The sequence below is a fragment of the Arachis ipaensis genome, chromosome B9, assembly GCF_059453495.1.
Source record: "Arachis ipaensis isolate K30076 ecotype BB chromosome B9, ASM5945349v1, whole genome shotgun sequence".
NCBI classification, from domain to species: domain Eukaryota; kingdom Viridiplantae; phylum Streptophyta; class Magnoliopsida; order Fabales; family Fabaceae; genus Arachis; species Arachis ipaensis.
In genome coordinates, this window is record NC_142444.1 from 18,687,139 (window position 1) to 18,758,245 (window position 71,107).

The 71,107-nt window shown below is 32.5% G+C and overlaps 3 protein-coding genes across 3 annotated transcripts; 2 read left to right on the forward strand and 1 right to left on the reverse strand.

Moving 5' to 3' along the window:
* The first annotated feature begins 9,290 nt into the window (after window positions 1-9,290).
* Window positions 9,291-14,490, forward strand: LOC148543920 (uncharacterized). Its single transcript, XM_088498779.1, has 7 exons — window positions 9,291-9,346; window positions 9,427-9,505; window positions 11,463-11,633; window positions 11,715-11,797; window positions 12,100-12,197; window positions 12,645-13,989; window positions 14,232-14,490. Exons 1-7 carry the CDS (start codon window positions 9,291-9,293, stop codon window positions 14,488-14,490), a joined length of 2,091 nt encoding a protein of 696 aa, XP_088354905.1.
* A 10,525-nt stretch (window positions 14,491-25,015) lies between these two features.
* LOC107617419 (linoleate 9S-lipoxygenase 1) lies at window positions 25,016-32,144 on the forward strand. Its single transcript, XM_016319177.3, has 9 exons — window positions 25,016-25,436; window positions 27,183-27,469; window positions 28,805-29,045; window positions 29,339-29,650; window positions 29,739-29,824; window positions 30,098-30,205; window positions 30,318-30,625; window positions 30,724-30,987; window positions 31,193-32,144. Exons 1-9 carry the CDS (start codon window positions 25,193-25,195, stop codon window positions 31,944-31,946), a joined length of 2,604 nt encoding a protein of 867 aa, XP_016174663.1. The 5' UTR covers window positions 25,016-25,192; the 3' UTR covers window positions 31,947-32,144.
* A 2,487-nt stretch (window positions 32,145-34,631) lies between these two features.
* On the reverse strand, window positions 34,632-42,252 carry LOC107617549 (seed linoleate 9S-lipoxygenase). The gene is made up of 9 exons (XM_088498508.1): window positions 41,884-42,252; window positions 38,979-39,265; window positions 38,190-38,430; window positions 37,297-37,620; window positions 36,901-36,986; window positions 36,705-36,812; window positions 36,299-36,600; window positions 35,686-35,949; window positions 34,632-35,595 (listed from the first exon to the last, which is right to left on the reverse strand). The coding sequence occupies exons 1-9, from the start codon at window positions 42,113-42,115 to the stop codon at window positions 34,842-34,844; spliced, it is 2,598 nt and encodes an 865-aa protein (XP_088354634.1). The 5' UTR covers window positions 42,116-42,252; the 3' UTR covers window positions 34,632-34,841.
* Window positions 42,253-71,107: the final 28,855 nt, after the last annotated feature.

Sequence of the window (71,107 nt, forward strand, 5' to 3'; positions counted from 1 at the left end):
TCTAGTGAAACACATGGACGCTAACAGTGAAGAGTTGGATGACAACATCAACATCACATCATTGCTTTTTTTTTTTCTAAAATTATTTTTATTGTTATGCATATAAACTTTGAGAATATTATGATCAAAGCCAATCTCACTACAAAACTATCAAATTATCACCTCTCTTCCGCATCTTCTTCTTTGGAGAAACTTAAGCTGTGACAACGAAAATTGGTGTCGTGGTGCCCTATAGTGACGTCATGGTGCCAACACCATAGAGGAAAAGAAGTATGTGAGATGCTGCTGACTAATGACACTTCATCTTAAGCGATTTTTAAGGTTCTTTTTCATTTATTTTCTTAGATTTTAAATAAAATTTCTTATGTTTTCTAATAGAATTACATAAATAATCAAATATTTGGAGTTGCGATAATATTTCTGTATTTTCAGGAGTTTTTAGTTCAAAAACAAACAAGAATCAAAAGTTTATCACAAGAAAAACACAAGTACAGCAAAAGCGTGGCCTAAAAAGCAAAACCATGCCCAAAAGAAAGACAACTGGAGACCAAACTCCAAATTGCAAGCACACCGAGCAGCCATGATCACAAGTCCAGCGTACAAGTTCCCAACCCTGACCTCTTCACACTCAAGCGATCATAACTTGAGCGATAGAGGTCCAAATGAGACGGTTCTAATTGTGTTAGAAAGCTAGCATCTAGAGTTTCAAAATTTTATGTATATATCTATAGTGGACGTTTAGTTTGAGCTGCGCACCACCTCCATCTTTGGGACACGAAAAACAATGCCCTAGATACTGCAACATGCATGCCTGGCAGATGGCTCCTGCGCCTGACGGATGGCTCCTACACCTAGCGGACAGCTCCTGCACCTGGTGGATAGCTCCTACTCCCGGTGGCCTTCCCAACACCCCCAGCGGACTCTCCCTGCAACTCCAGCACGCTTGGCGGACAACATACATATCCGGCATGTATGTCCTTCCCTAGAAGTGTGATTTTGGGCTTTTGCTCAATTTTCGCAAGCCCAACTTAAGGATAGTTACAACTCTCAGCAACAGTTAATGCCCAAACTTAATTATCCACATCATTAAAAATACTAATTACATCCACAACACTGAAGACTCTAGAAGATTAATTATTAATTCTTTTTAGAAACATAAAAGATTTGGTTGTTAGAATTTGTTGTTAGATTAGATTTGAATTATTGTTTTTATTTGAATTTAAAGTAAGTAGTTAGTTATCTTATCTTTCTTTACAAAGAATAAATTAGGATTAGTTTTGAATTTGAATTCTAGAATTTAGAATATAAACAAGTAAACTTTGATCACAAGAGAAGGGCATCCGGGGGGAGTATCTTCGGATCTATCACGTGTCTCCCTTCCTCTTTTCATTTGTTTTATTTTCTTTTACTTTTGCATGAGTAACTAATCCTATGTTAAAGGGTTAGGAACTCTGTTTATCTTTTCTATAGGTTATTAATCTAAGTTTATTTTATTTTCAAGTTTTGCATTGATCTATTTTAAGATTGAGTTATTTGTTCTTCATTCGGATTAGTGATATCGAAAGGAATGCTAATCTCTTTTGACTTATTTTATTATAATTAAAAATTTTGATATTTGAATTATAGCTTGAAAACTCATTCACATAATCCTTTGAATTCGGCTAGGAATGATGGTTCAATTAGTGTGCGACACATACATGATTTTCAATCACTCTAATTTTGAATAAGTGACATATAATTCGGATTAGAACAACTTTTAAAAATTGTGTTTTTCTTCTAAAGATTTAACTGGACAGGACTAGCTTGAATATGTGACATGTAAATCGACTTAAAGACTACTTTTAAATCTTACTAGAAAACTAAATCTATTTTGTGTTTAATCTTTTGATTAATTTATTGACAATTAATTAATGCTTGAGAAGCTGAGGAACCAAGGAATTGAAAATCAGTTACTAAAAATTTTTTATGAAAGATCTTTGCAAACTTCAAGATGAGTAAACAAGGTTTAATTTCTCTAAAAGCATAAACAAATCCGAAACCCTTGACTCTCACCATCACTGTCTTCTCCCAAATCAACATTCAAATTCTCTGTCCGTAAGCATTCAAGCACTCAAGGTTCTCAAGCTCTCAGCAAGACACAATCTTGCCGTCTTTAAATTCAGGTTCTTTTGATTTAATTAGGTATTTAATCTGCCATTTGATTGTTCAATCCTTTAATTCTTATGGGAAAGATATCCACTCACCGTGATATTACTTATGCAATCTGGTGTACTTGCTGGTATCCGCGAGCTTCAATTTTCACTCATCAATTTTTTTACGTTGGTGTCGAAGATTAATTAAGATTGACAATATACGTCTGAGTAGATTCTAATTTAGATATTGTTTTCTTTCTTTTCTTTTATTTCACTTTTAATTTCTTTATTTTTTTTTCTACGTTCTTTTTTTTTTCTTTTTTTTTTTCACGTGTTTTTCCTTCCTTTCTTATTTTTCCTTTCTCTTTTTTCATTCTACATTCTTTTTCTTTTCTTTTATCTTCTTTATTTTATCTAATTATTTTCTAAAGTAGATCTTGTTTTATTTTCTTTTATTCCCTTAGTTGATTTAAATTCTTTTTTCTTTATTTTTTTATTCCAAAATATTCTTTGATTTTTTTTGTTTGTGTATACAAGGAATGATGGAGTTGGATGCTTTGAAAAAAATCCTATTTAATCATAAGTTCTTGCTCCTGCAACTCGCTTATTTCATAAGACAAGTGAAACAAACGCAGTGTGAGCTACTGGGATATTTTTACAAGCCGAAAAAATTACTCATATCTTTTTGAATGGAGAAATTATCCAAATTTTGAATGGGAGAGTCAAGAACAAGGATACTTCAATGTGCCAAACAAGCAAATAAATTTTAATGTTAAAGATCAAATCCTTCAAGAACCATCACCTTTTAAACTTATCATAGGAAAAATAGATTTAATCGTTGATAAGATGTCTTAACAAGCTCTTGAAAGTAAGATAGAAAAACTCATCTAAGCCACTGCCTCCTTCATGCAAAAAAAAGAACAAACTTCAAAAATTGAAAAATTTCTATCAGAAATTTAGAGATGTAAGTGAAGCATGTTGCCAAGCAACTGCCAAAAAGGCAAAATTCTTCGGAAAAATATTTCACAATTCATGTAAATGGTCCATATCTCTGTAAATAAGAAGAAACCATAGAAAGCGACTTGGCTAATCCATTAAACCAAGAAGTACCTAATAAAATGGCTTTAACTAATTTGCCACAACAATCTAAGGAGGAAAAAGAAAAGAAGCCAGCACACACTTACACAAGAGAGAAGACATTCTCAAACAACACCAAGGGAATAAACCCCGCCATGTGCGTATGTAAAATCTCACTAGAAGAAGATTCTAAACTTGTAGTATAAACACAAAGAAGACTTAATCCAATAAAAGAAGTTGTTTACAAAGAGGTAACCAAGTTGTTGAAAGAAATCCAATCAGTGAATATCTTTTTCTTTTCTTCTCCATTAGAATCCTTGCTTTTAATTAATTGGAAGATAAAGAAAAAATCTTTATCTTTTCTATTTTAATTAAGTATCCTATATTTACATTCTTCTTCTTCTTCTTTCACATTCTTCTTTCACATTTAGTTTTGGTTCACGTTGTGTTTTAAAATTTTTTAAAAAATTTTTAATTTTAATTTAGTAAAATATTTTTTTAAAAAAATCATCACATGCATCCTCTTTAAAACAATTTTAAACTGTGTTTTTAAATTTTTGTTTTTTGTTCTTGATTTTTAAACTTAAAAAAAAAGAGAACATCCAGAAATTTTTAAAATTTTAAAATTATTTTTCATTTTTTCTTCTATTTTCTTATGTATTCTTTAAAGATTTCTCCCATGTTTTCTCTTTTTTTTTTTTCTTTTGCATCAAAATTTATTTTCTTTTACTTGTTCCTTTACTAATAGTTGCATTCGTCCTATTTCTTTCTTTTTTATGAACGTATACTTTTTGATATGGCTTACACTATTTATTGCTAAATTTTGTTAAATTCTAATTTTGGTATAAACCCTTAAGTTTAGTGTCGGTAACACCATGAGCCTCTGGATGATGAAGAATAAAGAAAACAGTAATGAGGAACAAGTAATTGGTAAGATCTTGGTAAGATGAATTTTATATTCTGGTGGTTAACAATTTTCTTTTTATTGTGTTCTTTCTTTTCTGTTTATTTCTTTTTTCTATCTTTTTATGCATGCATTGCATATTCTGTATGGTCCCACATCGGTTGGGGAGGGGAACGAAGCATGTCTTATAAGGGTGTGGATACCTCTCCCTAGCATGACGCATTTTGACGAGTGAGTGTGGGGGTTTCGGCTATCATCCCTATAGTCAAAGGCAAAACCGTGAGACCTTGTGTGCCAAAGCGGATAATATCGTGCTAGCAGATGGTCTGGGCTATTAGAGATGGTATCAGAGTCGGAGTCCGGATCGATATGCCAGCGCCGTTGGAGAGGGGAACGAAGCATGCCTTATAAGGGTGTGGATACCTTTCCCTAGTATGACGCATTTTGACGAGTGAGTGTGGGGGCTTCGGCTATCATCCCTATCGTCAAAGGCAAAACCATGAGGCCTTGTGTGCCAAAACGGACAATATCGTACTAGCAGGTGGTCTGGATTGTTACAGATGGTATCAGAGCCAGAGCCCGGATCGATGTGCCAGTGAGAGTGCTGGGCTCTCTTAGGGAGGTGAATTGTAAGGTCCCACATCGGTTGGGGAGGAGAACGAAGCATGCCTTATAACTTGTGTGCCAAAGCGGACAATATCGTGCTAGCGGGTGGTCTGGGCTGTTACATATTCTATTTTTATTTTTTTTACACTTAAAATTTGAATACTTGTTCCTTTAGCAATCACTTTATATGGAGGATATCTTAATGAAAAGATTGAATAATAAATTTAAACAAAAGTGGTGGTGTTTAAAAGAGGTGATTACATTTGATGAATTTGAAATATTTAAATCTTGTGAAAATGGAAGAAGAATCCTCAAAAACAGAAATTTGAAGAAGTATTATGAGAATTCAAATCAATTTCTTGAAGCAGTACAAAAAAATGGGGAAGAGTCTCGAAAGATAAAGAAATCAAAAGTTATAAGGCTCTAAGAACCAATGACTAGGGCCTAGTTATGTGTCTGTGGTGTTTGTATTTTAAGAAAAGACTTTGGCAAGTAAATCCGATGGGTGCTTTATCACCCGATAACTTGGGCCAACTGAACTGGAATTATTGATTGAAAGTCCGCTTAAAGAGTTTCCCTAAGATAAAACATTAAGAAGTCCAAAGAAGATCTGGGCATCGATGTCTAAAAATAAAATCCTAGGTATATGCTTGTGGGGTGATTGTGCCAAGGAGAGGCTTGCGTAGTTATATCCGTAGGGTGATTTATCACCCGGTAACTTAGGCCAAATGGACCGGGATTACTGATCGGAATCCCATTAAGAGTTGCCTTGCGACAGAACCCTTAGAGTCAAAAGCCGCAAAGATCTTTCCTCCGAATTAAAATGTGACGTAACTGCCTTCAAGTCATATAAGCCCAAAATTCTCATAATGAAATTCGGATTTCAGCTTTTGAAAATTCCTAAAGTCTAAGTATGCAATATCCATAAAGAATAAGAGAAGACGAATGTAATCACAAGGATTATCATAAATCCCACTTCTGTTTTCAAAATCAATTTTGAAAACCTTTTCAAATCTTTTTCATTAAGCTAAACTCCGTTTATTTTTCTTTTTGCTTGAGGACAAGTAAAGTTTTAAGTTTAGTGTTGTGATGACATGTCATCTTAAGCAATTTTTAAGATTTTTTCCATTCATTTTCTTTGGTTTGAAATCAAATTTCTTATGTTTTCTAATAGACATAAATAATCAAATATTTAGAGTTGGAATAGTGTTTCGGTATTTTCAGGAGTTTTTAGCTCAAAAATAAATAAGAATCAAAGCTTCTTCACAAGAAAAATACAAGTACAGCAAAAGCGTGGCCTAAGGAGCAAAACCGTGTCTAAAAGGAAGAAAAGTGGAGCCCAAACCTCCAAATTGCATGCACGCCAGGAGGCTATGATTATAAGCCCAGTGTACAAGTTCTCATCCCTGACTTCTTCACGCTCAAGCGGTCATAAATTGAGCTATAAAGGTCCAAATGAGGCAATTCTAGTTGAATTAGAAAGGTAACGTCCAGAGCTTCAAAATGATATACATATGTCTATAATTGACATTTATTTTGAGCCATGCACCACCTCCATATTTAGGACACAAAAAATAGCACCCCAGACACTGCAACATGCACGCCCGGTGGATGGCTCCTGTGCCTGGCAGATGGCTCCTATGCCTGGCGGACAGCTCCTTGATAAATCTACATTTTATGGTATTTATTTATTTTAATTTGGTGGATTTTATTGACTTCTCTTGCATTTATTCATTGAAATAGTATGTATGGTTTTGTGAATTTCTCCTAAATTGTGCCTAAAATTGAAAATATGATTTTTAGGCCCTTAATTTGATAAATTTAATTCACTTCTATTCCATTCAATGCTTTAATGTGTTTGTTGAGTGATTTCAGGCTTAGAAGGCAAGTATAGATTGAAAGAAATGCAAGCAAGGTGGGAGAATTCATGAAGAAATTGAGTTTGGAACTTTACAGGTCCCGCGTACTCGAGTGTGTGTCCGCGTACGCGACCGTGGATTTGTGCAAGCTCGTGTACGTGAGCATTTGGCCCCGTATGCAAGTTAACCAGAACGTGCCTCATTAAAGAGAACACGTGAGTGGCAATTTCTGGGGAGGGGGGTTTGGACCCAATCCAACTCATTTCTGATACTTTTAAGCCAAGGATGGAAGAGGGATGAACCAAGTAGTCATAATTGAGTTTTAGTCCTGCTTTAGGTTAGATTTCTAGAGAGAGAAGCTCTCTCTTCTCTCTATAATTTAGGATAGTTTAAATCAAATTTCCTTAGATCTAAGTTTTAATTCTTGTTTTAGTTCAACTCTCTTTATATTTCCTTGCTCTATTGTCTTAATTCTCTTAGTTTTACTTGTTAATCTCTTTATTTTGTCAATTTTAGTTTTATGAACAATATTGTTAATTCCCTTTTCTTTAATGCAATTTAATGTTTTATGTTTTGTTGTGGTTTAATCTAGTTGTTGTTATTGATTTCTTGCAATTGGTAGTCTTACATTTTATTATTCTTGTAATTTACCATGCTCTTATTTTTATGCACACCAAGTGTTTGATAAAATGTCTCTCTTAATTTTATGGTAGATTTTTAGCACTCTTGCTTTGATATTGAGGACTTAGGTGACTTGATGTTATTGATGTCCAATGTGATTAACAATTTAGGGTTGTTAGTTGGTTTTTGGATCGACTATGTCCATTTGATTTCTCCCTCCAATGTTAGAGGAAATCTAAGTGGAATTAACTCTTTGTAATTGCCATGTTATGGTCAATGATCTAGATAGGAAACCTTGATTCTTAACCCTTGCCAAAAGTGTCTTTTAGTATTTGATTTCTTTGTTTGATCTTTACTTTCTTGCACTTTTCATTTCTTGTTTCTTGTCATCAAAATCCCAAAAATATCCCATAACCAGTAATATACACACTTCCCTGCAATTCCTTTGAGAGACAACCTGAGATCTAATACTCTCAGTATTTCTATTGGTTTGACTTAAGTGACAAATAAATTAAACTTTGATTCAGAGTTATCTGTTGGTTTGGAACTATACTTGCAATGCAATTCTTTTTGAAATAAATTCTTAACCGACGATTTTCCTTCGTCACTCCTACGCCCGGTGACCTTCCTAACACACTCGGCGGACTCCCCTTGCAACTCCAGCACGCCTGGCGGACAACATACATGCCCGACGTGTGTGTCTTCTTTGGAAGTGTTGGACTTTTGATCAATTTCTTCTAATGCAAGCCCAGCTTAAGGATAGTTACAACTCTCAGGAAGAAACAATTAAGGCCCAAACTTAATTATCCACATCATTAAAAGCTTTAATCACATTTACAATATTGAAGACTTCAGAAGATTAATTATTAGTTCTTTCTAAAAACATGAAAGATTTGGTTGTTATGATTTGTTTCTAGATTAGATTTGAGTTATTGTTTTTATTTGAATTTGAAGTAAGTAGTTAGTTATCTTATCTTTCTTTACAAAGGATAAGTTAGGATTAGTTTTGAATTTGAATTCTAGAATTTAGGATATAAATAAGTGAACTTTGTTCACAAGAGAAGGGCATCCGGGGGGAGCATCTTCGGATCCCTCACGTGTCTCTCTTCCTCTTTTAATTTCTTTTGTTTTGTTTTCTTTTAATTTTTCATTGGTAACTAATCCTCTGTCAAAGGGTTAGGAGCTCTGTTTATATTTTCTATGGGTTATCTACGTTTATTTTATTTTGAAATTTTGCATTGATCTATTTCATGATTAAGTTATTCATTCTTCATTCAGATTAGTGATATCAAAAGGTATGCTAATCTCTTTTGAATTATTTTATCATAATTGAAAATTTTGATATTTGAATTATATCTTGAAAACACTTTCACATGACTCTTTGAATTCGGCTAGGAATAGTGGTTCAATTAGTGTGCGACACATACATGATTTTTAATCATTCTAATTTTGAATAAGTGGCATATAACTCGGATTAGAACAACCTTTGAAAATTGTATTTTTCTTCTAAAGATTTAACTAGACAGGACTAGCTTGAATATGTGACATGTAATTCGACTTGAGGACTACTTTTAAATCTTATTAGAAAATTAAATTAGTTTTTGTGCTTAATCTCTTGATTAATTAATTGACGACTAATTAATACTTGAGAAACTGAGGAACCAAGGAATTGAAAATCAGTTACTAAAGATTTTTCATGAAAGATCCTTGCAAACTTCAAGATGAGTAAATAAGGTTTAATTTTTCTAAAAGCATAAACACATCTGAAACCCTTGATTCTCACCATCATTGTCTTCTGCCAAATCAACATTCAAGTTTCTTGTCCATAAGCATTCAAGCACTCAAGGTTCTCAAGCTCTTAGCAAAACACAATCTTGTCCTCTTTAAATCTAGGTTCTTTTGATCTAATTAGGTATTTAATCTGCTCTTTGATTGCTCAATCCTTTAATCCTCATGGGAACGATATTCACTAACTGTGGTATTTCTTATGTGATCCGGTGCACTTGCCGGTATCTGTGAGATTCAATTTTTGCTCATCACTGATGGGTAGTGATGGTAAACAAAAGAGATCGATGACGGAGACACCGAATTATGACTCGGTTCGGAGTGAAGGAGGATGATGGCGATCTTGTAAATAAAATTCGAAGGTAAAGGAGATGGGCGGGTCCTCTGGCTCACGGCAACGAAAGTTATGGTAGTAGCAGCAGGTAGCACTTGATGGATGCAGGAACGTCGGCAATAGCAATTTGTGTCGGCATGACCTACTTGCAGCTATCGAGAGTGTGGTTGCCAAGAACAACATCATGGTTCTTTAAGCATTTTTCCTATATAGTAAGGTATGCTGATAAATAAAAAAGGTGTTTTAATAGTGGTGGTAATGGTTGTATGAAGTACGAGAGAGAAAAAAAAGGACAAAAATAAAAGAGTAAAGTGGCAAATAAACTCATGAAAAATTATATTTTGAATAGATTAATCTTTAAAAAAAATATTAATAAAATTTTTTAAAATAATAAACGTAGATAAATTAGTGTTCCACATCTGTTATATTAGATAACTTTATTAATATATTTTTTAGGTATTAATCTGTTTAAAATATAAATTTTTAAGAATTTATTTATCATTTTATTTTAAATAAAATTTCTTACTGCAACTATTTCTATAATATTTAAATATAACTATTAATTATTATATAATTTTAAAATTTGTTAAATCTTAACCATTAATTTAAATTTTCATTAGCCATAATTTATAAGAAATTTCATGGAACAAAATATACTTTCTCTCTCCTAAACTCATATATCGTCGGTGCTATCACTTAAAAAAACTATATCTCTATCCAATAATTATTTCTTCAGCAGAAGAAACATTTTATGTTAAAAACTAAAAGCACGAAAAAAAATTTCCCACCTGATCACCACCTGTACGCGGCTACGCGCACTTATCCACACGCCAAGCCTTAAACTAAATTTTCTTCAGCAGTCAAAGTTACTTCCTCAGCAGTCAAGAAATTTTTCTTATTTTATTGACGTGAGACGTTATTGACGTGAGACGTGACCTTATTTTCATTTTTTGTGATTTTAAAAGAAACTCATATACAATTAATGAGAAATAACTATTGATGTGCTCTTAAATCATAAGTGATCTCCTTCAAATTAAAATCTCATACAATAAAATCATAAGGTGAATGACGCTGTAGCTACTGAGCAGTGAGAATAATGGCCCATGCGTTAGTTTAAGTTCTCCTGGATTTATTGACCGATTTAATTAGACTTACATGTAGATTTTCTTTTGAATAATGTATACATCTAAATTTTTTTATAAATTAAATTAAATTAAATTAAATAATAAAATTTATAATAATATTAGTTATAGCTAATTTTTATTATGTTATACTAATTTAGTTAAATTTTGTTAACAAAAAATTTTAAATATGTAGTATTAATTTTTTTTTTCTTTTTATTGATTTAGATGTAGATTTATGGGCTTAAATTCGATTTTAAAACAATTTGAAATAAATGGATTTAAATTGATTAATTTATATATAATTAATGTATTTAATATCATAAATTTTATATAATAACTTAATAAAATTTTAACTTTAAATATTAAATTTAATAAATATTATATAATATTTATATAAAACTAAAATATTTTAAAATAAAAATATAGACAATTTACGTAAATAAAAACAATTAGAATTCATATTTACGTAAATACAATAATTTGAAATTGATTACATCAGTGTCCTATTCTAACTCTATATATATAAACAACGGCTGCTAATCACGATTTAGTATTTGTACATAAGCCACAAGATCCCTATCGCGATTTATGAAGAGCTATGTTTGTACACAAACTGCAAGATCCCTCCTGCAGTTTATGAAGAGATAATTTTTGTGCATAAACCGCGAGATCCCTACTGTAGTTTATGAAGGTTGTAGGCTCTATATATACTAATTGAAGGTAATTATCAAAGAGAGTGTCATTTTCACAATGTCTAGTGAGGATGATAGTTTCTTAGCACTAGTGCATTTTTCTGGAAAAATTCATAAAAGCAAAATCACTGATAAGAAACCAATGAGTGTATTTATCCGTTCATTGAATACCTTGTCAGATTTAAAAAATCAGTATATTGCAGAAGCTTAGGGTGTTTTGGGACTAAGTGCGTGGGTGAAGAAGTTATTTTATAAGATCCCTATTGCAGTGGTGTCAACCAGTGTGAAGTATGATACGTTTGTGATAGGGTCTGATGAAGATCTGCAGGTTCTGTTTCATCGTCAGAGAAGTTTTTCAGAGGTCAGAACACACGAGCTATATGCAAAGTTGGAGGATGGTGTTGACAGTTCTGGAGCATCAGCTCTGAATCTTCTGTTGATTGCCTTGAGGGGTGCTTCCAACTCGATGCCTGTGGTTGCACCGGCTTGTCCGTTCGTTGTATCTCCATCCTTTGTAGTTGATTTGAACCGTGCGGATGAAGATGGTTGTGGAGCATTAGAGAACTGTTCATTCTGACAGCTGGCAATTGAGATTGCTAGTTCTCCTGTCATGGTTCTTAATTGTGTAGGCGACAGTGAACCTGATCGAGTTGAGAATGCAATGTGAGAGGATGATTCGGACGAAGAGCCTGTCGATATAGTTGGGATAGTGATGATGATACAAGGAGCATTCTACGTACACAGTATGGCCCACCAAGTTTCGGCACACAGTAGTACCCACATTTTTCAATCCTAAACTTGAAGCCTACTGGGCAACAGCCGGACGTAGATGCTGGCTTTAGGGATCAAGAATTGTATCATGGAACCATTCCTATAGAAATTTAGATTGGGCAATCATTCTAGAGTAAAGAGGAAGTTGTGTTAAGTGTGAAGGATTTTAGCGTCCGTTGTGAAGTCGAGTGCAGGGTGTTAGAGTCAGATCATCTTAAGTACCATGGGAAATGTAAGGAATTTGGCAAAGGTTGTACTTGGTTGATTCGCATCTCACTTCATGCACGAAAAGGTAACTAGGAGGTTAGAAGGCATAATGGACCGCAGACTTGCTTAGTTACATCGATTTCAAGCGATCACTGACAGCTTGATTACCACGTCATTTGTGCGAGAATCTTTCGGTTAGTTAGAGCGGATGCTGCAGTTATGATAAAGGTATTGCAAGAAGCAACAGAAGCGGGCCATGCAACTTTTCTTGCTTTTATAACATACAATGCATCCACATGTAAGATGGGGACTAAGTTTGAATTTTGTTTATATGATATTGATAGAGAAAGAAAAGATAAGGATTGATTGATTGCAGCTCCCATCTAAGGAAATGAGAGTTAGAGAGAGAGAGAGAAATGAGGGGTGAAAAACACCGGGAAGGGTAGAGTTAGGCATTTGAACAGAGATCCTAGGGTTTGGTATCGAGAAGAGTACTACTGTTTGGAAAACGAATCATTTTCTATCTTTGTAGAACATCTTCTAGAAGACATATCGAAGAAGGAGCTATATCATTTGTTCAACTGGACGGGACGCATAAATGATATTTACTTATCACGGAAACAAAAAAATGGAACAGCGTATATCTTTGCGTTCATCCGGTATACAACGAAAGGTGGAGCTTTGAAGGCTATTGCGGAAATGAATAGGACGAGACTACAAGGCAAGGTAGTTTCGGTAGGAGAAGCTCGATATCGACGTACCAACGAAGCGACGAATATCAAGAGACATCAGGAGGCACCTGACGTTCAGAATACAGTAAAGTTTCAACCTCAAAATGAGGCTAGCCAAAAGGCTCCAGGGAGAAAAGTGGAAGAGGTAAGGAAAGAGGGGAAAAAAGGAGACCCTCACGGCAATGGGTGGACGAAGAAGATGGAAGTGTCCGTGGCAAAAGAGAACCTGGTCTGGTTGCAGAGAAGCCTAATAGGCGGTACGACTAAGGCTATCGACTACAATTCCCTGAGGGACATGATAAGAAAGAATGTGCCGCAAGTCGTGGAAGTAAGAGAATTAGGAGCGTACAAAGCACTCCTGACTTTTGATAGTATTTTAAGTGCTGAAGAAGCCTTCACATTCAAAATGAACAATATCTTGAATTTCTTCCATAGCGTATGGAGATGGGACGAGGAGGAGCGTAGCGAAACTCGAAGGGTATGGCTCGAGTGTTTTGGTGTCCCTTTGCATACGTGGTCTGAGGAGACGTTCAAGCTGATAGGCAGTCAATGGGGAGAAGTTGTATGGTGCGACGAAGCCACGAAATCATGTCTCTCGTTTAGCGTGGGACGGGTACAAATCGATACTTGTCTTATGGACACTATCAGTGAGTGGATTCACATCACTATTGGTACTAGTGGATTCGACGTCCTGGTTAAAGAGGTTGGATACGAGAGTTTTGGAACAAATTGTAAGCTTCAGGACGTGAGCAAAACTAGTCCCCCAGAAGCTTGCGAGATTGTGGGTACAAGCAGCTTGAACTCGATAGTACCAGTGACAAGCAGAGATCCGGTAGTTGATGGGGTGCCAAGAGAGGGAGAAGCTGATAAGGATAGATTGGTAATTCCCGAAAATATTTTGAATGAATGGAGTTATTGCAATTTAATTGACTTTAAAACTTTGAGGGTAACGGAGGATGCTGTTATTGATGGCTTAGCTGAATTCAAGGGATGTCGTGATCTGGTTATTGATGGTGAGTCTGAAAGAATGGCTAGTTGGGATTATGGGCTTGATGGGCAAAAATCTGGTGGCTGTTGTAAGAAAAAACAAAAGCAAACAGGCTTAAGGGTTGGCCCATTAAGGAGGCGGATGGCAGAAGTGAGACAGTAAGGGATATGGGCTGCTTCACACCAACCGAAGGCCCAAATGGTGCTGATGAGGAAGGCTGGACCAAGACGAGGGGTCGGGTTGGACTCCACCTGGACGCATGCTTTCCTTCTCCTGGATTGTGCGCAGCTGCGTACACCCGTGCCGGAGGGATGCGCCTAGATGCTGGTGGCGCCGGTGAAGCACGATGCAACAGCGACTCATGAGCTTGCCATCATGATGGTTGTCGAGTTGAGTGCAGCTCTGTAGGTGTGGTGGCTGGACACGGCGCGGCTGGGTTGGATCCATTGGACCGAACCTCTTCGTCCTCGGTGAACTCTCTGCCGGCGATAGAAGTGGTCGGTTCCTCCAGGGCAGATGGGCTTGAGGGAGAGGCCAAGGAGACATGTGCAGATGGTATGAATCTGGCTTGTGCAAGGCTTGATGAGGGCAGTGGTGATAATGGACAGGTGTGGCTGTTGAATCCGGGAACCAGGGGGCTCAGTGGTGGTATGAATTAGGAAAGAAAAGCGCAGATGGTCGAAAATAAAAAGGCATGGGAGCTGGCAGTAGAATCCGGAGCGGTTCAGTGCAGCGAGGATGATGACATAATGGCGATTCTTCAAGAACAGAATGAGGCGCTTGCTCAGAAGAGGAGATTGGCTAAGCAGAAAGAAAAGGCACGTCGATGTAGACCGAGAAAGCTCAAAAAGGTGTGTAACAAAGGTTTAAAATGATTTTCAGCTCTTGGAATGTTAGGGGGTTAAGGGGGTTGGTAAGCTGAGTATGGATAAAGATCTAAAAAATAAACAGAAGCTGAATATGTTAGGTCTGATTGAGACTAAAATGCAAGTTGTCACTAAATTTGATGTAATTTGTTATTGGGGGGAGCGATATTGTGGGGTGGGAGTATGTAGGCTTGGATGGCACGTCTGGGGGGCTGTTGTTAATGTGGGATGTCATGCTATTTAGAATGAATAACTGCTACAAAGGGGAGAGATGGTTGTGTCGAAGGAGTCTTATTGAAAAATAATTTTCCTTGTGCTTTCTGTTTAGTATATGGTGCTCATACTAGAATGGAAAAACTTGTTGTGTGGGAGGAGCTGAGTTTTATAGCTGGTTTATGTCAAGTTCCAATATGCTACATGGGTGACTTTAATGAGGTTACTCAGGTGGAAGAGAGGAAAGGTCAGGACAGGTTAACAGGGTCTGCAGAAGATTTTAAGTGTTGGATACAAGACATGCAGTTAGTGGATCTACCGTTGAATGATCGTAAATTTATATGGTTTAGAGGCCGCTCTTGTAGTCGCATGATAGAGTTTTACTGAGTATAGAATGGACGGAGGAGTTTTTGGAGATTCGGTTAAAAGGAGGCCGAGAGGCCTGTCAGATCACTGTCCAATCATCGTGGAGGATACTATATTCAGAGGTGTCCTTCGACCATTTCATAGCTTGGATTCCTGGTTTATACATGGCGGTTTCCTAAGATTGGTCAGAGAAGAATGGAGGAATCTTGGTGCGGTACAATTCACAGAAAAGATGAAGGCTTTAACAGTGCCTTTGGGAAGATGGCATAAGGAGAAATTTGGTGACATGGATAAGAAAATACAGTGCTTTGAGGAGGAGATAAGGAAGATAGACGAGTTGGTAGCAAATGGAGTTTATGATGGTACTATGGAGGCTAGAAGGAAGGCGCTAGTAAGCTGCTACAAGCAGTGGTATGTCAGAAAAGAAATACACTGGAAACAGATGTCGCGCTCAAAGCATGTGAAGGATATGGATAAGAACACTACGTACTTCCATAACTTGGCCTCAGCGAGGAGAAGAAACAATAGACTTGATGCACTGGTAATCAACGAAAGGTTGATAAGAAATCAAGCTCGGATCAAGATTGCTATCAGAGATTTTTATAAAGATCTGTATCACCAGGAGAGATCACCGGTTGTGGGTTTCAGGGACGGACTGGTAAATCGGATTAATGAAGAAGACTCGATAGCTCTGGAGAGAATACCGACAATGGAGGAGATTAAAGAAACTGTTTGGGATTGTGAATCATCCAAGGCTCCAGGGAGTGATGGGTATAACATGAATTTCATCAAGAAGTGCTGGGATGAGATTGTGGCAGAGTTCATAGCAGTTGTTCTGGATTTCTTTCGATTGTCAAGATTGCCTTCTGATTCCAATATTACTTGGGTGGCCCTTGCACCTAAGTTTACCGGAGCAAAGAAGATCAAGGACCTTCAGCCGATCAGCATGGTAGGTTGTGTTTATAAAGTAATCTCCAAGGTGATGGTTAGGAGGATGAGATCAGTCATAACAGGTCTGGTAGGGAAGACTTAGAGCGCATTTGTGAAGGATCGGAAAATACATGATGGGGCTCTTATTGCTTGTGAAACAGTGCACTGGTTAAAGGCAAGGAAGAAGAAAGCGGCAATCATTAAACTAGACTTCCAGAAAGCTTATGACCGGGTAAAATGGAATTTTGTGGATATAGTGCTACAGAAGATGGGCTTTGGCTGGAGATGGAGGGAATGGGTGAAGGAGTATATTGGTACAGCGTCTATGTCGATCCTGATTAATGACTCTCCATCTAAACCGTTTAAGTTGGAGAGGGGCTTGAGACAAGGTGATCCACTATCTCCATTTCTATTTGTTCTGGTTGTTGATATTCTGCATAGGATGATAGGGGAGGCAGTCAGGAACAAACGTATTCAGCCACTGCTGATTAGAAAGGACAATATAGAGTTATCACATCTATAGTTTGTAGATTATACTATATTATTCTGTCCACCAGAGGAGGAGACCATCAGGAACTATGCCAGGTTGCTAAGATGCTTTGAGATGATGTCAGTGTTAACCATTAACTTTGATAAATCAAGTTTAATCCCAATAAATTACGAACAGCAGTGGTCCTACAATATGTGCAACTTATTGGGATGTAAGGAAGCCAGCCTTCCAGTAAGATATCTTGGCATTTCCTTAGGAGCTAACCCTAGACTGGTTAGGACTTGGAAACCGATAATTGACAAGGTTGAGGAGAAGCTCAGCTTGTGGAAGGCAAAAGTACTCAATAAAGCGGGTAAGCTTGTCCTTATTAAATCTATGTTAAATAGCCTGCCGGTGTACTACTTGAGTCTGTATAAGATGCTGAAGGCAATGGTAGAAAAGTTGATATCGTTGCAGAGGAGATTCCTGTGGAGCAAGGAGGAAGGTAGAAATGGTTTGGCACTTGTTAAGTGGGAGTTGGTTCAGGCACCTAAGAATATGGGCGGGCTGGGGGTGGGTGATGCAGTGATTAGAAACACTGCACTTCTTTTCAAGTGATGGTGGCGGTTTTCAAAAGAGGAGTATCCTTTATGGAAGAAGATCGTGTGCTCTTGCTATGACTTGAACCCCAATGTGATGCTATCGGCTCAGACATTACCTTCTAGAGGAGGCCCATGGAAGGATATCTGCCAGATGCAGATCAGGGATACTAATGTGAGGAATAAGATGATTACGGGGTTATCTATAGAGGTGGGTGATGGAAGGCGGACTCGATTCTGGGAAGATGTCTGGCTACAAAGTGGTTCACTAAAGATAAGTTTTCCGAGGCTTTTCTCTGTTTCAAACCAAAAATGATCTGTTATAGGGGATTGTGGGTTTTGGGATGGGTTAGAATGGATTTGGAACTTCCAGTGGAGGCGAGACTTATACCAATGGGAGTTGGAATTAGTGGATCAATTACACGAAAACTTTAAGGCCAATTAAGCTAGCACATGATAAGCATGACAGAGTTGTTTGGAAGTTCGACAAGGAAGGTATATTTTCAACTAACTCCTTTGTGCAGGTGGTGCAGTCAGAGTCGTTCTCGGAGGAAATAACCAGCTATAGCTTCACCAGAACTATTTGGAAAGGCTTGGTTCCACCACGAGTGGAGTTGTTTATTTGGTTTACTTTGATAGGAAGAGTGAACACTAAAGAAAGATTGCATAGACTGGGAATTATTAGTCATGGTTATAACATATGCGTGCTGTGTAACAAAGATGCTGAATATATTCATCACTTGTTTCTGGGCTGTGAGTTTACTTGGCAGGTGTGGTGTCAATGGCTATCTGACTTTGGGAGATTGTGGTCTATTCCGGGTTCACTAAAAGAACACTTCGAAAGTTGGACAGGTGTTGCTAACAGGAAGGGGGAGGGCAACAAATGACTCATATGTTTTTTCTCGGTTATTTGGAACGTTTGGAGCGGATCTTCAATAACAAGGAAGGAAGTACGGAGGAGGTGTTCCAGAAATCCATAGTCAGTTATACAGAGTGGTGTGGTTTGGACCCCTTTTGTTGTTGATGGCAATGCCGGAGATGACACTAGGGATAGCTTTCTGTATTATTTTACATGTTCTTTATTTTTGTTAGTTTTCACTCCACTGTACTGTGTTGAGCTCCTTTGTTCAAAAAAAAAAGCAACAGAAGCAACATATAGATTCAGGCCTACTTACAGGAACGTTTGGCTGGCAAAGCAGAAAGGAACATCACAAATCTATGGAGATTGGAAAGAGTCCTATGGCAAGTTGCCATGTTGGATGCTTGGAGTCCAGTTCACCATGGCCAGCACAATTGCTGTGTTGAAGACTTTCTCCAGTTAGAGTTGGGGATCAGGTTGATGAATCTACAATGTACTTTCATCGTCTTTTCTGGACATTTTCTCCTTGTATTGAAGCCTTTTGACATTACAGGTCACTAATGAGCATTAATGGTACTCATTTGTATGGCAAATATGGAGGTACTTTGCTTCTAGCTATAGCGCAAGATGGAAACTTGAACATCTTTTCGGCTGCGTTTGCACTTGTGGAAGGAGAAAATGCAGAATCGTGATCTTTTTTTTGTCCAACCTACGATAGCATGTGATGCCACAAGAGGATATTCTTGTTATCTCCGACAGGCACAATGGCATCAAGGCTGCCCTGGAAGTCCGTAATAGTGGCTGGCTACCTCCGCGTGCTTATCGAGTATTCTGCATTCGTTATATGGTGGCAAACTTTTTGCTGAGTTTTAAGGGTCAAGACTCAAAGAGGCTACTTATGAATGCTGCATATGCGAAGACCGAGGCAGAGTTTGATTATTGGTTCGATATTATGCGGACTGCGAATCCGGCTATGTGTGATTGGGTCAACCAAATGGAATATGATAAGTGGACCCAGCACCAGGATAGCAGCAGACACTTTGGCCACATGACCACCAACATCTCTGAATGTGTTAATTCTGTCTTAAAGAGTACAAGGAACCTCCCAGTCACATCATTGGTCAAGTCCACATATGGAAGTCTTGCAGAGCTGTTTGTTATCCGAAGACAAACAACAGAGGTGCAATTGGGGACTGGTAATCAATTCTGCCAAGCTTTGGTGAAAGCAATAGAGCGCAATTTGAGAGATTCGAAATGTTTTACCGTCACTTTGTTCGACAGATATCATTCCAAGTATACTGTGGCTGAGACGATTCTTACTGATAGCTTCTCACTTGGCATATATCAAGTTTCACTTAGAGATCGTACATGCGATTGTGGATAAACCGCAGTAGAAATTTTGTGGTTTATGTACAAATGCTAAACTGTGATTAGCAGCTGTAATTTATATAGAGTTAAAATATGACACTGATATAATCAATTTTAGATTGTTGTATTTACATAAATATAAATCTCAATTATTTTATTTATGTAAATTTTTCTGAAAATAATACTGTATCATAAAAAATATTAATTAAATATAAAATATAACATAATTTTAAGTTTTATCAGCATGGCCAAAGCAATCAATTCAAAAACTATATCAAACAAAAATGACAAATTCAGACCTAATAAAATATGTTTGGATCTGAATCGGATTTCAATTGAATTGAGCCTTAAACACACCATTTTTAACTGACATCATATGTAATTAATTAGGTATACTTATACAATGAAATAAACTTTTTTTTATGTACATTATTAGTTCTTTCTAATTAATATATGTGAATTATTTTATATATTATATCCCTAAATGTTCTTTACTAAATAAGCTAAGTAAGAGTGCTATAAGAGAGGTGCTCAATGCTCGACACATGCATGATTTGCGAGCTTGAATCCGCCAATTATAAAATATAAACCACAACATCTTCAAAATAAGGTTATATTAATAGAGTAATCTGGGTGACTATCATTATTTTTCCTCTTTAAGTTTGAATAACAAATTATTTTTTAAGGAACACAACACTCTCTAATTTTTTCCAGAGCATATTAACATTTGTCGTTACCTTAATAATCAAACATAACAAACTTTTTAAAAGATTTGAATATAAAAAAGCATATAGAGTAGTATGACAGTAAATATTCAATTCAGTTACAATTTTTTTTATCTATATTATATATCAGAATAAAATGGCACGATAAATAACAAATATGACAATACTTTAATACGATGCCAACATGTCTTCACCTGTATATATTAAACCAAGTGGCAAACTGGGGGGCTCCATCTCATTCAGAACGAAGCATGTTATTAATATTTATAGGAATGGCATTATGATACTGCCAAAAAAGGGTGTGGTACTGGTTATTTTCAAGGCTATAGATGGTTACGATTTATATACGGAAAAATCATGTTAAGTATATATTAAAATTAATTATTAAAATAAAATATATATTAAAATATAAAATATATATTAAAAATTAATTAAATTAAATATATATTTATATATAAATACATAATAATTAATTTTAACGTAGAAATAGTATTTTTAATATGAAAATCACGCACGTGATAGGTTGATTGCAATTTGTAATGTGAAATGAATGCATACTCTTACTTTCTTTCTTGCTTTCTTTGTTTTTTTTTTTTAATTTAATTTTTTGTCATGTGAAATTAAAAGAGAAGAAAAAAGAAAAGATGACATCTACTCTACGCATTTCTTATATTATGAATCAAATATCTTAATTTTTTGAATATATTTATTTTCAATCTCAAAATTAGCTCATGAAATAGAAAATGTTCAGATTTTGATAAAAATCGATAAAAATGTAATATAACACATTCTTCTTATGTTTAAAATTCTAATATGTGAAATTTGCACAAATTAAATAAACATATATTAGTAATCTAGTAATGATCAGAAAATAGACAGAATATTATATTATTTCAATTGAATTTGTCTAAGTCAAGCCTAGCTCATAAACTAATTCTTAATATAAAGTTCTTAAACTTGTATGTATAAAATAAGATATTCTAAACCATATTTTTTAATAAATGAAATTTCTAATCATAATATTTATTAAATATATATCTTTACAGATTTTGTTCTCACTTATAGGGGTCTGTGTTCTTTATTTTCACTTTTGAATACTTTTATGATTAAAAAAAAAGGAAAAGAAAAAATAGCAAAAATTAAAGTAACAAATTTTTTATTTTTATTGATAAATTGAAATTTTAAAAGTAAAAAATTTTAAAATATAAATAGAAAATGGAAACGAAAATAAACCAGACTCTTAACTTGCTTAATGCATGTGTTGCACTACAAAAAAAAAATTGTCTTTTGCGACCCTTTAAAAGTTATAGAAAGCTAAAAAAAGTGTGGCAATAAAAACTGGTCATGTTTTGAGCTACTGCTACATTTTTCAAAGGGTCACTTGTTCAGTCGTGACCAATTTTCTATGACCACGCTTTTTGGAATCAATTGCTACGCTAACTTTTTGGATATGCTTTTTTAGTGGAAAAATGTGCTAACTATTGAAGATCTATTGACTATTGACTTGCTTTTAAAGCGTGGCAATTTCTTTCAATCTGTAGCCACGCTTTTAAAGCGTGCCTAACACAAAACCTGCAGCCACACTTTTAAAAACATGACTAAATTTGAATTTATTGTCACGCTTTTTGAATTGTGTGCTTAGATGAATCTATTGCCACACTTTAAAAATCTGCCTATATCTTTATCAAATTAAAAAAAAAATTCTGATATGAGCATTTGTATATACTCTAATATACTCCCAAAAAAAAAAAAAAAACTCATCATAATAATTGCATAAACAACATCAATAGCCTTTTGTTTATTTGTTTTTGGTAGTTTTATATCAAAACTCATAGAATAAGAAGCTAAATTAAACTAACAAAAACTGAACAAAATAAAATGTCTATAACTAACATAAAGAAGATATTACAATTGCCATAGTACATGAGCACAAAAAATTTGATTTATTTACCATAAGCACAAATGTCTATAATTAATTCATAAAGAACATATTACAATTGTCATATTATCATATTATTTATTTAACTTTTCTTAGGATGAGTTTAATAAAATTTATCGGAGAAGTGTTTGTATTTTTTGAAAGTAAAAACAACTCATTTTATTGATAAATTAAAAAGATTATATGATTACACTTGTAGTTTATAAAAAGTAATTTTGAAATTGCCTATAAAGATATATACTTCCAAAACTAGCTTGTGTATGTGGTTTTCAAAATGATAAAACTAGCTAATTCTCTATAACATTGTTATGTCTATAAAATTATTTTACAAATATTATTATTGTAACTTATACTTATTAAAAGTCACTTTTATTTGTTTACCAAACATATAACTGTTATGATTTTAAAAAATTAAATTTTGAAAAGCCAAGAAACATAATTTTTTAAAATATATAAGATTTTACCAAACACATAACCCTTCATATAAGGACACAAAAATACTTCTATTAAAAAAGTATAGAGACATTTAAATAATAAAGTAATTATTTTGGTGAATATTTATCTATATAATATTTTTAATATCATTTTTCTTGAGTTTTTATATTAGATGTTATTGTCTACTCGAAATATTTTTTTAATCCTTATATATATATATATATATATACGCTAAGGCTAGTATATAAAGTATTAGATATAATATTATTTATCAATATACTTTTTTTGAGATAAGTGTGGTTTGATATTAAAAATTTTATAATAAAAAAAAATAGGATTCAATTTTTTTAAATCAGTATAACACAAAGAAAGAGAAAAATAGCTTATATGAAATTCATATAAATATAACATCGATGTTCTTAAGAAAAAAAAAAGAGCCTATTTCATAGAGAAAGTTGATTCCGTCGCTTTCACTTCCAAGTTCCAACACGTAAAAGGACCATGTGGCAAATTGAATATAAATAATGTTGAACCAATTGTCATCTTCTAAACTACAGAAATATCTATTAGCCATTCCAAGTCTCAATCTTGATTTTATATTTTACATGAAAATTTGTAGGTATTTATATATGAATCAGTAATAATAATAATATTTGAAAATACCAACTTCATAAATATTATCAAATAAGTATTTTTACTTACCATTAACTTTTACAAAAATGTTTTGGAAACAAAGTTTTGGAGTCATAATTAGTAATAATTTATCTTTTATTCATTAATTATCGTTAAAATAAATGTATAATATTAAATACTATAAATGTATAATTATAAATATTAAATTAAATAAAATAAGTTTAGGATGTTATAAATGTGATTCATAACTTCATATATATTGCAATATTAAATAGTATTATTGTACACTTTTAATCTAGTTAAAAGATTACTCTTGGTGGTTAGTTCGTTGTTGTCGTCGTAAGAACATACATATCAAATTGATTTTTCTGATTTTTATTTGATAATTAAATTAGTTTCTCAATTTTTAAATTCAGATAACTCTTTCAATTATATGTCATTACAATATTTTTACATGTTGTCACATTTAATTTTAAAACTTCAATCTATAACTATAATATTTTAGACTTTAAGTCACGGTTCTTTTAGCCATATTTAAAAATCGTCACCTAAAATTTTTTATGATCACGGTATGATTTTTGGCTGTGACTTAAAGAAAAAATTTTTGGTCACTCTTTATTTCCAAAATGTGACCATAGATCAGATGTCTATAGTCATGGATGTGGAGGATAACCTTTTTTCAATAAAGCTATTTTAAGTTTTAACCCATGCTTTTTCATATAACGTTTAAAAATTATGATCTAAAACTACTTATAGTCACGGTTTAAATGTTTAAAAACCATAACTTAAAAGGTTTTATAGCTACGATTTTGAGATATGATCTAAATGGATCTATATTCACGAATTTAAAACATAATCTAAAGGGTCTATAGTTACGATTTTAAGACATGATATGAAAAAGCATATAGTCACAGTTTCATAAAATCGTGACATAAAAAGATCTATAGTTACAATTTTAATTGGTGACCTAAAACGGTCTAGAATCATACTTTTGAATCACAACTTAAAAGAATTTATAGTGACGGTTTTGATGCGTGACCTAAAAAGTTTGCGACTACAATTTTAAGCGTGATCTAAAAGAATTTATAAATACACTTTTTATTAAATATTAATCTAAATTATGGTTTCAACTATGACTTAAAATAATCAATTATCACAATTTACAACCAAAGTTATTGAGGATCAGACCAATTAATAAATTGGTCGAGTGATTGGTTCAAAAGTTCAAATAGTCTAACCAATTTAAATAAAATAAAATAATTTAATATAATTTTTATTGCAAAATCTTATGTTAATTATTACTTATGTTAACATGTACTAATTAATTATTAATGATGTTATAGTAAGTTTGCCGATTGCATTATTTTATCTCTCATTTGAATCTATAATGTTTTGTTTTGAACTTGCTCTCACTCTATTTAAATAAAACTTTTCTACGAATAATTTTTAACTTCATTATATTAAACTTATCCTAAATAAGTTACATTATTAGGATTATATAAATTAACTTTTATTAGAAGTTAACTTTAGTTTCTATAGAACGTTATTATAGCAACTTTTACACAAATATTTAAGCAGGTGTATGTTGTTGCCACGTATAAAATAGAAGCAATTTTTTAAAGATAATAAATAATGTAAACCTATTTTCTTCTTCTTCTTTTTTCTCTGTTTTCTATATATATGTGAAACATATGACTGCATACGGACAAAGAAATTATTAAGCTCTTAAAATTTTACATATGTCAAAAACCGGTTCGTTGTGAATATTATTAAAAAGGATTCAATTATTTTTATAATAAAAAAAAGAACCCACGCTAGGCACACTTCAGTGAGTGAACGAATATGTTTGTAGTTTGTAGTCTATAAATACCTTTATACCTTGGCTTCCATTTTCCTCACACACTATTCTTCTCTTCACCCTCTCTAAGAAGAAAAGGAAGTAATAACGAAATAACAAAGATGTTTTCGATTCCAGGGACTGGTATATTCAACAATAGCCAGAAGATCAAGGGTACCGTTGTGCTTATGAGCAAGAATGTTTTGGACTTTAATGCCATAACATCCGCCGGAAGCAGTGTTTCCGGCGCCGTCGGCGGAATCTTTGGCACTGTTAGTGATGTGGCTGGCTCGGTTGTCGATGGCGCCACCGCCATCTTCAGCCGTAGCATCGCCCTCAAGTTGATCAGTGCTACCAAGACTGATGGTTTGTCATCTCATCTTTACTGTCTCTCATATATATTTACTTCTTAGATGTGTTTCTTCATAGTTGTTATATCTTAAAGAATTTAATTTTGATACATCAAATTATATAGTAAAAATAACTATTTTTTATTTTAACTGTGTTAATAGTTATTAAAAAATAAATATATTTAAATAATTGTATAAAATATTTTAGTACATTAAAATTAAATTTTTTATTAAAAACTAATAAAAAAAGAAATAAGTTAAAAAATATTAGAGGCTAACAATTCTAATATAAAAAGAACATTAATATTAATTCAGATATAAGAGAAAAAAAAAGTGTTTACTACCTAAAATTCCTCAAATAAGTTTGAAGGATAAACTAAACTTTAAGTATTAGACGTAATTTTTTAATTAAGAATTATTTAATAAAGTAATGAATGAATGAATAAATATTAAGTATTTCAAATTATTATTATTATTATTATTATTATTATTATTATTATTATTATTAACTCTTTAAATTTTTTTTCTTTTTCTTCCTTTCATTTTAAAAAAATGAGAATCACAAGCACATCATCATAAGGAAACAAAAGGGAGAAAAACATATTTGAACATCTAAGGATGTATTATATTAGACAATCAGCGAGATCCAAATTAAAAATAATATTTAATAAGGTAAAACATTTTTTAGTCTCTAAAAATAGATTAAGTTTTAATTTCGTTTTAAAATTTTAAAATATATTTTTTAATAAATATTGTACTTTATCTTATTTTAATCTTTTAGTCGAAATTAATTATTTTTTCTAAAAATGTTATTTTCTTTTATTATCATCTTTTTTCTAAGTAATGATAATTGTGGTGCTATACGAAGTTATAGTTATATTGATTTGAGAAAAAGTATGAGAAAAATAACAGAAAGAAAAAATATGTAATAATAGAAAAAAAATTATATTCTTAGAAGAAAAAACTTTAATTTTAACTATATGATAAAAGATTAAAAAAAAAAAACCGTAAGAAAAGAATAAGAAGTTTTATTACATGTTAGAAACTAGAGTTTGAGTGTTTGAATAAATTTCGTACCAAACTATAAAAATAATTATTAACATAAAATATAATAATTTGTATTTAAAAATTCAAAATTCATGTAGAAAATAATAGAATATAAATCTTTTATAGTGATTTAAAGGCTGAAATTCGATTGAAGCAGTGATAAATAATATTATTGTCACCCGATATGTCAATAATTCACATGAATTTTCCGTTTATTTATACTTATTAAGTCATTGTCATTATGCGTCAACCAGCACTCATAAAATATGTCCAAATGATTGGATTTTAAAATTAATTTTAGTTCTACCTTGTCTGCTTATTCTTAGCCACGTGTTTATTTTAATATTATTTTTCCAACCCATCTAGTTCCCCCACAAGGAATATATTTTTGGAAGCACAATTATTGGTCCATTATTATTATTATTATTATTATTATTATTATTATTATTATTATTATTATAGGGTTATATTTCTATTTACAATTTCACACCATAATAACTTCAAATGAAAGGTAATTATGATGCCTAATGGGTTCAATTTTAACTACAGATTATAGAAAGAAGTATGTGAGTTGAGCAGACAAAATTTGTTTTGTTTAATTCACCAAAAAAATGTACAAATATATTTATAAATTTTTTTCTAAAAGGTAGTTGGATGACCAATGAAATAGAAAATGGTTTTTAACATTTATATATATATCTGTAAATTTTTGCAGGGCAAGGAAATGGGAAAGTTGGAAAGGAAACCTATTTGGAGAAACATCTTCCAACGTTGCCAAATTTGGGTGCCAAACAAGATGCATTCGACATCCATTTTGAATATGATGCTGATTTCGGGATTCCGGCTGCATTCTACATCAAGAACTATATGCAAGTTGAGTTCTTCCTTGTTAGTGTGACTCTTGAAGACATCCCAAACCATGGAACCGTTAACTTTGTTTGCAACTCATGGGTCTACAACTTCAAAAATTACAAAAAGGACCGCATCTTCTTTGCTAATGATGTAAGTAGAGTCTTTTTACAAGTACTAAACTTAAGGTTTAGTTTGGTAAAGTTTTTATTTAAGAATAATTTATAAGAGTTAATTTTTAAAATTATAACATCTATATTTAGTAAATTAAATTAAAAACAATTTTTAATAAATACAAACAATAACAAGTATGTTTGGTAAAATAGTTTTTAAAATTTAAAAATATTGTTGTTCCGAGGATTACTTGAAATTGGATTGTATTTGGACTTGAACGTGAGGTCCAAACTCTTAGCGAGGTGGTTTTTGACTTGGCCTGAGTTGTATGGCCGTCGTCCAAGTTGTTCGTGAGGAGATGGGGGTGGTACCTGCAAAACACTCTAATACCTAGGTCAACAAGGGTCTTAGCAGGTTTTAAGTGTATTGGAACTTAAATATACCTGAGGGTGTTAGTGTATTTATAGGTGATGAACCAATAACCACCGTTGAAGTAGTTCTACTTCTGGTGGTGAATAACTGTCCCTTTATCTTAAAGTTGTTGAGATCTCTCTTCTAGAAATAGGTGAGAGATATTAGGGGTTAGTTATAACTTCTTTGGGAGTGAAGGAGTTACCATGCAGCGCTTCAATCTGGCCTATGAAGAGATCGATTATGGGCAGCTGCATTTTGGGCTTTTCCTGCTTTTGGGCCTAGTTTATGCTTTGGATTAAGTTTGAACAACTATAATAAACATTAATGTAAGAATTAATTTAAATATTAATTATTATATAAGATTATATTAGATTTTTTTAATTCTAATAAGCACACACCAAATTTAAAAAGTTATCTCTTAGGTGCTTTTAAAAGTATCTTTAACTTTAAAAAATTGCAAGTATAAATACATGATTTTTTTTTTAATTTACTAAACACAAAATGAATCTTGAGTTTTTCACTAATAGAGACTAAAGGTGCCCTTGCTTCTTTATTTTTTAACCAAAAAATATTTTTTTAAGTATTTTTATAAATTTAATAAAATAACAAAATATTAGAAGTCGATCAAGGATATAATTTTTGTGATGTTTATAATTATGTGACAATTATTATATCTCTAGAATTAAGTACTTTTATATTTGGAATTAACTCTTAGTAGGATTGAGTTCTAAGACATTCAATTGTACCAACAAAATATTCTAGTAAAAGATAAATACATAAATATATTATATTTTAAATAAAAAAACAAAATAAATAATTTTTTTTTCAAATAAAAAAACCAAAAAATTAACAACACTTTGAAGTTAAGGTAACGGTATTTTAGGTGACGGAAATTAACCGTTGCTAAAGGTTGTGTATGTATATGAAAAAAATAACATAATTGAATATACTACATCTCAGGTTTATCTTCCAAGTGCAACCCCGGGTGCACTAGTGAAGTACAGAAATGAAGAACTGGAAAATTTAAGAGGAGATGGAACAGGGGAACGCAAGGAAGCAGATAGAATCTATGATTATGATGTCTACAATGATTTGGGTAACCCTGATGTGGATAACAGCCTTGCTCGCCCCATTCTTGGAGGATCTTCCGAATATCCTTACCCTCGCAGGGGTAGAACTGGCAGACGCAAGACTAAAAAGGGTTAGCAATTTTTTAATTTGTTTAAATGATGTTGACGCAGTTTCATATTAGTGGCTAATTTTTGGTAACCATATAGTATTTTTTATTATTAACAGGATAAATTATTATAATATAAATTTACGTAGTTATTTTTATGTGAAGTTGTTAGTTGAAATTTATTAAATAATTGTTATCTAACACCAGTTAATTATCAACTTCACGTGAAAACAACTTACTCTAAAACAACTTACTCTAGTGTTCTTCTTGTCCCCTTGAAACTCCAACGTAATCATGAAAAGTAAAATTTTGAACAGATCCCAACAGTGAGGCACCAAGCTCAAGTACTTATGTTCCAAGAGATGAAATCTTTGGTCACTTGAAGTCCTCGGATTTCCTTACATACGGAATCAAATCTTTGGCTCAAAATGTTTTGCCAAGGCTCCAATCAGTGTTTGGTTTGAACAGCGAGTTTGATAGCTTCGACGATGCTCGTGCATTCTTTGAGGGTGGAATTTACCTCCCTACTGATATCATCAGCGATATCAGCCCCTTGCCAGTTCTTAAGGAAATCTTCCGTACAGATGGTGAACAAGCTCTCAAGTTCCCTCCACCTCATGTCATCCAAGGTCCATTATTAATTATGCTTTGCCCATTTCCATTTATTTAATTCAATGTAAACAGAAAATAATTTAGTTTTTGTGTTATCGTGAACAGTTAGTAAGTCTGCATGGATGACTGACGAAGAATTTGCCAGAGAGGTGATTGCTGGAGTAAATCCCAATGTTATTAAACGCCTTGAGGTAAGTACTCTTTAAAAGAATAAATTGTTTCTCATATTCAACCATGTCTTATATAAGATTCATACTATATCAATAAAAAACACCATCTATTTAATTAGTCACTTGTATATAATACATATTAAAATATAAAAATATATATTAAAAATAAATTAAATAAGATAATATTAATACACAAATACTTAATGATTGATTGTTAATCTACAATAAGTAAAATTTTTCTTTATCTAAAGTGGAGGCAATTGTTTCTAATATTTTATTTTCTTATAATATTAGGTGTTTCCACCACAAAGCACACTGGATCCCTCAATTTATGGTGATCAGACGAGTACAATTACAAAAGAAAGCCTTGAGACTAACCTAGAAGGACTTACTGTTGATGAGGTAATTAATTAATTAATGACATATATTTCATAACAAATCCATATATAAATAGCTTCTTTTTTTCACTCAATTAAGAAAACAAAATATTGATACATGCAATGTAATGTAACAGGCGATTGAAGGGAACAAATTATTCATCTTAGATTACCATGATGCATTCATGCCATACTTGAGGAAGATAAACGGGCTTAAGACTTCAAAGGCTTACGCAACAAGGACAATCCTGTTCTTGAAAAATGATGGAACATTGACACCATTGGCCATTGAATTAAGTGTGCCACACCCTGGTGGCGACACATTTGGTGCTGTTAGCAGAGTTGTCTTGCCTGCTAAAGAAGGTGCTGAAGGTACTATTTGGCTTCTTGCCAAGGCTTATGTCGTCGTCAATGATTCATGTTATCATCAACTCATGAGCCACTGGTATAACTCTCTGTTTCTTTTTTCAAATTTCACTAATTTATATTCTTATTTGAGTAATCATTCCTAATTTCTTTTTCTTTTCATGTAACGAATTAAAGGTTGAATACTCATGCTGCAATGGAGCCATTTATCATTGCAACATACAGGCATCTTAGTGTGCTCCATCCAATTCACAAGCTTCTAGAACCTCACTACCGCGACACCATGAATATCAATGGACTTGCAAGACAATCTCTGATTAATGCAGGTGGTATCATTGAGCAATCATTCTTGCCTGGAGGATTTTCTGTGGAGATGTCTTCTAAAGTTTACAAGAATTGGGTTTTCCCTGACCAAGCTTTGCCGGCTGATCTTATTAAGAGGTAATCATAATCTTTATATACATTGTAATTATGTTATTAGACAGTTAGTGAAAGATACCGACTACTCACAAGAAAATATCTTCATGTGAAGATAATAGTTAAGAACTGCTAGATGGTTTGACGTATTTGACCAAACTGTTTAACATAAGATTAATTATTTCATTGATGATGACAAGTCATTATTGTATTGTTTATCTTGATTCAGGGGATTGGCAGTTGAGGATCCATCGGCCCCCCATGGCGTTCGCCTCGTGATCGAGGACTACCCTTATGCAGTGGATGGACTGGAGATATGGGATGCTATCAAGACATGGGTCCAAGACTATGTCTCCTTGTACTACGCTTCAGATAATGAAGTCACAAAAGACACTGAACTCCAAAAATGGTGGAAGGAAGCTGTAGAGAGGGGTCATGAAGACCTGAAAGACAAGCCATGGTGGCCAAAACTGCAAACTCTTGAAGACCTGGTTCAGTCATGCAGCATTATTATATGGATCGGTTCGGCCCTTCATGCAGCTGTTAACTTCGGCCAATATCCTTATGGCGGCTTCATCCTGAACCGGCCAACAATTAGCAGAAAATTCTTACCGGAACTCGAAAGCGAGGAGTATCAAGAATTGGTTACAAACCCTCAGAAAGCTTACTTGAGAACAATTACAGGGAAATATGAGGCCCTAGTGGACATTTCGGTTATTGAGATATTGTCAAGGCATGCTTCTGATGAGGTGTATCTTGGGCAGAGAGACAATCCAAACTGGACATCGGATTCGAAGGCGATACAAGCCTTCAAGAAATTTGGAAACAAGTTGGCAGAGATCGAGGCGAAGATCGAGCAGAGGAACAAAGAACCAAGCTTTAGAAACAGAATTGGACCTGCTCATATGCCTTACAGTCTTCTCCTTCCTACCAGTGATGAAGGCCTTACTTTCAGAGGAATTCCCAACAGTATCTCTATCTAAATTGAGTGCCTGCGTTTTCCTTTGCAGATTGTTACTCTTGTAATAACAGAGATGCAAGTTTGTTTTATGCATATCTTTGTGGTATTGTCATGTGCATGTTAGATTCCACCTCAACATTGTGCTTGGATATGTATGTGTCATCAGTTTGCTCCCTTGTTACTATGATGAATAATAATAATATTGCACCTTTTAATAAAAGATATGCTTGTTATCTATGTGTAGTTCTTGTGTGTATGTGTAACAAATTATTAAGGTACATTAAATTATACATAGTTGCCATGAATAATGCTTATTCTAGACATCTTTATGAAATACCAATTAATAAGATGAAGCTAATTACAGCTAGGCAATGACATTGTGTAAATATAAAACAAAAATGTTATGAAAATTGTGTAAATATAAAAGAAAAATGTTGAATGAACAAATTAATTTATTTTTTTTGGTTGTCCACGATATTTTCTAGTTCGACAGGATAAGGACTAATTCGTTGCGAATGTGACTCCATTTAAGAGTCTGCCGCTGCCAATGGGTTGCTGCATGCACAAGGCGGGATTCAGACCCTCGACACTTGCTTAAGCGAATGAGTGAGTTAACCACTCGACCAACCCAAATTGGTTGAATAAATTAATTTATAATTAAAGGGATTTCAACTAAGCTATTTTAAAATAGGAAATTGGTTTAATTGTGTTTTTCTTTGAGATAATACTCAATTTGGTCCCTAAATTTGTATATGAGTCTCAATTTAGTCCCTAAAGTTTCAATTGCCTTTATTTAGTCCCCAAACTTTGCGAACATGACTCATGTTAGTTCTTGAAATAATTTTCAATGTATAGACGTTAATAGAATGCTATCATGGATAGGCGAACGCTACGCTAGACTCTGTAAAATAATGTCATTTTGATTTTGACATTCAAATAACCCAAAAACAATATCATAAGTGGTGTTTATTGAAACTTTACTTACCAAAACAAGTGATGCGACATCATTTTTGAGTTATTTGAATGTAAAAACTAAAACTACATCATTTTACAAGTTTCAGTATGGCATTTGATTATCTATTTCAACGCTCTATTTAACGTTTTTGAACTAAAAACCATCCCAGAGACTAATGTGAGGCATGTTTATAAAATTTAGAGACTAAATAGAGGAAATTAAAATTTCAGGAACTAAATTAAGATTCACATGCAAGTTCAAGGACCAAATTAAGTATTAACTCGTTTTTCTTTCCTTTTTATTTCATTTTTTTGGGTAGCATTTAGAAGAGAAATTAAAAGTGAAAGACAGACTAAATTAAGTTTTTGTATTGTGTGTTGGTATAAAATGTATATGATTGAATTATGTTTCAGTATCTTGTTTGATTTAAAATATAAAAAAGACTTAAATAAGTGAGATTACCAAAATACCCTTACTAATAAAACCTAACCCCTTTTCCCTCCCTTTCTCTCTCTCGCGCGCCGCGTCGTGTTGCCTCTGTTTTCTACCGTGCTCGTCACGTAGTCTCAGTTCCAATTTCGCGCTACCTTAATCTCTCCCACTATTCTTCTCTTTTTAATTCTAATTTAAAATTTCTCTTGTTATGAGTTGATGAATCTGATTTTGATATATATTGATGAATCTAATTTTAATATATGTTGATGAGATTGTTGTTGTTTTTGATATTATTATTGATGGTTATGCTTTAGTGATGGCAGAAGTATGGTGGTAGGGTAAGAGGTGGAGTGGAGTTGGGACGAAGGGTAGACTTGAAATATAAAATTTTGAAAAAAGTATTTCAAGAATAAAATGATATTAAAGTTTCAATCTCTATCTCCAAAAATTTCAGTCTTCTATGTCCCTACTTTCTCGAGGTATTGAAGAGATTGAAAATTTGAAGATGGAGCCTAAAATTTTAGTTTTAATCTCTAGTCACCAAACACAATACTAAATTCCAGTCCTCTAGTCTCAATCTCAGTACTCCTTAATTACCAAACGCTACCTTGGGGTTATAATTAAACATTTTGGGAGCTGCTCAGATAAAAACGTTTAAAACGTCTTTTTTTTAAAGATATTTTTTAATAATTAAAATTTAATACATATAATTATTAAATCGTATAATTTTTATTAAAATTAGATCAGACAAATTGATTTAGTCAAAAAATCAATAAATTATATATTGAATCGTTCTAAATTAATATTTTTTAATAAAAATGAGTACAATATCCTTATTATAAAAAATGACTAAAATACTTTATTATTATTATTATTTTGAGAACCTTAAATTTTAATCTTTCTCTTCTCTCTATGTTACCATAGGATTAGAATTTAGAGTTCTCAAAATTATACATATATATATATATATATTAGTCATTTTTTATAATAGAGTTATTATAGTAATTTTCTATAAAAAAATATTAATTTTAATCAGTTTAATGTTTGTTTTACCAATTTTTCAACTAAATCAATTTATCTGATATAATTTTAACAAAAATAATATAATTTAATTGATTATATATATTAAATTTTAATTACTAAAAAATATTTAAAAAAAACGTTTTAAAAGTCTTTATTTAAATAGTTTCCTTATTCAAAATGATACAAGTCATATATCAAGAAGAAAAAAACTTAAAAACCAATAATTTTAATTTATATTGGCCAACATTTTTAACCAACAATCCAATATTTTTAGCCTAATAACTTAACACAATATTTTTAATGAATACTTTTAATTATTATTGACTAAGTTAAAAACATAAATTGTGTTGTTCTGTAATATTGCTCTAATAAAGCCTATGTTAAATGCTAACCGAGATGGGCATTATTCAAATACAGTAATATGATCATATGGATGACATGCATCATCATGGTGTTATTAGAAATGGCAACAAATAAAAATGAAACTCCAAAGAAACCCTATTTTCAGATGGAGATACTGTTAGGGATACCTCTGAAAGTTAAGCCTTCAGTGCTAGAAGGAACAAGCAAAGTATAGGGAACTTCAACAGGTCCAAACCTATTGCTCAAACTGGAATCCTTGTTCCTTTCTTGAATCTTACCCTCAATCTCTGCCAACTTGCTCCCAAACTTGTTGAAAGCTTGTATTGCCCTTGAATCACTTGTCCAGTTAGGATTATCCCTCTGCCCAAGGTACACTTCATCAGAGGCATGCCTTGACAAAATCTCAATCACTGAGAGATCAACAAGGGTCTGATACTTAGGTGTGATTGTTCCCAAATAAGCCTTTTGAGGATTTTTCACCATCTCATCATAGTCTTTAGTTCCCTTCTCTGGGATCAATCTTCTACTTAGAGTTGGACGGTTAAGGATGTAACCTCCATATGGATACTGTCCGAAATTAACGGCCGCATGAAGCGCCGAAGCGGTCCATATAATGATAGAGCAGCATTGAATCAATTCTTGAATGCTTTGCATTTTTGGCCACCATGGCTTGTCTTTTAAGTCTTCATGACCCCTCTCTACAGCTTCCTTCCACCATGCCTGCAGTTCTGAATCTTTCTTAACTGCTTCATCTGAAGGGTAGTACAAGGAAACATAGTCTTGGACCCATGTCTTAATTGCATCCCATATCTCTAGTCCATCAACTGCATAAGGGTAATCCTTTATCACTAGGTTAAGGCCATAAGGTGAAGAAGGATCTTGAATTGCCAATCCCCTGTATCAAACACAAACAGTTGAGTTGGATCATCAAAACCAATTATTAAGTATTTAACACCCCAAGATATATTGTTTAATATTGCATTACCTCTTAACAAGATCAGCTGGTAAAGCTTGGTCTGTGAATACCCAATTCTTGTAAACAGCTGAAGACATCTCTATGGAATTGGGGCCAGGCAAAAATGATTGCTCTATGATGCCACCTGCATTGATTAGTGCTTGACGAGCAAGTCCATTGATGTTGATGGTGTCACGATAATGAGGGTGTAGGAGTTTACTAATGGGGTGAAGCACACTAAGATTCCTATTTGTTGCTATGGCAAATGGCTCAATAACTGCGTGTGTGTTTAACCTATAATCCCCATCAACAAAACAAGATCAATAACCATATCATATTAATCAATTAGTCTCTAAAAGATACGACCCTAATTCAAATTAATCACTTCGTAAGTTAGATGAAGATGTGTTTGTCATGTAGCATGATAACATGATAAGTTAATATCACGCGTAATAAAATAATTGGTTAACATGTGACACTTAACGTGACACATTATTTAACAAACAGAAAAATCAATTTAACTTATAATTGTATCTTTTGGAGACTAATTTAAAAAATATATTATCTTTAAGAAATGAGAGGAATTTGAATATTGACCGGATACTCATTCAAGATTGAGTTAGTTAGATAAAATTATACATACCAGTGGCTCATGAGTTGATGATAACACGAGTCGTTGACAATTACATGAGCCTTGGCCAATAGCCAAATTGTGCTTTCAACACCTTCAGAAGCAGGCAAGATGACTTTACTAACAGCACCATATTGATCTCCACTAGGATGTGGCAAACTTAACTCAATGGCAACTGGCTTCAATTTCGCATTGTCACTCAAGAAAAGGAATGTTCTAGTAGCATAAGCCTTTGCAATTTTGTTGATCCTTTCTAGATATGGCATGAAGGCATCATGGTAATCCAATATGAATAATCTATTACCATTAAGTGCCTGTACCATGTATATGTAATTTCAATTAATTAGTTATGTATATAATTTTGGTTCATGAAAATAAGCATATGAGTTTGATTATGTGGAAATTCTTAATAATATACCTGTTCCACTGTGAGCCCATCTAGGTTAGTCTCCATCTCTTGTTTTGAAACTTTACTGTTTTGGTCACCGTAGATGGTAGCATCTAGTGTGCTTTGGGGTGGGAACTCCTGTCATTTTGTTAAAACAATATTATGAGAAAAACTTAATTTTTTAATGGTTAACGATATAAATATGGTAGAAACTGTTTGAACTTACTTGAAGACGTCGAATCACACAAGGATTTACACCAGCAAGCATTTCTCTTGCAAATTCTTCATCAGTCATCCATGCAGATTTGCTAACTGTTTCAAATAATTAGAAAGAATTAATTAATTAATTAACTAAGTCAAAACGTTGCATTTCTTAGGCATCAAGTTATTTATATTGTTATAGTAGTTTCATTTTATGGGGACATACATAGACACATACATATAATATGTTATACAGTGATCAGTCAACTTTGATAACTGAGAGCCGTCAGATAAAAATTTAGTCAAATATTCAAATCATTTAACGGTTCTCAGCTATCAACTTTTTTTATCTAACGGCACTCAGCTATCAACTTCACGCGAAGTTGACTGCACCTGAATTTCCACCATATTATATATATACCTCTGATTACATGAGGTGGTGGGAATTTGAGTGTTTGTTCGCCATCAGTCCGAAATATTTCTTTGAGCGCCGGCAAGGGACTAATTTTACTGAGCATATCTGTGGGCAGTTTGACTCCTCCTTCGTAGAGTTCTCGTACTTCGTCGAAGCTATCAAACTCATTCGGTGTGAAGTCTAAATCGAAGATCAACGATTCGAAAAGAGGCAACACGTTTTGAGACAAAGATTTGATTCCGTATATGAGGAAGTCAGATGATTTCAAGTGACCAAAATTTTCGTCTCTTGGAACATAAGTCTCCGTTGGTGGAGTCTCACTTTTAGGATCTATTCAGAATAAAAAAAAATAAAAGTCATTATGTGCGATAAATAATGCGCTCTACAATACGATCTATGTTTGAGTGCAACCACTTTTTAGTTTGTTAATATATACTACATGAGAAAATAAAATGCATTGATCATTAGATTTATGTTACATTAATGACGAATATTAGTTTTGTTAATGATGAGGAACCTTTTTTGTCAACAAGTACGTACTTCATCTTTAAATTACTAATTTCACAATACGTTGATATTTTTAAAAGTTACATTCCTTAATGCATTGATCATTGTTAAGTCATGAGAAAATATAATATCTTTTTCAAAAATACTCTTTGTACACCAAAATCAGCTATTAAAATCAGTCACCAATGTATTTGTATATAAATACATGTGTGGTTTAATTTATTTTCAATGTGTATTTATATTTTAACATGTATATTATACTGATAACTGACTTTAGTGACTAATTTTAGTGTACTCGTAGTATAACTCTATTCTTTTATACTAATTTATTAACATGTTAAAATCTCGACGGCTAAATTGATAATTTGAGTACACTTAGAATTAAGTTTTACCTTTTTTGGTTGGTTTTCTACCAGTTCTAACTCTTCGAGGGTAGGGATGAGTGGAAGAGCCTCCAAGGATTGGGCGAGAATACTTTTCACCACGATCTGGATTACCTAAATCATTGTAGACATCATAATCGTAAATCCTATCGTATTCTTTGCGCTCCCCTGTTCCATCTCCTCTTAAGTTCTGCAACTCTTCTTTTCTGTACTTCAATAGTGAAGCAGGTGTTTCACTAGGTAAAAACACCTGCAATATATTTATATATAAATTAAAAATTTTAATAATAATTATTTTGGTAAAAATTTAAATGCAATTAACTTCTTATAAAGTTGATAGTTAATAACTGAAAGTTTTTAAATGAAAATTTAGTCAAAACATTTAAATTATTTAGCGATTCTCAACTATCAACTTTATATAAAGTTGCCTGCACGTGAGTTTTTATTAATTATTTTTATAGATATAAATCATATAATTTTTTTTATCATGTGTTTTATTTTATCAGCTTAAATTTAGTTTAAATTTAAAAAAAAATAATTTAATTTTATGAGATAATATCAAAACTTCTATGAGCTAAAAATTTAAATTTTGACTTTTGAAGACTCAAAAAACAAAATGAATTTTAGCAAAGACAAATAAAAAGAGAAAAAAAGTCTATACAAAGAATCTGCACAAATCCAAAAATAAATTCCTGTATAAAATAAAAAATATAATTATTCATATATTTCTTCTTATTTTCTTAAACTTGGAAAATTATTGAATTCAGTTATGTGACGTTTACATGTATAAGGGCTTACGTTGTTGATAAAGAAGATGCGGTCCTTTTTGTAATTTTTGAAGTTGTAGACCCATGAGTTGCAAACAAAGTGAATAGTTCCATGGTTTGGAACGTCTTCAAGAGTAACACTAACGAGGAAGAACTCAGTTTGCATGTAGCTTCTGAGATAAAATGCTGCTGGAATTCCAAACTCGGCATCATAATCAAAATGAATATCAAATGCTTCTTGCCTTGCTCCCAATGTGGGTAAGGTTGGAAGATGATTCTCTACATAAGTTTCCTTTCCAATTTTCCCATTTCCGTTTGCTGAAAAAAAATTGTAACAAAATGTAAAAAAAAAGAAGAAAGAATTTGCAGTGATATTCAGCTTTGTTTGTTTGCTTTTCTAAGTTCTAACATAAAAGAAACACATTTTATTTTTGGTAAAAATGATTATTTATTTTATTTTTCAATTATGTATTTATACTTCTAAAAAACTAAAAAGAGGTAGAAAATAATCAATTTTTGCCTCTTTTTTTTTTTGAGAAGCAGGTAAGAATAAAGAAGCAACTGAGGAGAGAGAAGAATAAATCATTAATTTACAAATTTATTCTCATAATTTTTGAAAGGAATAAGTGCATTCTTTTAAAAAAATGCATACCTTTAAAATTTGATACTATTATACCAATATTAAAAATGATATAACCAAAATCTTGGTTAGAACTAAATTTAATTTCATTTTAAAATTTAAAAAAGTAGTTTTAGAAAAAAATTATTCTAAAAAACTGTTAGAAAAATTTAATTATTAAAAAAGATCTTTAACACCAAAATTATTAAGAAGGACTAAATTTTTTTTATAATATTTATAATATTTAAGAAAAAGAACGAAATTTTTTTATAAAAAAGATAAATATATCTTTAATTATTTATTTATTTATTGTTTATAATCTTTATATTAACAATTTTTATTTCTCCTAAAATAATAATAATTTTTATTAATTATTTATTTTTTATTTTTGTGATCTTTCATTCTTTTTTTTCTCATTAATAATAGAAACCCAATATATAAACCCAACCGTTATAAACATCTCAAAAGAATGAGAACCATGGTAAAGATGTACATCACTAAAAAAATTTGGCCATTTTTAATATTAATTTTTTTAATAATTATATCTTTTTAACTGTCTTTTAGAATAATCTTTTCTTATTTTAGTGTGTCCTCATTACACGTATGATGTATGTATGTATAAAAATTTTATTTTTTATATTTCATATTCTTATTAAAAATAAATGTTTTAATTAAAATAATATAGAAAATATAATATAACTATTTTTTCTTAATAATTTATGTAATCATTTATTTTATTTTATAGAAATATATAAATAATACATTAAATTTTTGTTCAAAAGTATCATATGATAATATAAAATAGTATTTTATTATGTATGATCCTAATTGTAATTTTATTTAGAAAAAGTACATACATATTTTTTATATTTAAACAATTTAACTGTTTCTAATTCTGACACATTTTTATAATATATTCAAACATAAAATATTTTTCTATCTTCCATTTCAAATTTTAAAAAATAGGGCATTCCTCCTTGCACAATATTTTATGCCCTAACTACTTATAAAAATATTAGCAACATGCGTGGATGAAACTAAAGAGTAGTAATATATATAAAATTGTCATTTAATTAGTGAATAAATTAGCATAACAACAAGAGTGGGTAACAATCATGATTTTTTTTTTCGGTGGTTAGGTAACAATCATGATTATTGGATCTGACCCTATCTTAAAGAATAGAAAAAATTTTAAATATACTTAATACATCGATATTTTAATAATTTTTAACTATTAATTTTAACTAATATATATTATATATATTTTTTATAATTAAAATTAACTATTAAAATTATTGAAACACCTATTTATTTAGTATATTTAAAATTCTTCCAAAAGAATAATCATAGTTCAAAAGCACACTTTCACGGACATGAACTGGTGGGAATAATAATAATAATAATAATAATAATAATAATAATAATAATAATAATAATAATAATAATACTGGTTAGATGTTGACCTATATTTTGTTTTTGTTGTTGGTTTTGGTCAACTTTTTCTTGTGCATAGTTTACGTACCTAATTCACTAATTCAGTATAAAATTCTTTTCCAATTTTTATATTCATTATCTTAAAAGTGTTACATATAAGGTTTAAAGAGTATAGGTAATCAATGTATTCGAAGTACTAGTTAAAATGAGTTAAGAACCCCCCCCCCCCCTTCCCTCTCTTTAAAATTGCAATATATTTAAAACTAAATTATATATATATATATATATATATATATATATATATATATATATATTAAATTTTTGCGATAAATAATATTACAAGGTTTTTACACAATGCAAATATGTTTTTTTACACACTAAGTAGATTTAGTTTACATATATATGATTAATTAACAATATAAAATTATAATATATTAGAAGTAAATATCATTTTTAAACTAATTTCTGATATTATTAATTCTTTGTTTAATTTCAAAAGGCCAGTTAGAGTTGATTGTCAAACACAAGAACTTGAAAGACAAGAAGACAGAGTAATCCAATAGTAGACTAAAAAAAAAAGAATTATGTTATTTAATTTAGACAATTCAACTAGCCTTATAAACATTATTTTCCAAAAAAACAAAAAATTCTTTCTAACTTTTTAAAAAATAAAAAATCTTTTTGCATATTACAAAATTTAAAATTAAAGGTAAAAATGATATATATATATATATATATATATATATATATCAAGAGGACCAACAAAAAATTCTGTGAGAAAAAGCAACTTTTAGTGCTTATTATGTATTAGAAGAAAATATGTTTTCCCTTATCAAAATATGATTTCATGGAAGAAATGATGATGAAAAAGAAATTAACGCACCATCAGTCTTGGTAGCACTGATCAACTTAAGCGAAATTTGGCGGCTAAAGATGGCAGTGAGATCATCAACTGCATGGCCAAGTAAGTCAGTGGCAGTGCCGAGGAGGCCGTCGAATGCCCCGGCAACGCCGCCGTTGGGGATGGAGGATATGGTGTTGAAGTCCAAGACATTCTTGGGCATCAACACCACAGTCCCCTTGATCTTTTGACCCTTGTTGAAGAGAAACGACATCTTTTCAAATTGTTCTTTCTTGAACGTAGAGAAAACTCCTATATTGGAAAATTATATATGTGGAAGAAGCTGGTTGCTTGTGACGATCCAAAGGAATGTTTTGTGCTATTTATAGACCAAGTAACAAGTACAATCTATGAAGAAAAGTATGGTTCACATTAATCAAATTAGATACTACTAAAATGTCCATTTGATTCGCACTAAAAATATTAACAAGATTCGATCAAATATTTATATTATTAATTATATTAGATGTATATTAAACCATCGAAATCATCTACTAGCAAGATAATTTTATTTATATTGTTGGAGGTATAAATACTTCTGCGCTACAATTTAAAATTTTTTTGAATAATAATAATATTTATTTATTTATTTTTATTAAATTATTAAATTTGATTTTTACAATAATTTTTAATTTAACTTTTAGTATTTATATTCAATTTAAAAGCTTTATTAATAATTCTCAAATTTAAATAGAATTAATATTCTTTTTTAAAAATTAACTTAAAAAATATTATTTATTTATTGGTGTTTCTTTTCTTAAAGTTAGCTTTAATTTTTGTCATAGCAATTACATTAATTAAAAAAAATTTTTCAACTATAAATATTATTAAGAGTCGACTACTTTTAATTATATAAGAGGTGAATTTTTAGATAATTGTTTAGTGAATATATAGAAATTAAGAGAAACATTTTAGTTATATGGTCAAGGAAAAGATTATTTAATCTTTTCAAAACATAAAACTTAAAAAATTTTAAATTATATTAAGTAGATTTTAAATTACTATTTTAATTTGTTAATTAGATATTTTAAAAATTAATCATATTTTATAATAAAAAAATATATTTATAATAATAATAATCATACTACGTACGTGTACATAAAAAATAATTACTTTTATAGAATACACGTTAACAATGAGTTAAACAATATATGTATTTATTATTATGTTTTAGTAGTTGCATTTTTATGTATACATAATATTTATGTTATAAAAATTATTATTATGTTTTATATACTTTAATTATCTTTTACTGTAAAAAGATCCATTACTGTCTACTAATATAAAATACTTATTGTATCGTTGTCTAGGATTAACTATCAGGCTTTTCATATTAAAAAGATTAATACAGTGACTTCAGATTCTAAAATTTTTTTTTTTTGGAATATTTCTCCATTAATATTTTTACAAATAAAAAAATATATTCTAAATTAGTAAATTGATCTATTCACTTTAAAAATTTATATGCAACATAGTTACATATAATAGAATAGAATGAAAGATAAAAAACCAAAATAATAAGGAGCAATAAATTGATAATAAAATAACATATATAAATTCGTGAAGTAAATAAAAAATTAGATTAATACTTAAATAATAATTTTTTTTACCAAAGATAGAAAAACTCAAACCCGTGATCTCTTAGGTGAATTGTGAGTATGGAGAGACTATGTCATTTGAGATATAACTTATTGGCACCTAAATTATAATTACTTGGGTTAAAATTTATAATTGAAAATATTAAAAAGAGAAATAATAAAATTATAAGATGCATAAAGCCATAGAGAACTATATAAAAAAACATAAAGAATTTAAAATTTATTTTTTGATGAAAAAAAGATGACTAATAAACAAAGAGTAGAAAAAAAGATTAAAAACATAAAATTAAAAAGAGAGTTTAAGAAAATAAAAGAGTAATGACTAAAATTTGAGAATGAAAAAAGATTAAATTTAATTAGATTAATTAATAATTAAAATAATAAAAAAATAAAAAAATAAATTTAAAACTTTAAACAATTGAATTTAATTTATTTATAGTAAAATTATTTAAAATTTAGAATGAAAACACATTTTATATATATATATATATATATATAAGAGTGGGGAGATCGTGTCCCCCATTTTAGTAAGTAGGCCCGTGCCTGGTCCTGTGGGTTCCAATAATGGTTTATTTTAAGTGTAAAAAAAAAATCCATATGCTAAACGTGATGATCATAAACTTGCAACGAAGTAGGTTTAGTTTTTAAAAAATAAAGTTAATTGTCATCATACATATCGCCTGTTAAATTAGAATATGCCTTTCGGTATGGATTATTAGTACCCATTTAATTTATTTATCATTCCAAACACAGTTTCCATGTGTTTTTAAAAACACAAATCTTATTATAAATCAAGTTGATTCACTCTTTTATTACTACTGGACGAAGGCTTAAATAAATAAATACACAACATGATATGAATTTCACCGTCATCTAATCACATACAGTGGAAGAAATATATAAAATTAATGTAATAAACATTAATTGGGTATTTGTATAAAATTAATGGTACATAAAAATTAAATTTTTAAATAAAATATAAATTCAAAACATATAATATTAATAAAATCGAATCAATATTTAATTATAAAGTAAAATGATAAATAAATTTTTGAGAGGTTTACATTTTAGAAAGATTAATCTTTAAAAAAAATATCAATAAAGTCTTACAAGATAACAAAATAGTCAAATTAATTTAAATTAAGACATTTTATCCAAAAACTAATTTAAAAATAATATGTCCACATCTACTATAATCTTATTAATACTTTTTTTCTGCGGAGACTATTTTATTCGAAATATAAATCTTTAAAATTTATTTATCATTTTTAACTATAATTTCTAGTTTTCTACACATATATATCCACGAAATTCGTAAACACACTTTTCTTTGCTTATAAGGCGTAACAATGGTGTAATTAAATTGGCTCATCACGCATAAGGCAAGGACTCAAGGCGCATCGAAGATTCATTGTTTCTGCCTTTTCTGGACAAAAAACAAGCATCCATATAATTTTATAAAAAAGAATAAAATGAGTTAAGCCTCAAAGTGATTATTGAAATTACACTCAAGACTCAAGTTAATTCTTAAAGTTAATAATTACTTATTTTTGTTCCTGAAGTTATACTCTGGGACCGAGGATCATCCTTCAGACACATTTTGGCGTCACTGGAAAGTTGATCTGGACTCCTTTGTCTGTGACACACTAGACACGTAATGACTAACTGATGTGGATTAGTAAATTTTTTTGGTACAATTTAATCCATAAATCAAAATTAAAAACGCTAATCTCCAAATTTAAAATTTACTCTCTACAATACTCCCTCTCTTCTCTTTTTTTCGCTAGGAGGTTGTTCAATAAGGTTCCGGATAAGGCAAAAAACGCGTGACATAGATTGTAATGGTTGATGTGTATGCTAGGAATGGGGATATGGAAGCTACCAAGGAGATCTTTGAACAGATACCAATGAGGAACTGCATTGTGTGGTTATCTATGATTTGTGGTTATTGCAAGAAGGACAGTGTCGAAGAGGCTAGGGTGATTTTCGAGCGCATTCCAGAACACAAGGTGGAGATTTGGAATTCAATAATTGCTGAACATGTCCAGAATGGATTTGGTGAAAAAGCACTGCAACGTTTTAAAGAAATAAAGGGTGAAGGGTTTCGGCAGATTGGAGGAATAATCAAATATAAAACTTGATTCAATCACCTGTCTCATCGTGCTCTTTGCTTATACTCATGGTGGTTTGGTAAATGAGGCTTTGGAAATAGCAGCTAAAATGAAAAGATATGGAATTAAAATAGGAATCAGACACTATTGATGCATGGTTGACTTATTGGGAAGAACAGGGAGGTTAAAGAAAGGTTATGACTTGATAAAGAGAATGCCAATGAAACCGAATGAAGCTGTTTTTGGGGCACTGCTTGGTGCATGCCAGATTAATTTAAACGTGTAAATGGTAGAACAAGTAATGAAGTTAATCGGTGCAAGCACTATTTCAAGTTCTAATTCTCCCAATGTGCTTTTGTTCAATACCTATATATGCAGCTTCTGAAAAATGGGAGAAATGTGAACATATGAGGAAGATTAGAGTATATACCTGATTTTGATAGAATCACATTGGTCTATCATTTTTCTTTCTTTTTTATTCATTGTGCTTTTTCTTCCTATAAGGATAACATGTTGCAATCCTTGTGGCTTTCTTTTAAATATTACTCTAAAATAACCAGGAAAGAAGATTGTAAGGGAGAAATCTCTTATTAATTTCCTCTTAAATAATTAAACATACATCAGTTAAATAGTCTGACCTAATTTTTATACTTTCCACTCAAAAATAGTTTTTGCCAGTAATTCAAACAAGGTTTGGTCGTATCTTACTGACGAAGTCCATATTTTTAATAGAGGGCTAGAACTTTATCACAGTCTATTGATGTAACTGAGTAATTTGAACTTACGAAATTTAGCCCCATGGCTGGTAATAAAATATTTTTACATTGTGATCAATTGATCATAAGTTTTTTCACAACACACTTATAGTGAAATCAAATCATGTGAAGTACTCAACAAGTCTAACAAGTAACTTCTTCGTTGTTGCTTGTTCAGGGACTTGGTTGGTTACAGGAATGTGTTCAGTAGTGACACTCGTGGAACTGGATTCATGCATCGAGCTTTTCTTTGTAAGCATTCTCCATATGCTTCATTATCTTGCTAATTTCTTATACTTTTTAATTGTTGTTGAGAATTTTCATGTTTATCATGTAGCCTAATTTAGCATCTGGCTTATTTGTGTATGCATCATTGTTATGTTGCAGCATATGAAAAAATTCGAGGATCTCTTGGCAATGTTAGAAACGAAAATTCTGGTAAGTTTGTCTACTGCTATCCTACTTCTGCATTTCATGACGGTAGTATAACCCCAATTTTTAACATTGCACTTGTCATGTGTCTTTTGCCTTTTGATAAGTCTCAATGGGTTTCGGTACAATCACAGCTCATGCATTGATGAGCTTAGAAGCACGTGGGATTCTTTTTGTAGCTCCTGGAATGGAGGTTAGAAGAGAAGAGAAGAGTAGAGACTGCAGAGAGTGTTTTTTAAATTTGGAGATTAGATTGGATTTTTAATTTTGATTTAGGGATTAAGGGTGTGTTTGGCAAACCGTCTGAAGAAAAAAAATACGTTTAAGTTGAAAGTTTCAATTTTTTGTTAGGCTAATTTTTGGTTTGGTAAACGTAGAAGTGATTTTATAGTCAAAATCACGTTTAACAGAAACAACAATTTCTAGTTTCTTCGTTTTAACATTAAACATCTATTTTTCCTTTACCAATTTTATTCTTTAGACATGTTATTGTATTATTTATGGAATTCTTATTATTTTTCTTTATACGAGGCTATGAGCTCTCTTTTTCTATTATTTATTATTTTTATTTTTTTTGTTAAATTTTTATTTGACATTATACACTCTTATAATTGTGATTTTTGTATATTATATTTATTATTATCTTTTTATAATATGATTTATTGATCCCATTAGGTAAAGTAAATCAAACAAAAAATTAACTATAAATAATAATAATAGTAAAAAACTAAAAATATACTATATAAAATACATCATCAAGAACTTTTAGATTTGTTTCCATCACTACCAAAATATTTAATTTTATTATTTTTAGTATTTTTTTATAATTATAATTTTGGTATATATAATTTTTTATTGTAATTTTTTTATAATATAGATTATGATCTCATTAAAAAAGACAAATTAAATAAAAAATTAATTATAGATATTAATAAAATTATAAACGTTGGATTCAAAAATAATATTAAGAATAAAATTATTAAGAATATTAAAATAAAAATACGATGTAAAAAAATATTAAATTAATATTTTTATGTTAATATTTAAAATTAAAAAATATAATATATTTGATTAAATACTCTTATATATATAATTTATATTTCTTATTTTTAATATAAAATATATTTTGCTAATTTTTATATGTTATTTTATTTTAATAAATAAATATTAATTTTATTATAAAATTAATTAATAAGAATTCAAATATCTAAATTAAAATGATGAGATAATATAAAAAAATTATTTAAGTTGATGCCTATTTTAGTAATTTTTTATCTAAAAGTGATTTTGAGTAGTGTAATCCAAACAATATTTATTTTACTATAATCCATTTTGATATAAAGATGGCCAAACATAAATCACTTCAAAACAAACTTACTTTTCATCAAAATTAAGTTTCTAAAATTAATTTTATGTAAACTCCCATTTGTAAACTGTAATCCAAACACACACTAAAGTTTACTAATCTATATCAGTTAGTTATTACGTGTCCAGCGTGTTATAGAAGAGTTCAGATCAACTTTTCGGTAACACCAGACAAACGAAATGCACCTGAAAGACAATTTTAAATCAAAAATATAACTTCAAGAATAAAAATGAATAATTATTAATTTTAACGACTATTTTAAATCTCCAATGTAATTTCAGCAACCACTTCAAAGCTTAACTCGAAATGAAGTTAAAGAAGCAATTAAAATGTGATTCTCATTTATGAGTTTGGAAAATTCTAAATTAACATTTGTGATGACTAAACATTATTAATTTAATTAATTGTAAAAATATTAATTCATATATGTTGATTAAATTAATTTTTGCTATACATGTATGTTTGGGGGCCGAAAATAAAAGAAACCAGCAACAAGCCAAATTTGATTAAAAATATTCAGCATTGATACAAATTGATTTTAAATCATTGTGGCTGAATTGATTTGGGCCAAAATTCAATCATGATCATTATAAGCCTAATATGATTGTAAATACTCAGCCTTGGTTAAAATGATTAAGTGATTTGGCAGAAGCAAATTGTTAGTTAGATCAGTTTTAATTATCATTGATACAAGCCCAAATAATTTTGCATGCTTTGTCCGAAACCTATTGAGGGAAAACAAATATTCTTTGCCTCCAACGGACCTCAAGTTTTAACCATGTGGTGGAATTCAAATTTCATTAAAGTGAAGTTAATACTTGTATGAAAACTATGAGAGAGAAGTTGTCATTGATTTGATTGATGGCTTCATTGCTACACGCAACTCAGGGAAGTAAAAGCAACTTACTTTAATTAATTTATTTTATTTCATTTAATTACTTTTCTTTTAAACTCTATCTTCTCTCTCTCATTTTTCCTTCTTCTATTTCGGTCATTATCCAGCAACCATGGAAGGTACACCTAGTCACCGAAAAGAAGATGGTGCAAGCAACAAGACCATCACAATGATGACAAGAAAAAGCAAACTAAAAGTATGTTGTGGCTAAGATCCTCTTTCACTTGTGGTAAGATTTTGTGAAGAGATCTTGACTCCTCCATACCAAAAATGAAAGTGAAGATCTCGGCCAACAGAGAAGAAGAATCTTGGGAGGATGGCTTGTCTCTAATTCTGCTCAACTATCACAGGAGGTAGCTACAGTGGCTACGTGATGGAAGAGACAAATATTGGAGCAGATGAAGCTATCATCATCATGAAGCATCAAGGGCCAGAAGTTCATTTTGGAGAGCAAGACAAGAATGAAGGGCTCGGATTGATGAAGAGTGGTGACCAAGGAAGGACTAGAGGTAATTGCATGTTGGTTTTTGCATGGGTTATCTTTTCTCTCTCTCTGGCCGAACCGGTTCTGTGTGAAGAAGAAGAAGATTGGCTTGGTTTGTTTGGTTTCAACCTTGAAGGTTTCTCCCTATAAGTAAAGGTGAACAGTCAGGGTTTGATTCAAGGAAAAGAAAAGAGTGAGCACAGAGTTTCTATAGCTCCCCAAGCTAACAGATTTCTTCTCCTTCAATGTTCTTCATTTTGTAATTTTTCTGTTTAATTTTGTCATGTCTTGAGTCTCATGGGAAAAAGGCAAACAGTGAGGTTTGTAAAGAAAAAGTCATAGAGCGGAAAAAGGCAGAGAGTGCAAAATTAAAAGAAAAATCCATAGATGTCCTTAAAGGTCCTTTGTACATCTGTGTTGTGTTTCATAATTCTGTGGGAATCCCCTTGTAAGTTGGGTTAGCACTTTACAGTTGAAAGCTTGGCAGTGACCAAGTCAAGTACAGTTTGGGTTTAGATTCTGAATTTGTCCCGGATATGAAGGGTAGTTCCTAGGGAGAATTGGTGTTTGTAATCAAGGATGATTATAGTGAAATTTCATCATTGTTGTGATGGAGACTGGATGTAGGCTGCCTTGCACTTAGCAGCTGAACCAGGATATATCTTGGTGTAATTCTCTCTTTTTTGTACTCCATTTCTATTTCTGCTGTCCAGGAGATAAAATTAAAAATATCTCGTGCTGACTGACGAGACAAAAAGAAAAGTCTCGTAGCTGAGAACGAGACAAAAAAAAAGTCTCGTAGCTAGTTACGATATAAAAAATCAAAAAATTTCCAGAAGTGATTTCAAAAGAAGGCAAGTATTATCAAGCAAAAAAGAAGCTAAGATTCAAAGCCCCTTCTCTTAGCCACTATAACCATCACTCATGTTACCAATAAGAATAAATGCATTTGTGATTTGAGTAGAGTTTCGCTCGAACTATATTAGAGCGTAAGTTTGATCATCAACACTTTGTTGGTGAGGATATAATATATGTAATTTCTCGAATTGCGTGCAAACAAATATTTTGAAAAATTTTACTTGGATTTAAATACCTTTAATAATGTTCATGAATCGCTCGGTTGCTAATATTTTTCATTTAATGAAAGAGAAACATAATAAACAATATAAGTACAAAAAAATAAGACTAATTTCGTATAATTATCTAAATATTAAATTGATACTTATACATTTGAGTAAAATCAAACATTTTTTGAGATGAAAAAGAGTATTTTTAAAATAAAAAACCTATGGAACTGATTAAGAGTTGAAATTTTTTTTAAAATAAAATTAAAAATAAAAAAAAAGTTTTCTACATAATTAAATACATGACATGTTTTTTTTTTTTTATTTTTTTTATTTAGTGATTGCAATGGGAATTGAGTTCAGGACTTAATTAAAAAGAAGAATACTAAATTACTTACCCTGACCAATTGAGCCTATAAAATGTTATTAAGATGTTTTCTTTAATTTTGGTCATTTTCCTTTGGTGCCTTTCATTGTCAATGACACAACCAGAATATTTTTAAAATAATTTTATTAAAATAGAACTCCTGTTGCATATGGACTATGGAGTGATCTAAAATTCAAAACCTTAAGTACAAAATTTCCGAAATGGGTTTAAAATTAATAATAATAATAATATATTATTTGACTATGGAAATTAATTACACATTTTTAGTTTTTTTTTTATAGTATTTTTCAACTCGGCAAATCAAGGATTAATTTGTTGTGGTATTGAGCTCCATTTAAGCATTTGTCATTAGCTAATAGATTGTTGCGTACACAAAATGAAATTCGAACCCCAAATATTTATTTAAGCAGACTAATGAGCTAATTAATAAACCAACCTAATTTGGTTCACATCTTTAGTTATTAAAACAATCATTTTTTCATAATAATTCCAAACACAACACCTGCATATATATTTTTAAAAAAAGTATAGGTAAACAATAAAAATATTAAATAATGCGAACAATGAATATATCGAATATTTACTTCACTAAGTGTGTGAATAGTTATTCTAATATCAAGATTTATGTGAGTAATTTAGAGTTGTAGTGTAATTTACTTAAATTAGATCAATTTTAAAATTCGTTATTAATGTTGTTCAAGAAAATTATTAGTTACTTAACATAACTCATATATTTTTTAATGCTATACAAAACAAGATAAACATAAACGTTACATTAAGTAGTCATCAACATATATATTATTGCTACTGGCTGCACCCTTATTTTAATGTTGGTCTATCATCTTCTTCTTGATCACCAAATGTATTAAAAAGCCCAATTTATTCCCCGAGGTGGACAAGTTGGTTTGTTTATTCTTCTTTATTTCATGATTGGTGTGTCAACCTGTGATCCTAAAATGATATAATTGGCATGCGTGACTCATAGTTCTGTATTTTTGTATTTGTTTTTGACCATGTAAATAGGTAGTATTCATTTTATTTTTGTGAACAGAGGGGTTAAAGGACCGAAACTAAACAGCAGCTACATTTTTGGGATGAGACACCCCAGATTCAACATCAAATAACAAAAAATGAATTTCTGTCGGGGAAAAATTCCAGTAATGAGTACTATAATTTTGTTGAAGGCTGTAATTAGCTAATTAGTCGGCATATGTATTAGCCTCTCTATAGATATAAACCAAATGGATCATCTAATTTCTCCCCATGTATTCTTTAATTCTGCAGTAGAGCACCGATCCAGCGTCAATGGAGTCTTTACTTTAAATAACATTACTGATGACCGCTTGCGAGTCAAGCTCCACCTTCACCCTTCTAAAATCTAGGGTCTACACCATTTTCAGTCCTAAATAAAGCCCCCATAATTCTGAAATATAAATAGAACACGCTCCTAAATTTCTGGTGAAATCCATCACCCATTTATCATCACTATTTTGAATTACGCCATCAGACCCATCTTTATCAGGATTGTTCTTAGCTGCTCCGTCTGTATTGACTTTGACCCGACCTTCCGGAGGGGGTGCCATTTAATATAGGTTATGTAGGCATTGAGATGACGCCCCAAACTCTATTTGGAGATAGCTTTTTCCACTTCAGAAACAGATTCTTGGATGATAATGTAACCTACAAACGGTCTCTTGTAGGGATACTGAAAAATTTTCTGGTTCCTCCAATTCCAAAATTTCCAGCACACAATAAAGATGTTTATCCAGTCTTTATGATTAGAGAAGCCCCAATTGGTACCGAGACCTTTTTCAACCCATTCCACCAAGTCCAACTGGAAGAAGGTTGCAATGCTATTTTGTTTGATGATTTTTTTTCGAACAGGTTTAACAATACCATAATCTCTAAAAACATGAAGGGTATCTTTAATATTGATCCCACAATGATGACACATAGGTGAAATACCAAACCATTAACTTCTTCTCTTGTTTGTCATGATTCTGTTATAGGTAGCTTGCCACAGGAATAACTTCATCCTTTGTGGTCTCCTCCAGGCCTAAATACATTTCCAAACATCCCTGCCCCGGGAAAGGGCTCCAATACTGTGTTGATAAGCAAACTTTATAGAGAATCTTCCATCCTTGGAGTGATTCTGGGCTAACTTATCAGGGGGATCGGTGACTCTTGGGACAGGATGCGCACATATGATTTGAATGCAATTAACCAGTAGGAGTTGTTGAAGGTCCTCAATTTTCCAATCTCCTTCATTATTCACATAGTCACAAACTTTCGCATCCTTACCTTTGCAATTGACATTGAAAAGTTTATAATTCAGAAGTTGGCTTCCTAAATTGATCCAGTCATCCTTCCAGAACTTGGTTGAGGTACCATCACCCATCCTGTGTATTAAGCTTTCTTGTATAATAGGCCATAAATGTGACAAGCTTTTTTAGAGGTCGCTACCCCCCCCCCCCAATAGCTCTCGCACTAGGAAGTGAGTTTGAAAACCATATTTACTATGGAGGGCCTTAACCCATAGAGCGTTGGGGTTGTTGATTAGCTCCCAACAGATTTTTAAGAGAAAGGCAGTGTTCATACCTTCTAAGCTCTTAAATCCCAGACCTCTAGCCTCCTTGGGCATACATAAAGTTTTCCAAATGATTAGGTAGGCCTTCATGTGTTGTGGTCTGATCCCCACACAAAGGTTCTTTGAGCCTTCTCAATTTCATGACACACCATCTTAGGGATGCAAGCATGTTGCATTTGGTAATACGTCATCCGAGTGATGGCAGTTTGAGCCAAAACACTCTTCCCGCCATTGAAAGGCACTTCTGTTTCCAGCCCTAAAGTTTGATCTTTTCTTTGTCAAGTATACGAGCATAAGCTCGCTTTTTGTTTCGTCCTTCAAGGATGTAGGCCCCTAAATATCTACCAATTTCAATTGTCTCCGTAAAACCTGAACAGGAGGCAATGTCTCTTCGAGTCGAATTGGCAACTCTCTTGGAGAAGTAAATTTGGATTTTTTGGATACTTATAATTTGACCAGAGGAATCACAGAATCTTTGGGGGCAACCCATGATCTTTCTCATTTGTGATTCTGATGCTACCGCAAACAATGAGGTCGTCAGCAAACATAAGATAAGATATCGCTGGGCCTCTATTGCCAAAAAAGAAGGGTTTCCAGTCTCCCATTTCTACCAAATCCTCAATGAGATGCGAGAGTCTATCCATGCAAATAATGAAAATATGGATCTCCTTGTCAGATACCACAAGAATGGATAAATTTATTGGTTGTCTCTCCATTCCAAAAAACCTGGAAGCTGGCCGATTTAACACACATCATAATAATCTCTATCAGCTCCGGGGGGAGGGAGAAGTCCTTGAGAGATTGCTCAATGAAATCCCAGCTCCCATGGTCATATGCTTTTTCGAGATCGATCAACCCATGAAACCACTTCCTGATTTGATTCTTCTCATTGAATGAATGATCTCATTAGCAACTATGATGTTCTCCTGAATACGATGACCTGAAATAAAATTGGTTTGGGCAGGAGAGATACGATCATTGAGGATGGGTTTAATTCTGTTAACAATAATTTTATTAATCACCTTATAAGTGACATTACACAGTGCAATTGGCTAGAACTGGGTTATGAATTCCGGATGTTCCACTTAGCTTTTGGCACCAAAGGTAGGAGGGTATTATTCACAGCTTTGATCTCATTGGGATTGGCCTAGCAATTTAAAAACAAACTCCCTTAGCTTACCACTATGGACCAGTTCTCCTTATAGAACCCCGTAGGAAGCCCATCATCCCCAGGGGCTTTGAGGGACCCCATGAAAAAAGTGGGCTAGATTACAAATGTGAGGGGGCGCATCTTCCATTCACATTGAACTTGAATTGATAAGAGCTAGTTGAACCAATTTATAAACTATCCTATTATCACTTCTTTTAACATGAAAAAATTCTACTGATCTAAGGTTAGAAGCTAAATTAAGGCAATTAACAATAATAGATCCAAAATAATTGCTGTGTGGACTATGTGCTTTCATGTTCTGGATTATCTCTACGTTTCTTTTATTACCCACAGTATCTCCTAACCCGACAGATCAAGGATTAATTCGTCGCGAATCAGAACTTTATTTAAGAGTTTGTCACTGGCCAATGAATTGCTGCATGCACAAGGCGAGATTCGAACCTCGGACGCTTGCTTAAGGCAGGATTACCTCCACATTGTCACTCTCTATTATCACTTCAAAAACACAATATTGTAAGGCATTTTCTAAGCCCAACATGCACGCTAGAGCTTCAACCTCATGTGGTTGGAAGGATAAGGGGTCTTCCACATGGATGCCATCAAAATGATACAATCAGAGTCTCTTGCAACAATACCAACTCCCACTTCTCCTTTATTACTACATGAAGCATCCACATTAATTTTGAGTTTGTGGGTAGGTGGCTCCTCCATACAACTTCGCTGTTAGCTCCAGGCGGGGAAAATTGCACTTGGCTTTGTTAAACTCTTCATGAAGTTTCATGGCTTTCTCCGCTACTTTTGCTAGCATGCTTTGCTGCTCGCCAGACACCGCTTTGTTTCTTCCAGTCAGAGGAGTCCTTGCATGTGGGGATTCAGGATTTGCAGCAGTCGTCCAAGCCATGTTCCAGCATTCTCTCCAGCAAATTAGGCATAAGGCTGTACAATTTATCCCTCTTTTCTACAGGTTTAGCCGGGTTGGGAGGGAGTCGTTCATCACTCTCCACATACACTTGATGGCTCTTGGATGCACTTTGGCTTTTCATAATTTTTTTCAGTTGGGTTCTCTGCTTTTGTTCTGGAGGTTTCTATCTTTCATGATTCTATGGTATGCATCTCGGACTCTGAACTCACCATTTCTTGTCAATTTTCAATAATATTCATCTTTTTTATTGGTAATTGGTAGATGAATTTTTAGTATTTGCTGTGCTTCAAATTCTATGAATGTTTCTTTGATGATATCATTCATTAGTTCTCGTACAGTTGCATTTTTGCCTAGTGAGTTTACAGGGCTCCAGACTTTGAATCTATTCTGATTTGGTAGCCTTAGTGTGTAAAATTTAAATAAATAATGAATAATTAATTAATAAATTAACTATGAACAAAAAGAAAAGTTAAATATTTAAAATTTATAATTTGGAGAATTATTGGTGAAAAATTAAGTTAGAAAATAAATTTGAACACAAAAATATAATTAATTGCGCAAAAATGCGTACCGACATTAAAATAAATTTCACCGGCTTAAATCTGTCCGGTATTGCATGCGAGAAAATTAAAACGGTAAAAATAACAAGAAAAATGTTTAGAATAAAACCCAAACACTTATCTTAAAGATTTTGGCTCTCGGAGGGGCCAATAGGCTAAAATCATAATGTGCCCATATTAAAGCCCAAGCTCATGTCATATAAACTCCCTCACTTACCCAATTTCATCACATTTCTCCCAAATTGGCTCGAAGAGCTTGAGAAAGAGAAAAAGAGAAACCCTTGTTCAATATTCACTCATATGTTCAAATCCACATATATCACAAACCGTAATTCCGATCGACGAGCCGCTTGTGGCCGCGCATTTTTCTCGACTTTCTCTTCATTTCTATCTAATTATTGTGGTAAAAAATTTCAAAATCTTTGTTATATTTTCTGTTTCTTCTCTGATTTTGCATTTTTTGGGGTTTAGTGTTGAAATTTTGTGATTTTGATTCAATAGGAAAGCTCTAACATAGATTATAGTTGGTTTTCATCCAAATTTCGAGTGGGATAAGGTGAGATGACATTTTTCTTTTTTAAGCCTCCATTTTATATGAACTCTAGGTTGAGAATTTGGTGAATTTGGATTTAATAGAGTTGTTTGAGTGCTTGACTTAGATTGACGGAGGAAAAAGATTCAATGACTTGATGTGTTGCGAGTTGGACTCTTGGGTTGATTGCAGAGAACTTGGTGGAGAATTGGTTGGTTGATTAAAGGTTGGGTGCAATCGGAGAGGAAATCTAGGAGTTGAGAAATCGCCGTCAACAAAGTACGAGTTTTAGTTTCGGGTAAATATTATGTAAGGTTATGTGAAAAACCTAGGTTAAATGTCCCTAGGATAGGATTGAATGGAAATAATTGTTGTTGTGAATTATTGACGGATTAGTATGAATAGTTGATGGTTGGTTAATGAATGATTGATTTTGTGATGTGGCATGGATTTGAGAAATGAGTTGTGATGAGCTATATGTGTGAGTATGATTGAATTTGATATAAATTGTGATTTGATTACCTAAAATGGCTATTGGTATGAAAATTTGGGCCGGAGACCGTATTTGGGTGAGATGCATCCATTTGGTAAGTGATAAGCCTTAATGGAGGTACTGAATATGGTGGAATTGTTACTGTGAACGAATTATAGCTTTTGAATGAAATTAATGTAAACTGAAAATGGATTATTGCGTTTGAATTGGTAGATTAGGCCTTAGCGGCTAGGATGTGAATTGGGGTTGAAAATTGAGCATAGAGGGGGCCTAGGAATTGATTTATGTTGATTTGAAAGTGGTAGAATTGAAAATTTGAAAAAATGGCATTATGCAGAAGTTGTGCAAAATTGGAAATGGCATTTATGTTGATTTTGAAAGTGGTACGCATGAGGCGTGCGCATGCATGACAATTATTAGTTATTCAACTCCATACGGAGGTTAAAGGGGGTTACATTCTTCACTGGAAAGGCAGAACAATTCAAAAACAACAGTTCTAAAAAATAGGGGAGTTGTGTGTACACACACCTCGCGTGTACGTGCAAAACCTAACTCGGGTGATTGGGGATTTTCAAGTTGGGCCGTCAAAATAGGTTAAACCTATCGGGCCAGCTCGTTCACCCATTGGGCGGGCTTTGTCTCTAAAATTAAGCCCGTTTAATTTTCGGGCTGAGCCCGATTAACCCGAAAAAATGACGGGTTAAACGGGCTAGCCCACGGGCTAAACGGGTGGCCCATTTATTTTTTTTTTACATTTTTTTTTCAAAAAAATAGCACATTTAATTGATATTTCTCCCGATCCAACCCGAAAATCCGATCCATCAACTAAAATATATTGTTTATTTAAGATTTTTGACCTAAAAGTGGTATATTTTGTCAAAATATTTTTCAAAAAATAAAATAAAATAATAAACGGGCTGGCCTGTTTAACCCATCGGGCTGACCATAAATGGTCCGGGTTGAAAAATTATGGCCCACGAATGAAGTGGGTTTAAACGGTCCGGGCCTAAATGGGCTGGGCTATCCCGTTTGACAGCTCTAGTGATATGACAAATTAAATTGTTATGGAGACGGAGGTTTATCCCGCCTGCAGTGAGGACGGTGGTGTTATCTCACTCACGAGGTAATGAATTATTAAATTGACAAAGAGATTATGGTTAATGAATCTAATAATTATGAAATTGATTAAAGACATTGATGTTGACTAATTGTGGTTTAAATGACTGAATTGGCAAGGATAGAGGTTTGTCTTGCTTGCGTGTTTATGATTAATAATGATTATTGATTGACAAGGTCATGGGTTTTGTCCCACTTGTGAATTGATGTTGCACCTGCACCGGGCAAGGGTTGAGGTTCCATCCCGCTTGTTTCATGGTTGTGGTGTGATGTGGGGATGGTGGTTTTATCCTGCCCACATTCTCTTCGGTGCAAGGTGAGACGGCACTCTCTGTTGAAATGAGACAAGATTCTTCGTTGTCTTGGCACGATTTATTCCTCCAGGAGAATGTGAGACAACACTCTTCGTTGACATAATGGTATCATGACTTGTTTAATTCATCATGGGGATGCACACCGAGAGACTAATCCGGGTAGATGCCAGTCAGATTTTGTGTCGGGTTTAGCAGTATAATCGACACGTAAGCTCATGGCCAATAGGATAGGCATGCATCATGTATATCTATTTGCTATTGTTTGGGTGTGCTTGTTGTACTTGGTTTGCTTATGTGAATAATTCTGGTTAACTGCTAAATATACTATTTGTTGTATTTGCTCTTTGATTGTGCTTGAATTGCATTATTTGTACTTGTTACTATTGAATTATATACTGAACATCAATCAACTGTGATGTTGGAAATAAATATGTTGAGATGTAGTGGAAAGTAGTTGTGTTTAAAATCGATCCGGACCGAACAAAACCGACTAATCGAACCAAAAAATAAAAAATTGAACAAAATAAAAATAAAAAAACCAAAAAAACCATGTTTTGCTGTTTTTATTGTGGTTCGGTACGGTTTTCGGTTCTGACATTGAAAACCCTAACCGAACCGAACCAGTTGACAAAAAATCCAAACAAAACCAACCCTCCCCTCCCAACGCGACCTAACTTAACCTAGCCGCCAATTCTCACTCTCACTCTACACTCTCTACTCTCGAAACCCGCGGCCACTCCCACTCTCCCAACAGCCAGCACTTCCCACTCCCAGCTCGCGCGAACCTCTTCCTCCCACCACCTCCCAGCATCGGTGAACACCTTCTTCCCACCACCTCCCAGCGCCGCCAACCCTTCCTCCCAGCACCTCCTCGCGGACAGCACCATTCAGCACCACCGTTGCGGACCCAGCACTAGCTAGCACCACCCCCGCCGCCACCCACAACACCGTTTCTAGCCTCGCGAAGATAGCACCACCTAGCCACTCACAACATCATTTATGGCCTCGCAGACAACACCCAGCCACCGAGTCAAGTCAGATATGGAGCCTCCAAGTTAGGTATTCAATTTCTATTCAATGATCATTGATTCATTGTTGTTCAATTTCTACGACTTGTTTACTTTACCAATGAAATACATCTTTTCATGCTTTTTTCACCCTAACAGATTCATTCGTTCTATACCGTATCAATTTATCTGCAATCCTTTTCTGTTGTAAATTTTAGCTTAGTTCTACAAATATGATTTCATCTTGTTTGATTGTGGTGTCCGCTTATCATGTTCGCTTTGCACTGTTGTTTTTGTTAACTATAAATCTTTTCGTTTCTAAAATGGAGCTGTTTTCTCTTGTCCCTGTATTTGAATCAATTTGTTTCTTATTCTAAGTTCCATTAGTAAATTGATTAATGAGGTTGAGGCCTGGGCATGCATTGTAACTTTTAGGATGTGGAAATTGGTACTTTGATTTCTAAGGGGAAAACAAATATTATGCGATATATACTTGATTAACCATGCATCAGGTTGAGATTTTCTTGTTTACTTCTTATTGATTTACTGAAATTGATTCTGATTGTTGTTATGTTGTTCACTGTTTATGGTTCAATGTTCCAGCTCAAAGATGTCCTTAACAATTAAAATAGAAAGCTCTCCCTTTTTTGCATATGGTAGTTGTTAAAGGTTTTCTGAAAATACAATCCACTTAAGAATCAATTTAACATGTTTTCATCTTCAAATTATATTAAACCTACATACTGTTATCAATAATGTGGTACGAAATTACCAAATATAATAGAGTAGGTTTGACAAATTTGTATTTATTGTTGTGTTTTTACTTCTTATTATGTAACTGCTTTTTTATTTCAAGTTGGTTTGCATAAAGAAGTTTAGCTGTTTTGTTGGAGAAGACACCATAACGTGGTTATCTTTTGCTGAAAATTTATATTTTTTTTTGGTTGAGTTGACTATTGAACTTTTAAACTTTTTTAATTGTCGTATTTTAATTTCTTTTGTCGTTGAATTTCATTGGATCAAGACTTTGTTAGTTATTTTGTATTTGTATTTATTGATTTCAATGTTATGACTTTGTGAAATAGTATGGTAGTATTTTTTTCTGAATTGATTGAAAAACCAAATAAACCGAACCAAACCAAACCGATTTTAATTGGTTTGGTTTGGTTTGGATGGTTTCGGTAAAAAAATCGAACCAAACCGAACTGCAGTTTAATTAGACAATTAGATCGGATGACTTTTCTCTAAAAAACTTAACCAAACTACATCGTGAACACCGCTAGTGGAAAGAACTGAGATTGGAGATAACTGATGTGGCTAGTATATTGACCCTGCTGGGATTTAGAGAGAACCCTACACTTGAACTTTGTGAGTTTGGATACTAGGATTGTCTAATGGGTTCATGTATCTTTATTTAGTCTATGAAGTTGGACCTTTCTTTAATCAGTCTTAAATGTAACTATAGTTGAGTGTAGTTTATCCTAGGTAGTGCATTATGTAAATACCTAAGTGCATTGTGTAAAGAGATAGATAATACAAATTCTCAATTTCTCATTCTCTTTGTTATTACTCTGCGTGTACACATGGTATCAAAAGAGCCACATGATCCATGGCAAATTCTTCAGCAAACTCTACACCACTCTCATCTCGTGTCACCTATTCCAATTCCTCATCCATCACAATAACTCAATCACCTCACAAATCTCTCTCAATTCCACTTGCTGATAAACTCTCTAAAGATAAATATTCTTGCTTGGAGACACCTTGCAACACTCACAATATGTGGCTAGAAATGACAAGATCATCTAGATCCTTCCAAAATTCTTCCAAGATTTTCTACTCCTGAAGAAGTCTCACAAACAGAATCCAAGAAATATCAAGATTGGCATACCGATTATTACAACGTGCATTCTTGGCTCTTTGCTTCACTTGATGCTTCCTTTAAATATCATGTTATTGGGTTTGAACTTGCTGATGAAATTTGGAGTAAAGTCCATACATACTTTGCTTCTCAAATGAAAACTCGCATTCGCCAGCTTCAACAAGAACTCAAGTCCGTTATAAAGGTTGGTTCTACATTTGAATATCTTCTACAAATCAAGAAATTAGCGGATTCACTAGCTGCCGTTGGGGCTCCCATCATTGATTCTGAATACACCAATGTGATTCTTGATGGTTAAATAAAAATCATCATTCTTTTATAACTCTTGTCACTATCAAAGAACCACCCTATACTATACCTGATCTTAAGGCTCTTCTAATGGCACAAGAAGACATTATTAAGCGCTTTAGAAAGCCAAATACATCTATGGTTCAGATTAATGTTGCTCACACTAGTGCTATAAACAACCAGCAATATGATTCTTCTTCAGCTTCATACCAGGGTCATCGCTACAATAGTTTTTCTGGATGAGGAGGCTTTGGCCGTAGAGGACGTGAAGGCTGATCAGGTTGTGGTGGAAAAGTTTTTGGCCTTCACCTAATCGACCTCAATACTAAATTTGTGGCAAATTGGGTCATGTTGCTACATCTTGCTTCTTTCGGTTTGTCCAATGTTTTCAAAATCAATAGTTTCATCCCCAATCCTCGTATGCAAACACGACTCTTCCACCACCCACATCCTTTCATAATCCTCGTGCTATGATTGCCGCCCCATGAAGCATCTGAAATCCCTCTTGGTATGCAAATTCAAGGGCAATACATCACTGCACTAATGATGTGAACTATCTTCAACATCAATCAAATTACCATGGGCAAGAACAAGTCTATACAGGTAGTGGGGCAAGCTCCAAATTCTCCTTCTTATTGTGCTCCTCAGTTAATTCTACACATTCAACAATGGGGGTGTCTTGGATACTTGAGCACAATGATGCCAAATGGCTCACCGCTTCGATTAAGCTAGCTACGAATTTCCCTTGCTTTTGGCAACGAGCTAGAAGTTCTTATTGTTCTTGCATTAGGGGTTGAAAAACTTCATCCAATGAAAGATGTGGTAGAAAAGAAGGCTCATTATTTGGGAAGAAAGCTTCATAATTGGAAGATGGTTCACATTGGTGCATATTTTGAGGTGGTGTATATGGTATTGCTGGTTCTTGGGAGTATTGATATTGGAATGGTGGTGGCTCTAGATATGGTTCATATGGTTGTTGGTATGATGGATATGTGTTAGGATCATATGGAGGTGAATGGTGGTATAGGACTTGTGAGTAAGGTTGTTGAAGGCTATGTTGAGGAGGGGTTTTGACAATCACAAGAAGATCCGTCACATCCATTAGGTTGGTATACATTAGGAGTTGGATTGTACCCATAAGAAACCGGAGGAGGTTGTTGCCAAGAAGAGTGTTTATAAGATTGAGACTCCTCCCACTTTTGATTTCCAAATCCTTGATGTAAATTCTCGTAGAAGTTCCCATTTCTATTTTCTACAACATAGTTTGAACCAAACTCATAGCCAAAGGGATGAGAATTCATAGTAACAAGAGAAAATAAAAATAAAAGCTAGTAAAAAAAATAAAACAACTCCTAAAACAAGCAAGAACTAATAAATACACAAAAAGCCAACATATTCACAGTATTCACATATGGATAATAACTAATAACAAGCACACATTGCAATTCCGCGACAACGGCGCCAAAAACTTGATGTGAGGTTATCGTCGGTCTAGAATTTCTTCTCAATAAAAGAAATCACTTCATTGCAAGTATAGTTCCCAACCGACAAACAACCCTCAATCAAAGTTTAATTTTGGTTGTCACAAGTTCAACCCAATAAAAATAACCGAGAGTATTGCTCATGGGTCGTTCTCCCTAGGAATTACAATCGAATGCTCAATTATTGGTTATGAGTTTCACGGGAGTGGGTTGATAAAGAAGCAAGAAATTAAATGGCAAGAAATTTAAATAACAATAAAAGTAAATCAAACAACTAAAGATAACAAATACTAAAAAGAGGCATTCATGGCAAGGATTGAGAATTAAGGTTTTCTATCCTAGTTATTAATCATAACACAGTAATCACCAAGAGATAATCCTATTTCGTTATCTCCAACATCAGAAGAAAATCAAATAAGACTAGTTAATCTCATTTTATAAGTCCTAATCAACTTACTAATTGAATTAGCAAAAGATTAGCATCAATGGAAACAATATTAACTAACAACTCTAGATCACCAACATAAGTTGGGTATTAATGACTCAAGAGCACCTAATTTCTCTTTCCAAGCCAAGAAGGCACAAAATCTACTCTAAAACTAAGCCAAAAATTTTATCAAATACTTGGTGTGCAAAAAAGAGAAAACATAGGAAATTGCATGAATTAATAAAATCTACAACTACCAATTACAAGAAAATAATAACAACTCAAACAAACATCATAGAAACATAAAACATCAAATTGTATTAAATGGAATTAAAATTAACAAGAGTTCATAAACTAAAAGTAATAAAGTGGAGAAATTAACAAGAGAACTAAGAAAATTAAAATGTAAGAATAAGAAATTGCAAGGAAAACTAATTGAAAACAAGAATCAAAACCTAAATTTAAGAGACAACTAAACTAAGAATCTTAATTTCTAGAGAGAAGATGGAGTTTCTCTCTCTAGAACTAACCTAAAGCATATTTTCTACACTACACTAATTACTCCCCCCTTCATTCTTATTGAATTTGGCCTCTAATAGCTTCAGCAATGAGTTGGATTGGGCCTGAAGCAGCTCAGAAATCGCCTCCAGCGTGTTCCTTTAATGAGGTCACGTGACAAGTGTCACGCATATGCGTGAGTCATGTGTACGCGTGGCCATGGTTTCCACCAAATCCTCATCTCTTCATGAATTCTCCATCTTGCATGCTTTTTCTTCACTTCTTTGATCCAATCATTGCCTCCTAAACCTGAAAGCACTTAGCAAACACATCAAGGCAACTAGTGAAATCAAAGTGAATTAAATTTAGCAAATTAAAGGCCTAAAAAGTATGTTTTCACTCTTAAGCACAATTTAGGAGAAATTCACAAAACCATGCTATTTCATTGAATAAATGTGAGATAAGTTGATAAAATCCACTAAATTCAACTCAAGATAAACCACAAAATTAGAATTTATCAGTAGGCATGCCCATTCATCACATTGTTAACTCTCTTTTACTTAATCCTTGCACTCAAAGACGACATTATAGATCATATGATTTATTGCATGTTCCCTCCATAACACAGAACTTTATTAATGTTTCAAGATTCGCAAGGGACAACCATGTTTATTTCAATTTTTTTGCCTGATTATTGTTTGATTAAATCGTAGGCTACCAAGGAGGTTCTTCTTCGAGGCAAAGCTAAACATGGCATGTACAAATTTGAATGTGTTCTATACCTAAAACTAGGGGCGGGCATGGTTTGGATTTTTATAAATCCAAATTGGATCCACTTCAGAACCAGTTTTATGGTTTATGAAACCAAACCAGAACTGGATTGAAGAGAGAAATCGGTTCTAAATTAGTTTGAAAAAATAAAAACTAATTTTAAACCGGTTTTAGAATTTAAATCCGGTTTTACTTACAAACCGATTTTAAATTCGGTTTTTTTAATCCAAATCTAAAATCCGGTTTTTTTTATAAAATCCAGTTTTAAAACCAGATTTTTTAACCAAAAATCCAGTTTTAAAACCAATTTTCGAAAATCTAGTTTTAAAACCAGTTTCTTCAACCAAAAATCTAATTTTAAAACTAGTTTTTAAAAATCCAAATTAAGAATTGACACTTTACTTCCATTAGTTGGGAAAATCCAAGTTTAGTATATTAAATAGATATTTTTATTTTTATTGAAATATTAAGTATAAACTTTTTAGAACAATTTTGATACATTTTTTGGTGTCTCTACTCATATTAAATATGATAATAAATAATCAAATTACTATATATATATGCAACAACCCATGTTGTTTTTTTCTTTTTCTTAAATTAATTCTTGAACATTTGATTTGAGGACGAAACATTATTATTGCTCCTGCTTGAAATTTGAATAATCTAAAGTTCTAAACACATTTAATTTTGTCACTAGAACCATACATTTGATTTGAATATTGTCATGGCACGATCTTGAGGGTCCACCATCCACCATGATTGCAACTTTTATAACATTCACAGCGTAACACACTAGCGGATCAGATATAGATCTTCATCATCATTATTGCTTTAAAATATATATATATAGTTGCAAATCGTGGTAATGACAATTGCCAAGTTCAAACTGCATTAAAAGAACATCACGCATGCACTTTTTTACACCTAACAATAATAATAACGATAAAGTCAGAGAGACCAAAAAAAATATTTTATTTAGTATTTATTAATTATTATAATAAATATTAAATAAAATAATTTTTAATTATTTTTTATTATCAAACATTTCTGTAATAATAATAATACTATCATTTTTATTTATTTTTTGGTAGTCTATGTTATGTAATGAGAAATCATGGTAAATAAATAGTTCTATATGTACTCGTAAATTTACGGCAAAAGAGAAATCAATCAATTAAATTATTGGAAAGAAGATACCTTGAGGCGCTGATTAATTTGGATCTTAATTTGGATCTGGATCTGGATCCGAATTTAAAACCGTTTAAATGGATTGGATCAAAAACCAAATTATAAAATAAATATAATTTGGTTTGAATTTTTTTTTGTTTAAAATTAATTTTTTTTAAATGATTTAGTTTGAATTTGGTTTAAAATCCAAAATTTGGATTTTTTTGCCCACCCCTACCTAAAACTACTCCTACTAATGCTAGTGTGTTCTTAACTCGCTATGTTTCTTTAGATGTCTATCACAAATGTTTTGGACATTCTTCCTTCTCAGTTGTAAAATCTATTGTTGCCAAGAATCATTTTCCAATAAATAAAGATGGTGTTTATAACTCTACTTGTGCTTCTTGTTGTATGGCTAAGTGTGTATTTGGATTACAGTTTGTAAGCGAGAGTTTGCATAAAATTGATTTTGCAAACTTGGTTTTGATAAAAAAATAAGTTTGTGTTAAAGTGATTTATGTTTGGTAGTTTTTGTATCAAAATTGATTATAGTAAAATAAATGTTGTTTGGCTTGTACCATTCAAAATCACTTTTAGATAAAAAATTACTAAAATAGAGTTCAACTTAAATAATTTTTTTATATTATCCTATCATTTTAATTTAGATATTTAAATAGATCTTATTAATTAATTTTATAATAAAATTAATATTTACTTATTAAAATAAAAATAACATATAAAAATAGATAAAATATATTTTTAAATAAAAATAAAACAATATAAATTTTATATATATATATAAAAGAATATTTAATCAAATATGTTATATTTTTTTAAGTATTAACTAAGAATGTTACTTTAGTATTTTTTTACATCGTACTCTTATTCCAATACTCTCAATAATCTTATTCTTAATATTAATTTGGAATCCAATATTTATGATTTTATTATTATCTATGATTAATTCTTTTATTTAATTTATTTTTTTAATAGAATCATAATCTATGTTGTAATACCCTCTCTACCAGAATGTCACGCTTCCGGCTGCGTTACTCTGATAACAAGAAGTATTACGACTACTTTATATACTAAATATTAAACTAGGAGCCTGTGACTCGAAACCGTATCGCTGATTTCTTTGAAAACCGGAAATAAATACTTCATCTTAAGAAAAGCACATGCAGGCATAGATTCATAGACTATACTCCTTACATAATATCTCATAATATAATACACATAGAAAACATACAACTCCTATCCCTCTTACAAAACTTGAAATAACAAAGGCGAGGGAAGAAAATAATCTAATTAATACAACGTATAAATCAAACCCAGCATAACTCTTCATAATGCTTCATCCGATTCCTGAAACGATAAAGCTGTAGGGGGGTGAGAACCTAACCACATGGTCTCACCACGGAGTTTCAAAGTTGTCATAAGAAGATATTTAATAAGAAAACTGTTTTTAAGCTCAGTGATTATCATTGTCTTATGAATCTTTTAAAAAACCAATAAATAATTGTTCAAAACCTTTTTCAAAGAAATGATGTTTAATCTTTCAGAAATCCAAACATTTCCTTTTTATAAGAAAAACTCAATCAGAAACCCAACCACGCAATCAAACAACACAATCATTCAGTACCAAAGTTCATTCTGAAATGTAGCACGCCAGGACAAACACAAGCAAGACAGACAAGGAAAACACAGGTTTAGGTAGCAGTTACAGCAAGTAGTTCAAGTAGCAGTTAAGAACAGTTTAGCAATTAGACAAACCAAAACAAGATCAAACCCAAGCAAAGCATACAAATGCATATGATGCATGCCTGTCCTATGGCTGATGAGGCTCATCTGTCGGTTATCCAGCCAACCCGACAAGTCTGAATTGTCCTTAGACTGTCCCCCGACGTGCATCCCCAAGAGTCTATGCATAGCTTTTTCTCAAATAATCAATATTGCTCAATGGGGGTAACATTCCCGGGAATTTATATAGTGCCCGGTCACACTTACGTCGTAGGGTCAACAGAGTATCGAGTTTTCAACCTGGTACACGTGGTGGCAAGCCACGGCACTTAATCCAGGGAACCTCGTATCTCAGATATTTCAAATTCATAAGCCATATAAATAATTCAAAGATCATATCTCAACATTCACAACATCATAATCATTCATCAATCCAAATCTCATTTCCAAATTCATTCAAAAACCATATTTCAAGGAAAATCCTCATCAATCCTCATCATCCTTCTTCCCATTCCGTTCATTATAAATCTCAAAACATATAATGTTTAAAAACAAATCTTTTTAAATAATTACTTCAAATGAAACTTCCAATCTTATAAAATTTTGGCAGCATCTCCTCTAAAACTCGGACTCTGCCACCCTTTATGGGTCCCAACAAAACCATTTCTCAAACTCCTTTCAACTCAGTTTCAAAATCAGAACAATTTCAATATCTCAAACCATTTTCAATTTAAATTCATTTTTCTACAAATCAAGCTCATTTCCAACATTATAACCCTTTCCAGATTCCAATTCATTTCCAACAAAGTCAACTAACATTTTCTCAAACACTTTTCATCATTTTCAAACCCAAGTCATTCACAAATCTCAAATCGTTTTCCGAAGTCAAACTAATTCTAACATCAAATCCTTTTTCAATTCTCAAATTATACTTAATAAACATTCGAATCAGAATTTCAAATTAATCTTTCATTCACTATCTCAATATCAACTCAATATCCAGAACTAGCCACATACAAGTAAGCAATCACATTCATTCAAGACAGTTCAGTTCAACTCATAAGACTCCATAATCACCGAAAATATTTACTTGCCTAAATATCAATTTATAACAACTCTTAAAAAGAAAAATGAGTTTTAATAAAAACGCCCCTACCTCGCAAAACCACTAACCAAACGCGTTGGAGAATTCCTTTTTCCTCATTCCGAAATCGAACAGCATTGACTCCGACTATTTCCCGCAGCCGTATAGCCCAAAAAGCACCCTTCACAACAAAACTCGACCCTGAGACATTAAAGTCGCGTAAAACTCAGAAACATATAATTGAATACTAACGCGAGGGTTTCAAGACAGAAACACTTACTGTACTAAGAGAATGAAACAACGGCAGTGGCATTAGCTACACTGAAAACTCTCCGCAACAACACCATCAAACACGGCTCTATAATTACAATGGTTTAACCCTGAAACGTGAATACCCAAAACCCTCAACAAGCATATAACAACAATAACAATAAGGATTTTAGTTAGGGATTCACTACAGTTATGGAAAAATAGAAGGATGGGGCGACATCACCCATAACTCTAGTAGCAGCAACAACAACTTTGGGAGGAAATTCAATAGAAGTTGAAGCAAATACAAGGATAAAATAGAACACATCATCAAATGAGCAATAATCAGAATGTTGGTTGTAGAACAAAACTAATCTTACCAAAAGAATTACAGGAAGGGAGCAGCATTAATCAGGACAAGAGCAACGTCAATTCCAATGATACTCCAGTAATAGCGACATTAGTAATCCTCACAGCGATAATCAAGGTTGCAACAAAATAGAGAGTTCAAATTCAATGGAATCGGAAATGGAAATGAATTCAATGGAATTGGAAATAGAGATAGCTTACAATAAAATAATGAAGCAGCAACAACAGGGTTTTCGAGCAGCCCCAGTGGCCACTTTTAGTGATGACGACAGCAGTTAGAACAACGGTGGCAATAGCAAGAATTTGGCGGTGGCGACTCTGACAACGACAAGGTGCGGCAGTGACTGCATAACCAAGCAGACCTAGGCTTTAGTGGCGGATTCCGGTGGCGGCGGCGGCGTTCTCCGGCGGTAAAGGTGTGGCCAGAAGCTTCAGAGGCGGTGGATCTGACAAGGATGACGACGGCGACAAGGCTCGGGCTAGGCGGGCCGGCAGCAACGGGTCAGACACGCGTCTCCTCTCCTTGCGGTTCTAGCAGTGGTGACAGCTTGGTGACAACGAAAGCTACTTCCACCTCGCGCTCAGCCATCTCAACGGCGACTGGGCAAGGCGCGGCGACGGCGGCGGTCTTCACGCCTGCAACCGTGACGACGATGGTGACACTCCTCTCTCTCCTGAGCTCTCTCTCTCTCTCTCTCTCTTCGCGGCTTCGATTCCTTCGGCGACGCGACGGCGGCAACCGTGGGCTCCTCGCCGACGCCGTTCCTCCCCCACTCTCCTCTTCTTCTCCCTGTCTGCTTCTCTTTCTCTTTTCTTCACCCCCTTTCCCTTCCTTTCTTGTTTCCCCGTTCCTTATTTTCCCTTTCTGAAAAGTGTGTGTGTTTAGATTAGGTTAGGTTTAGGAATTGTATAATTAGGGTAAAATTAGGTTTAGATAGAATTAGGATTAGGTTAGATATTTTTATTAAAATTTTAGGTATAGTAATGTAATTTTATAAAATAAATAAAAAGTAGGATAATAATAAGAATCAAATTAAATATAAAGTATTTATCTTTAAAAATATCTTCTAATTAATAATCTTTAAATAATTTTTGGTTAAATACCAATTTAGTGAAAATTAGAGATAAGTAAATTAATCCTCCTTTGTTTATAAAATAAGGTTAAAATCTACATATTAAAATTAAGGCATATGAATTGCTCATTATTTTTCAATTATGAAAATTCTAAGTAATAAATAAGAGTTTATTCAATTTTTATATAAATATCTAAAATGTAGTCTTAAATAAATATAATACATCATAATAATTTATTAATAACTTTTAAAAATTTATGGATCTTACATATGTTATAAAAAATTACACTAAAACATAGTATATGAAAATTACCATTATAAAAGAGAGTACTAAAAATAATAAAAAATTAAATATTTACTTTATAGTAATAGAAACAAATCT

Bases quoted from the DNA above. Each gene is read 5' to 3' on its own strand.
- LOC107617419 (XM_016319177.3), top strand. From the start codon at position 25,193: ATGTTTTCGATTCCAGGGACTGGTATATTCAACAATAGCCAGAAGATC. The intron at 29,046-29,338 runs GTTAGCAATTTT...AATTTTGAACAG, and splicing joins CAGACGCAAGACTAAAAAGG to ATCCCAACAGTGAGGCACCA. The intron at 30,206-30,317 runs GTAATTAATTAA...GTAATGTAACAG, and splicing joins AAGGACTTACTGTTGATGAG to GCGATTGAAGGGAACAAATT.
- LOC107617549 (XM_088498508.1), bottom strand. From the start codon at position 42,115: ATGTCGTTTCTCTTCAACAAGGGTCAAAAGATCAAGGGGACTGTGGTG. The intron at 35,950-36,298 runs GTATGTATAATT...TGGGGATTATAG, and splicing joins CATCAACTCATGAGCCACTG to GTTAAACACACACGCAGTTA. The intron at 35,596-35,685 runs GTAATGCAATAT...TGTTTGATACAG, and splicing joins CCAGCTGATCTTGTTAAGAG to GGGATTGGCAATTCAAGATC.
- LOC148543920 (XM_088498779.1), top strand. From the start codon at position 9,291: ATGACTCGGTTCGGAGTGAAGGAGGATGATGGCGATCTTGTAAATAAA. The intron at 9,347-9,426 runs GTAAAGGAGATG...TGATGGATGCAG, and splicing joins CTTGTAAATAAAATTCGAAG to GAACGTCGGCAATAGCAATT. The intron at 11,798-12,099 runs GTGAGAGGATGA...AGTCGAGTGCAG, and splicing joins GATCGAGTTGAGAATGCAAT to GGTGTTAGAGTCAGATCATC.